This window comes from Taudactylus pleione, unplaced genomic scaffold, assembly GCF_031769625.1.
Source record: "Taudactylus pleione unplaced genomic scaffold, aTauple2 ptg003027c, whole genome shotgun sequence".
In the NCBI taxonomy this organism is placed as follows: Eukaryota; Metazoa; Chordata; class Amphibia; order Anura; family Myobatrachidae; genus Taudactylus; species Taudactylus pleione.
Genome location: NW_028287392.1, coordinates 25,692 through 97,780, shown reverse-complemented (window position 1 = coordinate 97,780; position 72,089 = coordinate 25,692). Strand labels below are relative to the sequence as shown.

Here is a 72,089-nt window from a genome sequence, read left to right as displayed (position 1 = left end):
GTGTGTAAGACACGATACAGTCTGTAAGCAGGTGTACATATAATTCTGCATCAGGCCCACATATACCATGTGCAGTGTGTAAGACACGGTACAGTCTGTTAGCCCGGTACATATAATTCTGCATCAGGCCCACATATACCATGTGCAGTCTGTAAGACACGATACAGTCCGTAAGCCCGGTACATTTAATTCTGCATCAGGCCCACATATACCATGTGCAGTGTTTAAGACACAATACAGTCTGTAAGCAGGTGTACATATAATTCTGCATCAGGCCCACATATACCATGTGCAGTGTGTAAGACACGATACAGTCTGTAAGCAGGTGTACATATAATTCTGCATCAGGCCCACATTTACCATGTGCAGTGTGTAAGATACGATACAGTCTGTAAGCAGGTGTACATATAATTCTGCATCAGGCCCACATATACCATGTGCAGTGTGTAAGACACGATACAGTCTGTAAGCAGGTGTACATATAATTCTGCATCAGGCCCACATATACCATGTGCAGTGTGTAAGACACGATACAGTCTGTAAGCAGGTGTACATATAATTCTGCATCAGGCCCACATATACCATCTGCAGTGTGTAAGACACAATACAGTCTGTAAGCACGGTACATATACTGTAATTCTGCATCAGGCCCACATATACCATGTGCAGTGTGTAAGACACGATACAGTCTGAAAGTAGGTGTACATATAATTCTGCATCAGGCCTACATATGCCATGTGCAGTGTGTAAAACATGATACAATCTGTAAGCAGGTGTACATATAATTCTGCATCAGTCCCACATATACCATGTGCAGTGTGTAAGACACGATGCAGTCTGTAAGCAGGTGTACATATAATTCTGCATCAGGCCCACATATACCATGTGCAGTGTGTAAGACACGATACAGTCTGTAAGCACGGTACATATAATTCTGCATCAGGCCCACATATACCATGTGCAGTGTTTAAGACACAATACAGTCTGTAAGCAGGTGTACATATAATTCTGCATCAGGCCCACATAACCATGTGCAGTGTGTAAGACACAATACAGTCTGTAAGCAGGTGTACATATAATTCTGCATCAGGCCCACATATACCATGTGCAGTGTTTAAAACATGATACAGTCTGTAAGCAGGTGTACATATAATTCTGCATCAGGCAAACATATACCATGTGCAGTGTGTAAGACACGATACAGTCTGTAAGTAGGTGTACATATAATTCTGCATCAGGCCCACATAACCATGTGCAGTGTGTAAGACACGATACAGTCTGTAAGCAGGTGTACATATAATTCTGCATCAGGCCCACATATACCATGTGCAGTGTGTAAAACATGATACAGTCTGTAAGCAGGTGTACATATAATTCTGCATCAGGCCCACATATACCATGTGCAGTGTGTAAGACACGATACAGTCTGTAAGTAGGTGTACATATAATTCTGCATCAGGCCCACATATACCATGTGCAGTGTGTAAGACACGATACAGTCTGTAAGCACGGTACATATAATTCTGCATCAGGCCCACATATACCATATGCAGTGTGTAAGACACGATACAGTCAGTAAGCAGCTGTACATATAATTCTGGGACTGGGGACTCCCTTTTCCAGAAGAGAAACCGAAAGATTGCATAAGAAAAGAGGTGTTTTAAACCTCTAGGATGGGGGCCGGCATGTATGCAAATTACTTGTGGGAGTTAGCCTATGGCAAGCAGGGGCGGGTTTGTAACAGGAACATTATAAAGTGGGATAAAAGTGTGGGCCAAAGCCTCTTTGTTCCAGATTCCTCCAGGACAGGGAAGTGCATTTTGTCAGTTGTCATTTTCCTTAATAAAACTCTCTTAGTGCTTCTCCTTCTTCTCCTCCTTTTCCTTATTGTATTTAGTCTCTTTTCATTTACTTCATATCATTGCTTTTACTTTTCCTTTCTGTCCTCAATCACTGTCTTTTCTGATTTCTTGTTCTGTTGGGGGTGGGTGTAGCTATGTCCTGCCTAGTAATGAGCCTCCACAGACCCTGGTCCCTGGCTCCACAGTGCCCCCATGTTATTAGGAGCTGCAGGTGTGGTTCCCTTATTGATAGTTCTATCCCCCCTCAGGCTGCAGCAGCTTTGTGGAAGGTGTGCCAGTGCGGGGGAGGGGTGCTTCCCTTTAGTCCTTAATGCCCCTGGTCAATATCATCTTTGTGGCTGCAATGGCCAGCACCATAGGCAAATGCAGGAGGGGTTTATGAGTGCCTTGCCTGAACCCCCCCCCCCCTCAGCCCACACCATGATGACTACAATAGAAATAGCATATAATACTAAAGTTGCATGTTTTTTAGGATCCCCTCAGTGTCACAAATGAAATAACTAGCACTACAGTCCCTGTTGATCTTTTAAATGTGTCAGCCAGTAGAAAAAGTTAAAAAGCCAGTAATGAATATTGTTGTGCACCAACTAGATCTGGAAAACATGCACTGTACGGGGTGCACTGATATGGATCACCTATTGGATCAATTATTAATACTGGATAATACACCATCCAGTACATAAGGGGACCAATCTGTGCATCTATGTCCAGGACAGAGCATGGTTTCTTTTTCTGCCCTCTCCCAGATTCCCCAACTTGCTCATATGATCTGTAAAGGAGCCGGCACATGAAATAAAAAGATTCAGCTCAGACAGGATGGCTCTACTTCTACATATAATTACTTACTGTGTTTGCTGGTCCTGTATATGCCAGAATTATATCATTCAGTACATTCGTATGATGTATTTTATAGCTGGTCTAAGTGCTGATTATGGCTCTTAATGGTAGAAAACAGTTGCAGCAAACAGTGTCAGTATTATGCTGGGCATTGAGGTATCATTGGGGGAATAGAATGCTTTAGTGATGCGTTATATGACAGTAAGGGGTAATGGCTTTGACACTGCTTTATTTATCTATAGCACCTAAGATTTAGCTTTTATCTCCTTTGAATCATTATTATCAGCCAATAGAGGAGATTGTATTATATACTGTATTCTGAGCATTTAACTTACAAAATAGACAGAATACATGTGCTACAGTGAATTTCTACAGGGTGCACAGCTTATTATTGCAATCACTGCCCCAAGCAGCTATCACCGGGAAGCTCCATTCTCAGCTATGCTCCTACTTCCACAAATATACATTGCTGGAGGTCACGCAGCCTTCGCGTCCTGCCTATGAGGGGTACAACGCGTGCAAAGCAGCTAGTTCAGTTCGTCAGGGCTAACAGCAGGCGTCTGGGGAAAATGCTTCGCCTTTAATAATTCCACATTAAAATGTCGTTTTCGTCACCTCTGCTTGCGATGTGGTGGCAATCACCCAGTTGCCAAGTGTTTCAAGGGGGGTGCCCAGCAGCAGCCTGCACAGCCAGCAAAAGGCACAAGTGCTAAGTAAAGTTCCATCCCCTGTCCGTGTCACAGCGATAGCAAAATGGTTGAGTTGGTACCCGGTTCTGCAGGACGCAGAATTTTCGTTAAAAGGCTTCAGTTTTGGTTTTCGTTTACCTATTTGCAGGGATGTCGACACATATTCGCCTAGAAATTTGAAGTCTGCCTTTGAATTGCCTCACATTCTTAGGGAAAAAGTGGCTGGCGAGGTTAGCGCAGGCGCATTGCTGGGCCTTTTGCAGAACCCCCATTAGGGATCTTGTGAATTCCCCGGTGGGAGTGGTTCCCAAGAAAATTCCAGGAAAATAAGGGCTCATGCAACATCTGTCTTATCCGCCAGGCTCGTCAGTAAATTATGCCATACCAGTTGAGGTTTCCTCGGTGGTGTACCAGTCTTTTGACGATGCTTTGGACGTCATTAGGTGTTATGGTCCGGGCGCACTGATGGCTAAGATAGATGTTGAGTCAGCTTTTCGTCTACTTCCTTTGCACCCAGAGTCATTCCAGTTTATGGGTTTTTAGCTTGGACAACGGATATTGCATAGACAAATGCTTGCCTATGGGGTGTTCTGTGTCCTGTGCATTTTTCGAGCATTTTAGCACCTTCCTACACTGGTGCGCGGAATTTATTTATTTAATTTTTGCGGTAGTCATGGAATAGCCCACTATCTCGATGACTTTCTGTGTGTCGGCCCTTCCGGTTCAGGCAGATGCAGTTATCTTTTGTTTTCTTTACGAGCGCTGTTTTTTCATTTGGAGTTCCCGTTGCTGTGGACAAAACGGAGGGCCCTTCCCTTGTCATTCCTGGGTATCGAGATCTGTACCTCGGTGGGTTCTTGTCGCATTCCTCTCGATAAGCCTGTCAAGTAATGCCATAGCGGAATGCACGGCTTCCAGTAGAATTACCCTGTGGCAGGCGCAATCCCTCCTGGGCCTGTAAAGTAATTCCAATGGGCAGAGCTTTTTCACGTAAATTGGAAAGGGCCACGGCTGGTGTCACTAACCGAGACATTTGCTACGTTTATCCTCAGAGATTAAGCAGGACCTCTCTGTCTGGGTCTCGTTTCTTCGGGATTTTAATGGCGTTCGGTTGTGGATGTCTCCAGCCGCTGACAATTTGCAGCTGCAGCTGTTCACCGACGCAGCAGGCACCACGGGGTTCGGATGTTACCTTGATGGCTCCTGGTGCGTTGGCCGTTGGCTGGAAGAATGGGTGGGAAAGGGTTTGACTAAGGACTTACTCCTTCTCAAACTCTTTCCCATAATGGTTTCCTTGGAAATCTGGGGGGAATGGTTACGCAATCGCAGCATCATTATCAGGTGTGACAACCTGGGCATGGTCCATGCGATACAATCAGCAACATGCGGCTTCCCTGCTGGTTTTGCGCTTGCTAGCGCAGCTGTGCTCACATGTTTGCGCTGTAACATCATGTTTAAGGCAAGACACGTTCCTGGGGTGGAGAATGAGATAGACGATGCGTTATCACGTTTCCAGTGGGCTAGGTCCCGATCTGTGGCCCCTGGTGCTGACGTTGTGCTTTGCCCCTCTTATGTTTGGCAGGTGATCGAGCCGGCATGGAGGGCTAAGCAGAACAGTCTTTAGCCCCCTCCACGTTGCGAGCATATCGGCAGGCATGGAATGAATGGGAAGATTATTCCCGTAGCAGCAAACAGGCAGGTAAGAGTCAGCATCTTTCGATGCTTTCTTTTATTTGGAGTCTCCGTTTGGCTGGCAGATCCAGGGCTTCTGTTGTGCGCTCTTTGGGGGGCATTGCATTTTATTGTAAATTGAAGGGCCAACCTGACTTTACTAAAAGTTTTCTGATAGTGAAGGCTTTAAAGGGTTGGGCACGGGTCTCCCGGCCAGTAGCTGACCGTAGGAGACCTGTGGATGCTCATCTGCTTCCGGCAGTATTAGGGGCGGTTCTCGGAGTGGCTCTTACTGCGTATGAGGCGGTCCTGATTCAAGTGGTGTTTTCGGAGGCTTTTCACGGCACCTTGAGGGTATCGGAGCTGGTGGCATCATCCAAATGGGTTGATGCCGCCATGCTCCTCTCGGATATCCTGGTCAGTGAGAGGTCTGTTCTCTGTAGGATTCGGCAGTCGAAGACCGACCAGACTGGTAGGGGTAGGTGGATCTCGTTGGGTCCATCTAGGGACGAACAGATCTGCCCCGTGGCACTAGCTATGCGGTATGAGTTATTGCGGCCGGATGTTCCTGGTTCATGACTCATGCATATGGACAGGACTCCGCTTACCAAATACCAGTTTGGTTGGTTTTTGAAGAGGTGTGTATCAGTTTTAGGCCTCCCGCCTCAAGATTTTGGTACACACTCGTTTCTGATCGGAGCCGCAACTTCGGCGGCAGCTGCGGGTTTCTCGGCATCAGAAATTAAGGCCCTAGGACATTGGAAATCGGACAGTTATAAAGGTTACATTCGACCTAGGCATGAAGGCCCTTTGTTTAAAGTCATTTCACAGTCTGTTCCGGTTACGTTTATATTTTATGCTTGCCTGGTTTTTGTCTTGTCTCATGTACTGTCCTGTCTTGTCTGTTACCCCTGTCCGTCCTACTCGGGATTAGCTACTCGCCATTGCTGGCAATGGGAGTCTTGAGGGATTTTACAATTTTTACCTGAACTGACGGATTCAATTCGGCTATTCTCAATCATTTAATTAGGCCATAGTCCATCCCTCAGCAGGTTTTTATTTTACCTCTTGCCGAGTTCACCTGTTTTTTTCCCAATTCCCCCCCACCCATTCTTCCCCTTTGTGTCTTCTGTTTGTCTCAGCCACTTCAAATAGTAAAGTCGGCGACCAATAGAAAATTTTTTTTTTTGGCAGATACTCACTTATGTTCTATCAGATCCCACTAATACACCATAAAATTTTATTGTTTTATGACAATTACTAATTTTTTATTTACTGCTTTCCTCCACCTTTAGGATTGCTCTTTGACACGCAGGACATTTGGGTTATAGGCCACTCATATATTTTCTGGGCTGCTAGGTTTGAGTTCAGATCAAGCTCCAATTTTTGAATATTCAGCTAGGGTCCGTTGGATAGGTTCCAGAGGTATGAGATGGCATTCCTTTTGTCCTAAACTGTTAGAGTATGCAAGGCTTTTTGGTAGGCCACGTATTTTGGTGGCTTATTTAGGAGGCAACGACTTAGGGCAGAGGTCCACTGTAGAATTACGAGTTGATATTGTCAACGATTTGGCGAGGGTGCTATTGGCCTGGCCCTTGTGTAAATTAATTTGGTCTTGCATTGTACCTCGACAGGTCTGGCGTGGGGTTAGGAGTTTTCCTACTAATGACGAAGCTAGGAAGAAACTTAATTTCACAGTTGCCAAATTTGTGATGGCCAATTATGGCCGTTTCATTTACCATAATAACATTCAATTTCGATTTAGTTATATGTATAGACCTGATGGAGTTCATTTAACAGAGGAGGGTGTGTCATTGTTTATTGGGGATCTTTTTGAGGAGTTGGCGTTATTGGGGTAGTACTTGGTATGGTGGCGGTGCGGCGGTTCTATAAGCTGAACCTTGCTGTGGCGGGAAAGAACGGCAGGTCGCCAGTCCGGGTGCAATTATGATTTAAGGGCGCTCCCTTCGTTGACTGGTAGTTGGCTGTACCAACCTAACGGGGGGCAGTATCACCACCTAAACGGGTGGGAAGTCAAGATGGGGGTGAGCGTTACCTTTTGTTGATGATATGAGTTACATGGTTATGTGTATGCACTCTGGGCGATCTACGCCTGCTATGCCTTTTGTTGTTTGTGTGTGGGCATAGCAGATCTGGCTGATTTCTGTCCGTCCTTTCTTTGCCACCATACATCCTTAAATAAATAATAATTATTATTGCTCCAATAAATCGCCATCAAGTTATCTGCCAAATCCACGTCTCAGTGTCTTTATTTTATGTTAGTATGATAAGTGGTTTGCACACATGACAACACCTCATCCGATAGAAGGTTTAGAGAAACCGAAAGATTGCATAAGAAAAGAGGTGTTTTAAACCTCTAGGATGGGGGCCGGCATGTATGCAAATTACTTGTGGGAGTTAGCCTATGGCAAGCAGGGGCGGGTTTGTAACAGGAACATTATATAGTGGGATAAAAGTGTGGGCCAAAGCCTCTTTGTTCCAGATTCCCCACCCTCCCTCCCCTATAAATTTTGGTATGTTGTGGGTTTGGTTTTGGGTGGTGGGAAAGAACGGCAGGTCGCCAGTCCGGGTGCAATTATGATTTAAGGGCGCTCCCTTCGTTGACTGGTAGTTGGCTGTACCAACCTAATGGGGGGCAGTATCACCACCTAAACGGGTGGGAAGTCAAGATGGGGGTGAGCGTTACCTTTTGTTGATGATATGAGTTACATGGTTATGTGTATGCACTCTGGGCGATCTACGCCTGCTATGCCTTTTGTTGTTTGTGTGTGGGCATAGCAGATCTGGCTGATTTCTGGCCGTCCTTTCTTTGCCACCATACATCCTTAAATAAATAATAATTATTATTGCTCCAATAAATCGCCATCAAGTTATCTGCCAAATCCACGTCTCAGTGTCTTTATTTTATGTTAGTATGATAAGTGGTTTGCACACATGACAACACCTCATCCGATAGAAGGTTTAGAGAAACCGAAAGATTGCATAAGAAAAGAGGTGTTTTAAACCTCTAGGATGGGGGCCGGCATGTATGCAAATTACTTGTGGGAGTTAGCCTATGGCAAGCAGGGGCGGGTTTGTAACAGGAACATTATATAGTGGGATAAAAGTGTGGGCCAAAGCCTCTTTGTTCCAGATTCCCCACCCTCCCTCCCCTATAAATTTTGGTATGTTGTGGGTTTGGTTTTGGGTGGTGGGAAAGAACGGCAGGTCGCCAGTCCGGGTGCAATTATGATTTAAGGGCGCTCCCTTCGTTGACTGGTAGTTGGCTGTACCAACCTAATGGGGGGCAGTATCACCACCTAAACGGGTGGGAAGTCAAGATGGGGGTGAGCGTTACCTTTTGTTGATGATATGAGTTACATGGTTATGTGTATGCACTCTGGGCGATCTACGCCTGCTATGCCTTTTGTTGTTTGTGTGTGGGCATAGCAGATCTGGCTGATTTCTGGCCGTCCTTTCTTTGCCACCATACATCCTTAAATAAATAATAATTATTATTGCTCCAATAAATCGCCATCAAGTTATCTGCCAAATCCACGTCTCAGTGTCTTTATTTTATGTTAGTATGATAAGTGGTTTGCACACATGACAACACCTCATCCGATAGAAGGTTTATGGGTGGGTCCCCGAGGACGCGCTCCCCAGCAGCCAATCCCTTAGCTCCTGATTAAGTCAAGTGATTGCTGATGACCCGGCTGTAGGCTTTATAAAGCGTAGGTGGAGCCACTATAGGAACATGCGGCCGTGAGTAAAAATATCCCCTGCACTGGAGAGGAGTGAAGAAGTCCCCTGCACCCGGCTTGGAAGACAACGTCCGGTAAGTGCAAGCGGGTGGGGGTTTGGTACTGCAGGGGAGTGGGTGACTGGTGCTGTGGCGGGTGGGGGTGAGTGGTTTAGCTAATGGCATTTCAGTGCTGTGGTAGGTAGGGATTCTTCTGGGGTGAGCAGGTGACGTGCTGGGCTGTGGCAGGTGGGGCCAGTACTTCATGGGTGAGCTGTTGCGGGCAGCTGGCACGTACGCGGGGGGAAGGGGGGCATCTGAGAGTTAAGTAAAATCCCCCCCAAGAAAAAGAAGGGCAGCACCACCGTCGGAAAGGAGGAGAAGCCAGGGGGGGGACAGGAGACAGCGGAGCCTGTGTCCCAGGAGAGCAAGGAGCATTACCTGCTGCAGATCCAGGACCTGGAGGGGCGGGTGGAGAGGTAAGCATGGTGGGGGACCAGCATCGGGCAGCCTAGGACTTGTAACTGCACCACAGCTGGATAAACCTAAAGCTCATGTCTAGCTGCTGCCCAGGCTGACAGGTAGCTCGGTCCAAGTGGTTCTGCAGCAGCTCATATATATTGTCTGAGGAGCTCATGCAGCTGAACCAGTAACGCGGCTGCAGCTACCTGCTTCCTCATATCCAACATATCCTGACTGAGAGGGTGGCTGCATCTACCTCCTTCCATTTTTGCTATTAGCCATAAGTGTGCGTCAGGGTGGGGGGCGTCGAGGGGGGGGGGGGCGGCGGTGTGATAAATATTAAATGTAGAAGAGAATGTCAACTGTCGCACTGTGGGAGTTTTTAAGCTGTAGAGAATTTGTATGTTTTTTTAAGCTAAACAGTGTATAACACACACACAGGATCTGGTCTGTGATTGAACATGATCTTCGTGGGCTGTACCGGACAAAATGGACCCAGCAGGGATCTGTGTCGTGTACTATGTGTTTCCTGTAATGTGCTGGGGGATGGGGCTGGGAGCTGAAGTACTAAGAATATTGTGGGGAACTGGCTGTGTGGGAAGGGACTGAAAATATCCTGGCTATGTACCAAGGGGAACTTCCAGGGACAGCGGGTTCGGTAACCACTGTCCCTGCGAGTTATATCCCCAGCATTAGGAGAAGTATTTCACTGAGGCTCCTTATATAAATAGCAGCACCATTACAATTATTATATATAATTTTTAATTAAATATATACAAATTTATATCCTTATGTCTTCTTTTTTGTAATCATATCAATTATTATATTTATGCTTAATTTTATTTATTTTTTTGTACATGCACCAGAGGTCTGAGATGGTAGTACATTTAAGGATTTTTTGGCCACTTTGTGAAGAGAATAATAATAATAATCATGTATTATTATTATTATATGCACTGGAGGGACAGAGCTTGAGTGATTACAATTGTCGTCATATTCTGCCCATCTTGTTTCCATCCTAGAGGCTTTTCACAATGCGTAGCACATGGCACTGTGGATTTATTCTTAAATATTGCATCCTTAGTAGCGCTCACATGCAAAGTTGCTCAGTTGTTCTACTACCTGACATACCTTTGTGCCAGATTACAACAAGTATATAGGGCATGTGGGTGGTCTCATGGCTTATGAGAGCTCAGAAGCATATATTGTAATGGGACCCAGAAATTGTGGAGTAGGACCCCAAATTTCTAAAGTGAGGGGTCCCTGGGACCCACATTTGTTTTCGCTCACCGCGATCACTGCTTAGGATGCTTTAGACATTCACACCGCTGCCCTTACAGCTCCCCAGAGCATCCTCAGGATGCTCCGGGCATTGCTGTAATCACCTGTGATTGTGGCCCCGCCCCATGTGACATTACGCGGAAGGGGCATGGCCTGCACCAGGTGCGCGAATAATGTTCTATATATTAAAATGGCCCTCGGCAGAAAAAAGGTTCCCCACCTCTGTTTTAAAACATCCAATGTAAAAATATTTTAGAGCTTTTTTGCTGTACTTACCTGAATTATAACGAGAACACACCGCATTTTGCTTTTGTAAGCTGCTGAACGTAACTTTTGAACGCTGAAATATGTTTCTGTATATTAACCACTTAACTGACAACTCTTTTTTCTAAAAAAAACGCTCAGAAATTGCCTTTTTTTATGAGTGAATTAGGTGAAGAACATGTATCTCAGCTTATCCAAAACAATTTCATTATTAAAAAAATATGTTTTTTCTTCTTTGTTTTCTTTTCGAATCGCCACTATCGGAACATCGAGAACATTGGGAACATCACGACCATCATGACTTTCCTTTTCCCAGTGGCTTCAGCCACCAGGAACACACTAGAGGGCTGAGCGGTGGTTAATTTACTTTTCCCCAGTGACTGCTAAACTCTGCAGCCACTGGGAGGGTCCTGCTGTGCTGACTGATCAGCAGCGATCGGCAGCAGGTCAGACACTGGGAGGTAGGGTGCAGGGAAGCAGAGGGACCAGAAGGTCCTTCTGAGAGCAGCAGCTGCAGAAAATGTCTTCTCCTGCAGCCGCCCACACTGTGTATCTGACTGGTTGTGTCGTTTGTGACCAGATCAGATAACGGACAGCCTGGTGTGGTCGCAAAGGATGCAACTATGCAAGGCAAGTGGTTGAAAGAGAATAATTAATATTAAGGTTGAGGGCCGGATACAATTAGCCATTTTCGCACTATTCACCAGTTTTGGTGCGATATTTACACGTATTTTCGCTATGCGCGGTCCCATTTTTCACCCTATCCAAATACAAAACACACAAAAACGCATATTTTCGATAATTGTGCATAGCGAAACTAGTGAAAAGTACAGCACATTTTGGGGAAATCAGTCTGTACCCCATAAAAAGCCTAACTGACATAGAAAATCAATATAGAAGTGTATTACTAGCCCTAATAAAAGTATTTTGGGTACTTAAATAGTGTGAAAAGGTTGTTATATGCATATTTGCATAAATGTGGAAAATTGATAAAAAGCAATATTTATGGGAGAAAATAATTACTGCAGTTAAATTGGAAGTACAATAAAATGGGTGTTAGTATATTTATGTGTCTATAAAGTGCAGTTTTAAAAAAAAGTTCAAAATACACCTTCTGCAGCAACCTGCAATCCTAAAAACACCTGTCCCATCCATACAGCCCCCCAAAATACCTGACCCAGTACTTTAAACCTATTTTCTAAAATTTTTTACATTTTCATTCCCAAAGAGTTCTGAATCAAGTCCCCACATTTTTTAGCCTAAAATAGGGATTTTGCACTTTTTTTCTGCTGCTCTGAGAGGGTGAAAACTTTTCACCTGTTTCGGTCTATGGAGTTTTCGCACATGCGTACACTTCGGGATTGGATAGCGCGATACGCACTTATATGCGAAAATTTCGCAACTGCGATCGCTTTTCACCAAAACGTGACTTTTCGCTTCTAATTAAATTCCCCTCTAAGTATTTATAGGAAAATGCACTAGGTGGATAATATTTAGGGTTTTATTTCCCATTACAGTCTGCCTGGTGATCATAAAGGTAATGAGCAGCTTTGATTGTCGTACACCTGTGAGAGGCTGATAAAATGGTGTGTCAGTGTGCTAGACTCCCACTACCTAGGGGAAGCAGGCTGGCAGGACTGCAGAGAGACACTGCTATTTGCATGTACATTCTGCTTTTTTTTGTGTAAGTGGAACATTAGGTCCTTCTACCTTAGAGAGGGAGTGCTCTGTTTAGTTTAGAGCTAGATAGGCCACGATTTATTTTCATGTTTTGTTTTTTTATGCTGCTAAATAAAACTAGGTGTGGGCTGGTGTGCTGTTGATTAGCACCCCTAACCTATTCTTGTGAATATAACAGTTCTTATACCCAAAGGTGTTTCAGTAGGATGAACTACTGACCTTAGGGGCATCAAGTTAATATGTCGCACCACAAGTAAGTGCAGCGATATGCCGCACTAACGGTACCTCCGGACAACTCACATCCCCAAAATGAAATAGCCAGCGCTCATAGTACTGCAACATTCTCAAACTTCTCAAGTCTCAGGGGGGTGAATCAATTAAGCGTGCTGTTGTTAGCGCCGGGAAGGAGTTCCCAGAGCTATTCAATTCAGTGCGCTGTTAGGCCGACTAAAGGATTTCTTCTTGCACCCTCCTGAGGGAGTGAGAAGAAATCCAACTAAAGTGCCGAGCGCTAGGCTGTTTGCCGGGCTTAGCGCAGCACTAACAGTCTCGTTGACGGCACCTTAAATGTAGAATGCAGGTTCTCGCAACTAAACACACAGGTTAAGTCACAAGAACCAGAATTCTCCAACCTATGTTGTAATAGTCAGACTAAACAACGCGCTGAATTGAATACTCTGGGACTAACTTCCTGGTGCTATTCACCTCGCGCTTAATTGAATCGCCCCTGATGTATATTATCATTGGAAGCAATTGTTTCCATATTTAGGCACCTTTTTGAGGATTGCACTAGCATTATAAAACTAGTGCAACACACAAAATTAACATCAGTGAGTATGAGTCCTTAAGCTGGGTACACACCTTATGACGGTGCAACCCAGCGATGCGGCGAGTGATGTAAAGCTAGAATGCAGGCGCCATGCACTCTGCATGATCCACAGTATGACAGCACAATGTATTCTTACATGTAACTACACAACGTCATTCATTGAATCATCCCTTCTTATGTGCAGCGTAGCAGATGGGATGATTCAATGAATGACAGCCGGGAACAACAGATCGGTCGTACATACTACAGGTTGAGTCTCCCATATCCAAAATGCTTGGGACCAGGGGTATTTTGGATAACGGAATATTCCGTATTTTGGAATATTTGCATATCATAATGAAATATCTTGGGAATGGGACCCCAATATACACACAGAATGCATTTATGTATTATATACACTTCATACACACAGCCTGCAGGTAATTTTATACAATATTTTCAATAATTTTGTGGCTCAAAGAAAGTTTGTGTACATACATGAAATTAATTTATGTTTCATATACACCTTTTACACAGCCTGAAGTTAATTTTATACAATAGTTTTAATAATGTTGAGCCTTAAACAAAGTTTGTGTACATTGAACCATCAAAAAACAAAGGTTTCAATATGTCAGATATGCTAAAAATATTCCGTATTTCGGAATATTCCGTAATTCGGAATATTTGGATATGGGAGACTCAACCTGTATATGATTTGTGCGATATATCATTCTGATCCGCGCTGGGACGATATATCATATGATGTATGTATCACATGGAGTGTACCCAGCTTTAGACTATACAATACCACTCCTATTTAGGTGAGCTTATAATGTTGGAAAATGGGTTAAGAGAGCAAATCCCATTTAGTATTACAGGAACAATGCTAAACTGAAAATGATTTCACCAACAAAAAAGGAGGAAAAACAATTGAATGAAAGAATTTGCTGGATAACGTGTGATCCGGGTTCTCAGAAGGTTCAGATGAAGTTTGATAAATGTGGTGGACCATGAAATGGATGCCAAAGATTCTGTTTCATGTACTTATGTTGGAATTACAAATAGCTTAATTTAAAAAAATTATATTTTAAATGAAGTAGATTGTTATCAAAGGTTGTTATACAACGAATATTTCCCCATGGTCCATGGTGACTGCTTGGGGGAAAAAAACAAACTAAAGACGAACTGTAAAGCGCAAATAATGAAAAAGAGAATGCAGCACATACTTGTCTACTTTTGTTTTCTCCTCCCGGGGAGGAGAAGCTCGGGGAGGAGAAGCAGGTCGGTTGCAACGGGGCAAGACGTCCCTCTTCACGGTAAATTGCCGCGATTGGTGCAAATTTAAATATTCCTGAAGAATCACGCCATTAAGCCCCGCCCCCTACATGGGGACCCTCGATTGCCACAGAAATTCTCCCCATTCTGCCCACTTCACTAGGAAGTGGGCAGAATGTGGAAGAAATGCCTCCTCTACCAGGGGTGCGGGGGGTTACTCCAAAAATCGGGAGCCTCCAGTGACTTTCGGGAGAGTAGGCATGTATAATGCAGCATTGAAAGCACGCCACCAAACTGTCCAGTCCCTTTTCACATTATTATTATTATTATGCCTTCCCCCAGTTTGACCCCACCCACCTAATACATTTGACCTGTTTAGATCACAGCCTTGACTATTATTTACCTTGCTGCTACTCCCACCAATAACCAGGGAGGAGGATCTGCAATGCAGCAGTCAGTCAGCAATAAGTAAATGCCATATGGCTGATGGGGCATACAGATAACTGACTGCCAGCACTCCTGCTAATCCTACAGCCGCTGACTCTCCAGTTTCCGTACTGTAGAGATTCTTCAATACGGCTTGCAGTGGCGTGACTTAATGTGTAGATTTAGAGAGCAGTGTTACACCCACAGGAATACAGTCAAGATAACAACATATTAGGGACATTTCCAATCTGGATGGGTATGAAGATATTAAGATTGCGATTGTGGATAACCTGGGGATTAGCTGGTATGTGGTTGGCTTCAATGAGTTCGCATCAATTCTAACAAAGCAAGGACAAGGCATGGTGGAATAGGGGGCCCGTGAAGTCCCATGAATGATGCCATATGGGACATCAGAGGCCGAAATTAAATGGTCTGGTTACTTACACTTACAGACCATTATATTGAGCGCACCTACCTAATACAGGCTTGGGAAGTTATAGATTGGTGGGCTGGACACACAAAGGAGTACATGCACTATACATATCACTTCTTGGTATGTACTAAAGGGTTTTCTCTGCCTTCTGCCTGCTAGAGTTAATAGCAGGCTACAATTTCGTGCTGCAAATGGGTCACTTAGCCCTGCCATAGGCACCTCATAGGAAGGGCTAAGTAAACCAGATGTTACTAAGGAGAGGTCACGGGATGCCGGCGGGCGAAATCCCAGTGCCGGAATCCCGAACCGTGACCAGAACCCCGGCGCCGGAAACCCGACATCACTTGATATGTCCACACCAGAATCCCGACAGCTGGCATATCGAACGTAAGTATAGCGAGGTGGGTTAGGTTTAGGTCGCGGGGGGGAGGGTCAGGTTTATGCACCACCGGGAAGGGGGGGTGTAGGGTTAGACTGTGGTGGGGAGGGATAGAGATAGACTGCGGGTGGGAGAGGGTTAAGTTTAGGCAACATCGGGGAGGCGGGTTAGGGTTAGGCACTAGGGGGAGGGTTAGGTTTAGGCACCAAGGGGAAAGGATAGGTTTAGGCACTAACGGGGAGGGTTAGACATAAGCTGGCCACACATCTAAAGATTATCTGTCCAACCAGCCAACTTGTTGATTGGTTGGAATGAAAATCTGGTAAGGTATTAAAGCAAATGACAATCAGCAATTTGCTCCCAAACGCTGGAAAATGGACCAAAACTGTTGTTTGTACAAATTGTTTAGATCAAACATTTAACAAACTTGTCTGAACGACCATTTTCATCTGTTTTCTGGCATTTAGGAGCAAATTTCTGATCATCAGTTACTCCCATACGTTACCAGATTTTCATTCCAACCAATCAACAAGTTGGCTGGTTGGATGTAAGTTGGTTTAGTGTGTGGCCAGCTTTAGGGTTAGACTGCGGGAGGAAAGGGTTAGGATGCAGGAAGGGATGGTTAGGGGGGAGGGTTAGGATACTTAGTGAGCCCGTCTGGATTCTGAGCATTGTGATGTCGCTGTTGGTCTTCTGACTGCCGGCTGCTGGTCTCCTGTATGTATTCCAAGTCACTATTACTGTCAGCTGTCTTCTCAAGCGGCACCTTTGTCACAGCTAGTTGCCAGTATCTGCTTCTCCACACCTGATAAGCAAGAAGAGAGCTCTTGTTAGTTTGGCCGCTTGATAATAAAGCTTTTACAAAAAAAAAGAACTGCAGTGCTGTAAGGCAGGGATAGCCAACCTCGTTCCTCTTGAGCTACCAACAGTTCACGTTTTCCAGACCACCTAGTAGGTGCACAGGTGTATTCATTACAAACTAACACATTTGAAAAGATCCACAGGTGGAGCTAATTATATCACTTGTGATTCTGTGAGAAGACTTACAAAACATGCACCAGTGGTAGCTCTTGAGGACCAGGGTTGGCTACCACTGCTGTAAGGGACTCAAGGGAGAGCAGAGGTGAGAGTCCACACGCTACGCTAGTATGCATCTGTGCAGTCACCACCGAGGGAGTGACTTTTCATTAGGGATGTTTTCCTTTCGAAGGTAGTGTTTTCACCAATGGTGTGGAAGAGATGACCATCCAATGTCAAAATAAAGCTGAACTCAGCTGTTTAACATGCGCAAACAGTGATATTAATATTTTTTTCCATTGAATTCTTGTGATGTGATGCTTTGTCTAAGGTGAAATCGAATCCCAACAAATAAACAGAGTAGTGGCAACCGACAGCACATGTGTCCACTTATAATGAATGTAGCTACACATCAGATGCATATAGCAATACTGGGCCTGATTCAGACCCGCTCGCAAGCGCTTGAGCGCTCGCGAGCGGGTCGATGGTGTGCGCAAGCCCGTCGCGAGAGAGAAAATCTATCGCTCCATGACTCACTACAAAAGGGGCGGCTGTTGATGTTGATTGATAGCTCGCCCCATTTTGTAGGCGTGGTGGGGGGGTGGCTTCACAAATGGAGGCGTTCCCAAGCGAACGCCTGCCGTTTGTGGGCGGCCCCACTGACATCACCAGTGATGTCAGTGAAAGAGCTTCAGGCTCTATTAGAGCCAGAAGCTCTCTGGGGCTTGTGGACACGAGACCCTACCACAAGGGTCTTGTCGCAAGCCCGATGGTCGCGATGGTCTTGACCATCGCGACCATCATCCTGGCCGCTGGCAATAGCTGTGGGTGGTCCGTCTCTGAATCAGGGCCACAGTTTGACACATAATAAGTAAACTGACACTCTCTTCTGATGGGTATAACCAATTATAGGACCTGATTCAGGGATGTACATTCATCCAATGATAAACGTACATCTCTGATGGTTAGGGTTCTGCTCCTGCATGAGGCTTGTTCTCTGCACATGTACAGAATGGGTCCTGCGATTACGCTCGCAGACCCACCCCCCAAGCCGTAGCATGACTGACATATTTTCACTATCCCCAGCAATAGCTGGTTAGGATGGGATCCCAACATGCAACATTTTCCGAGAGGGACGAGGCCAGGGGCTGCATCGGCTGATGCTGCTTCCTGACCTCCGAAGTGAACAGCACCTGGTCAGGATGCTGCCGTTTGCCGATGCGGGTTTTGTATCGCGGCAGATATTTTAATTTTAAAGAAAATACTGCACTTCCGGGAGGGAGCTGTCGGGCAACCACACGAGGGGAGTCTCGCGGTAAAATGGGGCGTGTCACGGGAGAAAAGGGGCGTGGCTTGGATAATGACACGTCATTGGGGACGATGGCATTGTGATGCAGGGGGCGGGGCTACGATGACGCGGATTGCGTCACTGGCCCCGGGATTTATGCAGGCGGATCGCTGGGGCCGGGAGACTTGCCTGCCTTTCCAGGAGGGCCAGGAGTGGCACCGGATTTTCGGAAGGCTGGAGGGTAGGTAAGTATGTCACATGGGGTTGGATATAGAGAAGCTGAATTTCTCACATTGGAGGCAATACGGATGATCTGCACCTAGCATAGGATGGTGAAAGCTCCAATAATGCAACCAATGGAGGTGTCTAAAGACTTACAGGGGTATTCAATATGGGAGCGATAACATCGTTTTTGCGTTAATATCGCAATTATGACGTCATTATCGCAGGTTTTAGTTTTACACCCTATTCAATTTCAAAGACTTACCGCAGTTTTGACTAGTCTTTGATAAAAAACGGTGATAACTTTTCACCATTGCATAGGTGTCGAAAAAAAGTGCAGAATTGGGGTTTAGGGGTGCAGGCTTAAAAAAAATAGCCTGAACCCCTGAGATTGACATTTAAAAGAGAACTGTGTCAAAAAAAGTTTTTTTAAAAAATAGGGACACCCCAAAAAATGTATTTAAAAATTGGGGTGCAAAAAAAAAAATGTGAAAAAATGTTAAACAATAGGGAAATAGGTTCAGGGCTATTCTGCAAGTATGCGGCAGGTGTTTTGAAGAATAGAATTATAGCGGCAGGTGCACAAATGCAGAATTTTTAAAAACTTACTTTAGGGACATCAAAATATGCTAGTACCCATTTTCATGTACCCCAAATTTGATGGGACCACTTAAAAAAACGAAAAAAATAACCTAAGTGCTCTTCTGCATCACTTCTTCAATGTCGGGAAAAAAACACCTGCTGCGGCTATTTAAATCCCCGACTTTAAATTAAAGGCTAAAACGGGGATACCCATAGTGTTCCCCCTTGTTTTTACAACTTTAGGGGGGTCTTACAATTATTTTAAGGAAAAATTCGTAACTTTACGCAAATCCAACTTCGGAGTTTCCTGTTTTCGTTCATTTTATATTGATTACGGGGATAAGCGGGAGCGCGCACCAGACTTTAACGCAGGAAAAAACTCCGATATGAAACGTTAACTTCGACAGTGAAGTTAACGTTTCATATTGAATGCCCCTCTTACACTGACAGTGGGCGTCTCAGTACTTGCATATTCAGAGGCATATCTGTACACCAGGGAAGGGCATTGTAATGTCATTAGCCTAAAGTCACAGATGCAACGGCAGCAAAAGACACAAGGACAGCTGCAACTCAGGGGTAAATTTACTAAAGTGAGAGTTTTTAGAAGTGAGTTTTAGAAGTGATGTTGCCCATAGCAACCAATCAGATTCTAGCTATTATGTTCTAGAAGGTGCTAGTTAAATGTTAAGTAGAATCTGATTGGTTGCTATGGGCAGAATCAAGCCCCATGAGAATGGATCCCGCACCCCTTGACAGACCCCTCCTCTTCAACAGACCCCGTCCCTATTAGGGCTGCTTCCATAAATTTCCTGAGCTGGTTTTCCATCCCAATCCGCCCCTGCATCCATGCACTGTATTGCATCACATGAGTCCTAGTGCCACCAGAGAACTAACACTAGATGCTCTATTCATTTATAACGTTGGTCTTCCTGCAGGGACTTGAAGCAATTATCTTTGTGAAGACCAGCGTTTCTGCATGACAAAGTAAAGCTGGGTACACATTAGATGATTTTTTTAAACGATTTGGCTGATTCCGACGGATCAGAACGACAAATTGTTCAAATCGTCACCTGTATATGCACTATGCTCGCTCCTGTGGCGGCGGCCATCACATCTTCAGGTCACCCCTACGTGCAGCTCAATCTGACAATCTCGATTCCCCGCAAATTATGCAGTGTGTATGCACTACCGGACGACCAGGCGATATGTTAACATCATATAATTAACGATCTAACCATCAGACAATTAAAAATATCATTCAGTCGTTTGGTAGATTGCACAGTGTGTATGCACTATGGGCCTGATTCATTACGGATCGCAGTCTCACTGCGAAAATATGCTAATGATTGCAATCGTAATGCCGTCACAGCCAAACATTAGGATGCCCACTTTACCTTACACACATCCGTAATGCTTGGCAAGTCTGCGAAACCATCGAACTTCCAAACAGAAGATGTGACTGATCTGCGCACTGGCAGTGGCAATGCTTCTAAATAATAGTTTAAGCATCAATATGTGCTTCTCAGATAGGCTGAACACTACATACAACACCTAAATTACCATACTAGGTCATTAGCATATACCCAAATGTCATAGCTCATACTAAACTCAATCTCCTGTTACAGAACTTCAAGAATATGAACCTTCACGAAATGTTAGATCCTATACAGTTATAAAAACTACCACATTGTCCCCCAATAATACATTTCTATTTGATCATTCTATAATCATGTGAACACATGACACCATATTCAGACTCAATATACATACATAGAAGCAGGCCCGGCAACAGGGGGTACTAAGGGTACACCCGTACCGTGCCCTGAGGTTCAGAGGTGCAGAAAATGATGGGGCCACTGCAGCAACTAAATTTGATATACAGACTGACCACACTGGCCGGCCGCACAACTAAGCAAAATAAAGCCAGCCATGCATACCTCCCAACTGTCCCGCATTCAGTGGGACAGTCCTGTTTTTCTGGGACTGTCCCGCTGTCTCACCCGCGGGCCGCAGTGTCCTGCGGTGGGGGGGAAGTTGGGGAGAGCACATACCGATGCTCTGAATAGCAGCGGGTGTGCAGAAGGTGAACAGATGCCGCATCTGTTCACCTGTGTAGGGGGCTCCCCAGCATCTCGAAGACTGCTGGGCACGCCCCCTATAATGACATAAACGGGGTTTGCTGTGAGGCTCCGCCCCATTTCCAATAAACTCCACCCCTTTTTGTCGTAGCTCCGCCCACTTTTCACGCACGCGCCTAGGGTGCGCTAAGTGTCCCTCTCTGTGGAACACAAAAGTTGGAGGTATGAGCCATGGCACCATCTCTCAGCCCCCCTCCGAGTATCCTCATCACCTGGTTCATGCTGTGACTATTAATGAATGATGCAGCAGTGACATTACAGGCAATGCTGCCCCTCCCCCGGCAATTCTGTCCCTGCCTCCCTCACACGCAGGGGAGGGATGTGTTGGTGCTGGGTCAAGCGTGGTGGGTTCAGGGGTGGTGGTGTGTGCGTGTGTTCGAGGGGGGCTCCCCAGAGACATCAGTGTACTTGGCCCCAAGATTTCTGTTGCCGAACCTGCATACAAGATGTATAGTAGGTACAGTCAATAGGAAATTATACACAAGAATAATGTATTAGTGATTGTGTGGTTCTGTTCTAGTTTCTAAAGGTAATGCTGGAACCTGTAGTTCCACAAAGGCAAAAATAATGCTAGGCCTATCCCATCTAGAACAAGTAGATAGATAATTTCTGCTAAACTACAAGTTCCAGAGATATCTCAGCAGCGCAAGTCAGGTACAGTCCTATACATACAGTATATAAGCCCCATATCCCCAGCTTGCTGCACTATTACATACAGACTCTCACTATAATGCCCAGGTCGTTCTGATGTGTACCCTGCCTTAAGGCCCCCATACATCAGAGATTGATTGCAGCAATCGTGCAATTTGCAATCGATTGTGTATAAAAATATTTCCCTTTTTCAATCGATTGTGGCAATTCTGCAATCTGCAATCGATTGAAAAAGGGAAAGATTTTTTATACATAATCGATTGCAAATTGCACGATTGCTGCAATCAATCTCTGATGTATGGGGGCCTTTAGGCAGCTGCCTAAAAGTGCCAGCCCCTGGAGGGCGCTGCTGAGTCCACCAAACAAAAAAAGGATGTCTCTGAAATATACAACCTTCTGGTGACGGCTGCTGGTCTAATTAGCCGCCGCTATCTGCCCCAACTCCTGTATGACCTTTTCACTCCAGGCTGCCAGCAAGTCTCTGCCGTGCATCTATTTATGTATGTATGTGTGTATGTATGTATTTATGTATGTGTGCATGTATGTATGTGTGTATTTATGTATGTATGTATGTATGTATGTTAGGGATGTGCGCCGGACCATTTTTGCCGAATTTGGATTTGGTTCTAATTCGTCGTCCGGCTTTGGATTTGGATTTGCCAAACTGCGGTGACTGGCTTTGGATTTGGATTTGGATTTGGATTTGGATTTTTTTACAAAAATTGACAAAAAAAGCTAAAATCACATAAATTGGTCTTTTTTTTCTTCCTAGAGTATTATTAACCTCAATAACATTAATTTCCAGTCAATTTAGACCATATCACAGCTTATAATATTGTTTTCAACATTATTGGCCAAAGGTTGCAGTGAGCTGACTGGTTACTAAGCGACAAAGCAGCGGCACAACGACACAGACACCACAGTATAAAGCACATCTATGACACATTGCCACACAGCAGTGGCAGAAATGAAAAGTAGTGCACCCACCCAGTGGGGTACGGCCAGCAGAGTCACAGTACTTGTTTACAAAGTGGGCTACGGCCCTAGGAGTCACAGTGCACAATCTTATTAGCATTACACCGCACATAGGGCCTGATTCACATTACACCATAAAGTAGTGTCTCTTATTTATGTTACGACACACAGTAGTGCCCCTTTTACACAATGCCCACAGTAGTGACCCTTTTACACAATGCCCACAGTAGCGGTGTCCCTTACACAATGTCCCCCAGCAGTGGTGCCCCCTATGCAGTCCCCTTAGTAGTACGGTCCACTATGCAGTGCCCCCAGTTGAATGCTCCCCAGTAGTATGCCCCCCATTAGCAGGCCCCCCCAGTAGTATGTCCCCCATTAGCAGGCCCCCCCAGTAGTATGCCCCCCATTAGCATGCCACCCAGTAGTATGCCCCCCCAGTAGTATGGCTCCCCCAGTAGTAGGCTGCCCCAGTAGCAGGCCCCCCCAGTAGTAGGCTGCTCCAGTAGTAGCCCCCCCTGTAGTATGGGCCCCCCCTGTAGTAGGCCCCCCCAGTAGTATGGCCCCCCTCAGTAGCAGGCCCCTCAGTAGTATGGCCCCCCCAGTAGCAGACCCCCCCCAGTAGCAGGCCCCTCTGTAGTATGGCCCACCCAGTAGTATAGCCCTGCCCAGTAGCAGACCCCCCCAGTAGTGCAGACCCCCCCAGTAGTATAGCCCCCCCCCGGTAGCAGGCCCCTCTGTAGTATGGCCCCCCAATAGTGCAGATCCCCCCCAGTAGTATGGCCCCCCCAGTAGCAGACCCCCCCCAGTAGTATAGCCCTCCCCAGTAGCAGGCCCCTCTGTAGTATGGCCCCCCCAGTAGTATTGCCTCCCCCAGTAGCAGACCCCCCCAGTAGTGCAGACCCCCCCCCAGTAGTATAGCCCCCCCAGTAGCAGGCCCCTCTGTAGTATGGCCCCCCCAGTAGTATAGCCCCCCCCAGTAGCAGACCCCCCCAGTAGTGCAGACCCCCCCCCCCCAGTAGCGCCCCCGGACCTTTGACAAGTAAAAAAATAAAAAAAATAAAACTTACCTGTATCCCCGCTCCCGCGCCGTCCGCTCTGTCACACGCTGAGGAGGGAGCCGGAAGACGGAGCTCATGTGTGAGCTCCAGCCGGCTCCCTCCGTGCAGCAGCCAATGAGAGTCTGTGTGACTCTCATTGGCTGCTGTAACAAACACACAGCTGCCGCTGGCGGCTGTGTGTCTGTGTAGGGCAGAGCGCTATCACTGCGCTCTGCCCTACACGCGAGGAGACCTGATGTCGGATTCTCTAGTGAGAATCCGACATCAGGCGGCCGCCGTTCGGCCCCGAACGGGGATCCGAGTCAGGCGGTGAACACCCGAACAGGGTTCGGGTGGACTCGGATCCCCAATGTTCGGAGCGGTTCGGATTCCACAGAATCCGAACCGCTCATCTCTAATGTATGTATGTGTGTATGTATGTATTTATGTATGTATGTATAAAATACTTGCCTACCCTCCCGATTTTGGTCGGGAGCCCCCCGAAAATCAGGCAATCCTCCCGGTCCCCGGCGATGTGTCCGCACCCCCACAAAGCCAGCCAGTAACACCAATGACAGGGGTCCTTACCTTTCAGGGTGCTCCTCTACCAGCACCGTTTACACCTGGGCAACTGGTCTGCACACCTCCCCAGCCCGGGTCCGACATCCCCTCTGAGGCACAGTGAATGGAGAGTGGCTGTGGCGGGAGCAGTGTGTGATGGAGAGGGACTGGAGTGAGGCTGAATAAGCCAGGAACACAGAGCAATGAGCGGGCGGCAGCTGCAGAAGGCGCACACAGAGGGAGGAGGAGCCACAAGCGCCAGGGTGATTCTGGGAGCTGTAGTGAAGAGAATCTGCCGGCGGCGATTGGTTGAGAAGACGACACCGGCTGTTATTGGTTTCTGCGGCACTGCGTAAACAGCGCGTCCTGCAGGTCCCGGGTGGCAAGATAATTTTGCCGGGCAGACCGCCCTTTATATAGAGCCTTGGGAGAACATGGTTTTATATATATATATATGCATAAGTCTTGTAGCAAAGTGTAGTAAAGTGCTTTGTGAATAAAGGCCCTGATTCAGAGCTGAATGCTCTGAGCAGAACGCTTGCTCTGAATCAGGGCCGTCCTATTTAAATGTGGAGCGGCCTTATGGACGCTCGCATAGCTGTGGGTTACCACAGACCATCGCGACCATCGGGCTTGCGACGAGAACCTTGCGGTATGGTCTCGCTGCCGCAAGCCCAGGAGTGATTTTGGCTCTATCAGAGCCAAAGTCACTCTCACTGACATCATTACTGATGTCAGTGGGGCCGGACTCAGACGGTAGGCGTTCCCATGGGAACGCCTCCGTCTGGCTGCCACGCCCCCGGCACGCCCACCAAAGGGGGAATGCTATCAGTCACCATCGACAGCACGCCCCTTTGGTGCGAGACCCGGAGCGACGCATTTCTCGTCACTCACCTGGTCTCGCGCATGCGCACGACGGAGCTCCCTCCGTCGTGCGCATGCGCATTCTCACAACATCGACCCGTTTGCGAGCGAACTTTGCTCACGAGCGGGTCTGAGTGACCCCCAAAGTGCAGCGTGTGCAAAGTGTGCTACTAAAGTGTTGAAATTGCCAATAATTTAACCGATTAAAATATCCCATCAAAATGGGGTAACCAGGTGGATAATAAAGTGCAATGTATCCACCTGGTAACCCATTAAAGGTTGATTAGAGGTTGTGATCATTGCTAGGCTGTGTTTTGGATTTTTGCTCATGTATAAATAAATTGCTATATATATCTTTATTGCACTCTGTTCATATCACTGGTATATCTTTTGGTATTTATGAAGCACTTTACCATCCCCAGTTTGATGGGGTAATTTTAAATGGTTAAATTATTGGTCTATTTCAGCACTTTAGTAGCACACTTTGCACACACTGCACTTTTTTCACAAAGCACTTTACTACACTTTGCTACAAGATTTATGCACATATATAGATGAACACTACTGCACTTCATTCTTGACCCAGTGGGTTATAAAACGCCATTATACATAAGACACTCTAGTCGCTTGAATCAGTTTCACTTATCAAACTCATTTCTGTGCCATAGACCCCGATGCTATTATTTATATTGGTACAGATGACGTTTTCAGAATACAGAGAAGAGTGGTCTTTTCTAATAAGTAGGTCTGCTCCTGAATTGGGCCGTTCCATACACAGTTTACACACACGCATATATATATATTATATATATATATATACACATATAACATATATATATACTGTATATATATATACACACACACATACATATAAATATTCATACACAGACATATATACATATATACACACATACATGTACAGTATATATTACACACACACACACACATATAGTTATATATATATACACACATATATATATATATATATTCAAACAGACATATATATATATATACAAACATACATATGTGTATACACACACGTGTACAGTGTATTACACATACACACATATATATCTAAACACAAACATGCATATGCATTACACACACACACACATACCTTGCAGCAGCTGTGGGTTGTAGATGAAGACAGGTCCAGGCACCATGTCATTAGGCTCCTCTCCCTAGCAGGAAAGGAATCACATCATATTGGTCCAGGGCTTAATAATATGATACCCGCTCTCGCGTCTTACAGTTTTGGGTGCTCATAAGCACCACCCTGCGTGTACCACTGGTAACTGAAGGTCAAATGTTTATGAGTAATATAATAACTACTGTATAGGCTATTTACAAAATAAACTGTTGTCATCAATATTAGAGGAAAAAGACCCTTGGGATGAGAAATGACTGCCGGGTAACCCTTTGTTTTCAAGAGTTTTTCAGGTGCAGCCAGCAGAATAATTTATCGCTGATGACGTAATTTCCGCCTGTTTCAATTATCCCAATATTAAATTTTAAAGACTTTTCGCAGGGCGAAAAGTCTTTGTAAAAAAAATGGGTATATGTTTTCTCCATGTAATACATGGTGAAAAACGTGCAGAATTGGGGTTTTGGGGTGCAGAATAAAAGAAAATAGCCTGAAGCCTTTTTAGTGTCCCCTAAAAGTCATCTGTGTCAAAAAACATTTTTAAAAAATCCTCAGGACACCCCAAAAAATGTACTTTCATTTTGGGGGTGAAAAAAAAAATATTGGGGAAAAAGTTTTAAACTACCAAAAATGAGTCAGGGGGGTTTCCCATGTATGCGGCTGGTAGCGGCAGGTGCATTTTCTAGAATGCAGCTGGTAGCGGCAGGTGCATTTTTGAAGAATTTAAAAAAATAACTTTAGGGACTTAAAAATAAGCTTGTACCCATTTTCATGTACCCCAAATTTGATAGGCATTGTTATTTTTACTCCCCAAAAAGAGCTAAGTGCTATTCTTCACTAGTTCTTCACAGGCGCATTTATGCACCTGCCACGGCTATGTAAAAACCCAGACTATCTTCAGCAGGCCAAATCGGGGGTACCCAAAGCGATTCCCCATGTCAGAACATCTTTTGGGGGGTGACAGCGTGATTTCCCCAAAAACAAACAGCACTTTTCGATACTTACCTTTCCACCGGGTCCAGTTTTCTGCGGATCCAAATTGAATACGGGGATAAGCGGGCACATGCCCAATACGTTATCCCTGCAAAAAACGGCGATGATGGCGAAAAGTCCAACCTCTGACTTTTCTCTTCAAATTGAATATGGCCCTAAAGAGGACACTGTGACTGTGCGTCATGCTGTTGCTGATACGTATTTCTACTTAAGCCTCTATAATTTATTCAATTTCTAGGTCTGAAAGGTTAAATTCCTTACTATACAAGCTAGCCTTCTATAGTTAGTCAGCATGAAACAGCATCCATGATAAAAGATACAAGCGATACACCATCTGCGTCAGTCCAGCAAGGAGATTTGTCAGTGATGCCACAGAGGCCCTCTTCCAAGCTCAAAAATGTATATGAATTAATGTTTTTTTTAATTACCATGATTTGTAACTTCAAGCATTTGTCAACATCAATTGATTGTAATAGGAGAAGTAACAGTATCAGCTACAATGTAGCTACATGAGATGGGCATCATCTATAGTGATGGGCTGTCTGGTAAAGCATAGCTGGTGCCATCATCAGCTGCCATGCTGCTGTCACATGATCACCTGCTGCTGTTTACTTTCAAAACTCTGAGTGGCAGTTGGGAGTCAGAGACAGTTGGACTGTCGACAGGATGGCGTCACATCTGGAGGAAGCCAGGAGCTCAGAGGATGAGGAGTTTTCTATCTACAAGAGAAGAAAGAAGATGATGGCTTTGAAGAAAAGAAAGATATCTGACAGTTTGGAGGAGTCTTGGGCGATCAAGAAGGCCAGAAAGAGGATTTCCACCGAGTCTCGCACGAAAGGAAGGAAGAAGTGCCTGCATGTGGAAAACAGCTCTGATGATGGGAGCCAGGAATTTTTTTCTATGGATTATACCAGCCAAAAGAGTGATAAGAGGAGGAAGAGAGAGGATCAGATAGAAGAAATTGGCATAGACAGTGGAATGATTGCAGACAGGAAGAGAAGGAAAACATCTGGGGAGGTCATTCGCTTTGGTGACTCTAGAAGGAGACAGGAACGAGCAGGTATGGCCGTATCAATATATTAGACATGACAACCAGTAGACTAGAATAATACAAACCTTACAAGAAAACAACAAAAACAATCTGGACAGTTTAGACCACTCCCATTATCCACAATTACCACACCCATTTCCTATGAGAATCACACATCCAACAAATTATGTACCTTTTGCCTGGTGGTAAATATGATAACCTTTATGAAGTAATTATTCAATATTATCTGAGGTAATCATTTATGGCCATCACATGCAGTATAACAATATTAGGATTTGCAGCTGAAATTATGAATATAATTAGAAATATGTGTTTAATTTGGCTAAAAGTCTTCTTTATCTGTTATTTTCCATCTCTTGGGTCTCTAACTGCTTGCTCAAGTTAGCATGGTCCAAACTACATCTACTGCCCCTAAAGGGAATGTAATCATGGGTCCCACTTAGGGGTAAGGCCAACCACTAGTGAGGTGATATACTGCCATTAGTGGGGTTGTGGTAATTCCAACGAGAATTTGCTTAAGTGTAGTATATAAAGAAAAAGAGTTTCATATATTCTATGAAAAAGAACCACAGTAATGAAATGTGCCTAATCAATAAACAACCTTAATTTATATGGATTAACATATGCATTAATAAATACCAAAAATTTACTTTGCTGTTCAAGGGACTACCTAGGACTGTCTGTTATTAGTCTTTTTTTTACGTAGATAATGATCTCTGTTGCTTTTCCTAAAAATATCACAGTTGGGGCTTTATTCAGCAAACAAATTTCTACTAAACAATGCGGATATGAGTGTTACCACATTTTTCAGTACTATTCCCAATATACAGCAAAGTGTTACCAGAGAAGATAACGCAATTATCTTCTCCATTAATACCAGCTCGCACAGTATCACACTGTAGAGCGGAAGCCATTGCTCCCTACAGCTCTTTAACATTTTTGCAACTCATCAAGCATCAAAACATTAAATAAAGGTGTAGACGCTTATTTTATATAATGTCATCTCAGAATAGTGTCATATGAAGAAAAATCCTTCTTTCAGCCTGAAAACAACCAGGATAGAGGGATCTTGTACAATCAGTCCCTGTAGCTGTTCCCAGCAGTATAATGACACAGATTTGTAAAAAATGCATTTATATATATATATATATATATATATATATATAGATATATATATATATAGCTCATCCCTGAGCTTTTTCATATTGCGCCTCTTTATACACTCCTCTATAGAAACTCCAATTTGGAGATGGAGGAGCATGTTGGGAAGGTAAGCAGTATGTATTCAAGCCAGAGAAGCACTGGGAAGGCTACAACTGGCAGAAAAATGGGCGTGGTCACTTAAAAACGGGGCATGTCAATATGACACACCCCTTTATCGTAACTCTGACCATTCCTTTGCATATGCACCTTAACCCCAGTAGTGCCCCTTATACAGTACCCCCAGTATACAATGTCCCCAGTTGTGGTCAATCTTATGCAGGCCCATAGTAGTGCCCCTTTTACAGTACCCCCAGTAGTGGTCCCCCTTAAGCAGCCCCCCATTAGTTCCCCTTATACAGTACCCCCAGTATGCAATGCCCCAGTAGTGGACCCCCTTATGCAGCCCCTTATTAGTTCCTCTTATTCAGTGCCCCCAGTAGTGGTCCCCCTTATGCAGGACCCAGCAGCGATCCCCCTATACAGGGCACCCTGTAGTGGTTCTCCCTAATTAGTGCCCCCAGTAGTGGTCCCCTAGTAGTAAGCCCCTTATATAGTGCCCCCAGTAGTAGTCCCCAGTAGAGGTTCACCCTCCCGATGCAGTGCCCCCAGTAGTAGCCCCCCAGTAATGGTGTCCCCAGTAGTAGCAGCTCCTCCCGAGCAATGGTGCCCCCAGGAGTAGTAGCTCCCCCCCAGTAATGGTGCCCCCAGTAGTAGTAGGTCCCCCCCAGTAATGGTGTCCCCAGTACTAGTAGCTCCCCCCCAGTAATGGTGTCCCCAGTAGTAGTAGTCCCCCCCAGTAATGGTGTCCCCAGTAGTAGTAGCTCCCCCCCAGTAATGGTGTCCTCAGTAGTAGTGGCTCCCCCCCAGTAATGGTGTCCCCAGTAGTAGTAGCTCCCCCCCAGTAATGGTGCCCCCAGTAGCAGCTGCCCCCCAGTAATGGTGTCCCCAGTAGTAGTAGTCCCCCACAGTAATGGTGTCCTCAGTAGTATTAGCTCCCCCCCAGTAATGGTGTCCCCAGTAGTAGTGGCTACCCCCCAGTAATGATGTCCCCAGTAGTAGTAGCCCCCCCCCAGTAATGGTGCCCCCACTAGTAGCTATCCCCCCAGTAATGGTGTCCAATGCAAAACTAATCCATATGCACTGTCCATATGCAGCCCTGCAGCACCTCCACTCCAGTCCCTCCACACTACAGAATCCTATCTATGACACTTATCTATGACACCTGACCTTCCCTGGCTGGCAGTCCCAACCAGTCCATAGCATCTGACAGTCACTGAATGGCAGCGCAGCAGCTGACTGAAACACGCACTAACTGTGAGATGCGGTAAGCAAAATCAATTAATTTAATTAGTTTTGCATTGGATTTACATGTAGAATATTATGGGATATTATTTAAAACAAAAACACTGTGCTGCTACTGCCAAATATATATAATATAAAAAAATGGGTATAAGCAGAGGGTGGCTTTAAAATGGTCTATCTATCTCATATCTATCTATCTATCTATCTATCTATCTATCTATCTCATATCTATCTATCTATCTATATATCTAACTATCTATCTCATACAGTCAGGTGCATAAATATTGGGACATTGACAGATTTTTCATATTTTGGCCTCTATTCACCACCACAATGGCTTTGAAATGAAACAAACAAGATGTGCTTTAACTGCAGACTTTCAGATTTAATTTGAGGGTAATTACATCCAAATCAGGTGAACGGTGTAGGAATTACAACGGTTTCTATATGTGCCTCCCACTTTTTAAGGGGCCAAAAGTAATGGGACAAACTAAACAATCCTAAATCTAACTTTTACTTTTTTATACTTTGTTGCAAATCCTTTGCAGGCAATTACAGCCTGAAGTCTGGAACGCATAGACGTCACCAGACGCTGGGTTTCATCCCTGGTGATGCTCTGCCACCTCTACTGCAAATGTCTTCAGTTCCTGCTTGTTCTTGGGGCATTTTCGTTTCAGTTTTGTCTTTATCAAGTGAATTGTATGCTCAATCGGATTCAGGTCAGGGGACTGATTTGGCCATTGCATAACATTCCACTTTTTAGCCTTAAAAAACTCTTTGGTTGCTTTTGCAGTATGCTTTGGGTCATTGTCCATCTGCACTGTGAAGCGCCGTCCAATGAGTTCTGAAGCATTTGACTGAATATGAGCATATAATATTGCCCGAAACACTCAGAATTCATTCTGCTGCTTTTGTCAGCAGTCACATCATCAATAAATACAAGGGAACCAGTTCCATTGGCAGTCATACATGCCCACGCCATGATACTAACACCACCATGCTTCACTGATGAGGTGGTATGTTTTGGATCATGAGAAGTTCCTTTCCTTCTCCATACTCTTCTCTTCCCATCACTCTGGTACAAGTTGATCTTTGTCTCATCTGTCCATAGGATGTTGTTCCAGAACTGTAATGGCTTTTTTAGATGTTGTTTGGCAAACTCTAATCTGGTCTTCCTGTTTTTGAGGCTCACCAATGGTTTACATCTTGTGGTAAACCCTCTATATACACTCTTGTGAAGTCTTCTCTTGATTGTTGACTTTGACACATATACACCTACCTCCTGGAGAGTGTTCTTGATTTGGCCAACTGTTGTGAAGGGGTTTTTCTTCACCAGGGAAATAATTCTTCTGTGATCCACTACAGTTGTTTTCCGTGGTCTTCCGGATCTTTTGGTGTTGCTGAGCTCTCCGGTGCGTTCTTTCTTTTTAAGAATGTTCCAAACAGTTGATTTGGCCACACCTAATGTTTTTGCTATCTCTCTGATGGGTTTGTTTTGATTTTTCAGCCTAATGATGGCTTGCTTCACTGATAGTGACAGCTCTTTGGATCTCATATTGAGAGTCGACAGCAACTGATTCCAAATGCAAATGTCACACCTAGAATCAACTCCAGACCTTTTACCTGCTTAATTGTTAATGAAATAACGAGGGAATAGCCCACACCTGTCGATAAAATAGCTTTTGAGTTGATAGTCCCATTACTTTTGGCCCCTTAAAAAGTGGGAGGCACATATAGAAGCCGTTGTAATTCCTACACTGTTCACCTGATTTGGATGTAATTACCCTCAAATTAAATCTGAAAGTCTGCAGTTAAAGCACATCTTGTTTGTTTCATTTCAAAGCCATTGTGGTGGTGAATAGAGGCCAAAATATGAAAACTCTGTCAATGTCCCAATATTTATGCACCTGACTGTATCTATCTGTCTCCTATATCTATCTATCTATCTATCTATCTATCTATCTATCTATCTATCTTTCTATCTGTCTATCGTGGGGTCCTGGGCAAGTTATAGATGATAATGTGGTTACTTCTACAACATATGACTTGCAGTAGTATGTGGCAATACAGGGGTGACAAAGGCTGATTGTCTCTGTAATATGTATGGGGGTATCTCTGTTCAGTGTATAGCTAATATATATATGGGGGTATCTCTGTTCAATGTATAGCTGTAACACGTGTTTTGGGAAATGCAGGGGAGATATGTGTGGGTGAGGGGGGTCGAGGGGGGCCCCCAGAGATATCAGTGTACCAGGCCGCAAGATTTCTGTTGGCGGCCCTGCCCATGGCTCAACTGAAGATATACCCTTAGTGACCTTCTGTAGCTTCTTTTCTGCTGTCATGTCCCCTCAATCTGTATATCCTCCCCCTCAACCTGATGGCCTTAGGTTATACTGTAGGTATGTGATTTATCCCTATGTTATTCATCTGCAGTCCTTTCACCTCTGCAGCTGCCTAGCACCACCTAGCCTTAAATTGCCCCACCAGCCATAATGCAATCACTATGAGGGGTATTCAATATGGGTGCGATAACATCGTTTTTGCGTTAATATTGCAATGATGAAGTCATTATCGCAGGTTTTACTTTTACACCCTATTCAATTTCAAAGACCTATCGCAGTTTTGACAAGTCTTTGATAAAAAACGGTGATAACTTTTCACCATTGAATAGGTGTCGAAAAAAAGTGCAGAATTGGGGTTTAGGGGTGCAGGCTTAAAAAAAATAGCCTGCACCCCTGAGATTGACATTTAAAAAAGAACTGTGTCAAAAAAAGTTAAAAAAAAAAAAACAGGGACACCCCAAAAAATGAATTTAAAAATTGGGTTGCAAAAAAAAAAAAAGGGAAACAATTGGGAAATAGGTTCAGGGCTATTCTGCAAGTATGCGGCAGGTGTTTTCTAGAATAGATTTATAGCGGCAGGTGCACAAATGCAGAATTTTAAAACAATTACTTTAGGGACACCAAAATTTGCTAGTACCCATTTTCATGTACCCCAAATTTGATGGGACAACTTAAAAAAATGAAAAAATATAACGTAAGTGCTCTTCTGCATCACTTCTTCAATGTCTGGAAAAAAACTCCTGCTGCGGCTATTTAAATCCCCGACTTTCAACTAATGGCTAAAACGGGGGTACCCATAGTGTTCCCCCATGTTTTTACAACTTTAGGGGGGTCTTACAATTATTTTAAGGAAAAATTCGTAACTTTACGCAAATCCAACTTGGGAGTTTCCCGTTTTCGTTAATTTTATTTTGAATACGGGGATAAGCGGGAGCGCGCACCATACCTTCACGCAGAAAAAAACTCCGATATGAAATGTTAACTTTGCCAGGGAAGTTAACCTTTCATATTGAATACCCCTCTAAGAGGGGTATTCAATATGAAACGTTAACTTCACTGCCGAAGTTAACGTTTCATATCGGAGTTTTTTTCTGCGTTAAAGTATCGGGCGCGCTCCCGCTTATCCCCATATTCAATATAAAATTATCGAAAACGGGAACCTCCGAAGTTGGATTTGCGTAAAGTTACGATTTTTTCCATAAAAAATTTGTAAGACCCCCCTAAAGTTGTAAAAACATGGGGGATCACTATGGGTACCCCCGTTTTAGCCTTTAAATGAAAGTCGGGGATTTAAATAGCCGCAGCAGGTGTTTTTTTCCCAACATTGAAGAAGTGTTGCAGAAGAGCACTTAGGTTATTTTTTTCATTTTTTTAAGTGGTCCCATCAAATTTGGGGTACATGAAAATGGGTACTAGCATATTTTGATGTCCCTAAAGTAAGTTTATTAAAAATTCTGCATTTGTGCACCTGCCGCTACTTTGCGCAATGAATAAAACACCTGCCCCATACTTGGGGACCCCACCAGAAATAATTTCGTTAGTTTGGTAATTTTTTTACATAATTTTTTTTTTTTTAACCCCCCCAAATTTTTTTTTTTTTGTAATGGTGTCCCGATTTTATGGGGACATTTTTTTTTAACATTTCCTTTTAAGGGGACATTCCCAAAACTACAGGCTATTTTTTATAAGCCTACACCCCCAAACCCCTATTCTGCATTTTTTTCACTTGCTATAGTGATTTGAAAAATTATCCCTGTTTTTTTTAAAAATGCCACTTGACCCCATTTAAGGAAAAAAACGGGAATTTTCGGGAAATATGCCTGGGACCCCTAATGATGTCCAGACATGGGGGATCACTATGGGTAACCCCGTTTTTGCCTGCAAAAGAAAGTCGTGTTTTTAAATAGCTTTGCCAGGTGTTTTTTCCTGTCGCGGCTATTAGAAACCCCAACTTCCTTCAGTAGTTAAAAATGGGGGTACCCTAAGTGATCCCCCATATCTAGACATCATTAGGGGGGTCCCTAGAATATTTCCCGAAAATTCCCATTTTTGTTAACCTGTAAAAAAAATCTGTAAAAATTTAGAAAAAAAATGACATAATGTCCCCCTCCAGTAGCTAAACCAGCCCCAGGCTTGCCAGCCAGTGGTGGTTTCTAAAAATACGGGGATCAAAATGTGTAGGGTTCCACCGTATTTAGAAACCAACACCAGACTGCAGGGACAAGTGTTGGTTTTAAATATAGGGGGCAAAAACGACGTGGGGTACCCCCTATATTTAAGACCAGCACCAGACCCAACCGACCGGGGTGCAATGCCACAGCCCGGAGACCCAAACACCGGGGCTCCAGGTCCAAAGCATTACACCCCAAGTCGGTCAGCGCAAGCCGGTGATCTCGGGGGAGTCGGGGACCCCCCAAAAAAGGGTCCCCCCTCTCCCGAGCACCACAGGCTTACGCTGAAGCCTGGGGCTCATCCCCATACCCCTGGAGCGGTGGGTTTGGGGGTAATAGGGGGGCCAAATAATGTAAGACTATTGTACTTTACAGTGGAACTACAAGTGCCAGCATGCCTGCCATTTTGCACTTGTGGAACTACAAGTGCCAGCAGACATGCGGCACCTGTAATTTCACTGTAAAATAAATAGTTAAAAAAAGACAAAACACACACACCGTGATTAGTATAAGTTTATTACACACACCTACCCATTCACACATACTTACCTATACCAGAAGTTTCTGTCCCCTTGTCCAAGTAGAGATCCATGGTAGCTGGCCCTGCAAGGAAGATTTCATACTCACCTACATCCAGCGCTGGTCTCCGTAGTAGTCCATGGGATTTAAAAAAAAATAAATGAGTTACCCGATCCACGCTACTAGCTATGTGTATGTGTGTTCTCACACATACACATAGCTCCCGAATGGCCACTGCCGGCACCTCACGGGGCATTGCAGTCCCATCAGCCAATCAGCGGCAGCGCTGACTGTAGCGCTGCCGCTGATAGGCTCCAGCTACTGACAGTTCCCACGTGGTCGAGTCACACCACGTGGGAACTGTCAGTTGCCGGAGCCAATCAGCGGGCGCTCTACAGTCAGCGCTGCCGCTGATTGGCTGACGGGACTGCAATGCCCCGTGAGGTGCCGGCAGTGGCCATTCGGGAGCCATGTGTATGTGTGACAACACACATACACATAGCTAGTAGCGTGGATCGGGTAACTCATTTATTTTTTTTTAAATCCCATGGACTACTACGGAGACCAGCGCTGGATGTAGGTGAGTATGAAATCTTCCTTGCAGGGCCAGCTACCATGGATCTCTACTTGGACAAGGGGACAGAAACTTCTGGTATAGGTAAGTATGTGTGAATGGGTAGGTGTGTGTAATAAACTTATACTGGGCACGGTGTGTGTGTTTTGTCTTTTTTTAACTATTTATTTTACAGTGAAATTACAGGTGCCGCATGTCTGCTGGCACTTGTAGTTCCACAAGTGCAAAATGGCAGGCATGCTGGCACTTGTAGTTCCACTGTAAAGTACAATAGTTTTACATTATTTGGCCCCCCTATTACCCCCATACCCACCGCTCCAGGGGTATGGGGATGAGCCCCAGGCTGCAGCGTAAGCCTGTGGTGCTCGGGAGAGGGGGGACCCTTTTTTGGGGGGTCCCAGACTCCCCCGAGATCACCGGCTTACGCTGACCGACTTGGGGTGTAATGCTTTGGACCTGGAGCCCCGGTGATTGGGTCTCCGGGCTGTGGCATTGCACCCCGGTCGGTTGGATCTGGTGCTGGTCTTAAATATAGGGGGTACCCCACGTCGTTTTTGCCCCCTATATTTAAAACCAGCACTTGTCCCTGCAGCCTGGTGTTGGTTTCTAAAATACGGTGGAACCCTACACATTTTGTTCCCCGTATTTTTAGAAACCACCACTGGCTGGCAAGCCTGGGGCTGGTTTGGCTTTTGGGGGGGGGACCTTATGTCATTTTTTTTCTAAATTTTTACACATTTTTTTAACAGGTTAACAAAAACGGGAATTTTCGGGAAATATTCTAGGGACCCCCCTAATGATGTGTAGACATGGGGGATCACTATGGGTACCCTCATTTTTAACTCCTAAAGGAAGTCTGGGTTTCTAATAGCAGCGGCAAGTGCATAAATGCGACTTTGAAGAAGGTGGTGCAGAAGAGCATTTAGAATTTTTTTTTGGGAAAAATAACTATGCCCAGCAAATTTGGGGTACTTGAAAATGGGGGTCAGCATATTTTAAAGTTGCTAAACATACTTGAAAAAATCGTGAAAAACCCACTTGCACAAGCAGCTGCAATGAAAAAAAACACCTGTGGCATACTTGGGGACCCCCCAGAGTCAAGTTCGCTTATTTTCAACTTTGTTCCCCAACATTTTTTTTTTGGCCCCCAAATTCCAAGTGCTTTTTTTGGGCTGTCCCGATTTTTTTTTTTTTTTTTACACAGATCGTTTCAAGGGGTCCTTCTGAAGGGTGCAGGCTATTTTTTTTAAGCCTGCACCCCTAAACCCCAATTCTGCACTTTTTTTCGACACCTATTCAATGGTGAAAACTTATCCCCGTTTTTTAACTTCGACTTTTCAAAAATGCGATGTCTCTGAAATTGAATACGGTGTAAAAGTAAAACCTGCGATAATGACGTCATACCTCCGATATTAACGCAAAAACGGACTTATCGGTCCCATATTGAATACCCCTGTATGTGTCCGAGGGAGGGGGTGATTAATCCTTCTAGATGGAAAATGCAGCATTTCCCTTTTATCATGCATTGTTAGGGGATATCGGGCATAGGGGACTAGATAATGATAACCACACCCAGTGCTGTTACATGGCTATGGAAATAGGATGCTTAATGTAAAGGGGCAGCAGGCATAATTACTATGAGAAAGAGATTGTGCTCTCCTGCATGGGCACCTTACAGCTGACTACAATAGGTATATGTTTACTACTGAAGAGTATGTGGTTTTATCCAGTTATTTACATATGGGGCAGGATTTAGTGCAGTAAATGGTTTGTCACAACTAAATCTCTGATATCTTGAATCATAGTTAACATGACCTATTCCATTAGATACAAAATGCTCTGCTCCTGGGGTCCCACCTAATGTATGATTGCAGTCACCTGTGCTGAACTAGGTAATTGATGAGACAGGTGTTTCAGCACAGGTGTCTGTAATCATAAATTAAGAGGGAAGTCCAGGAGCAGAGCATTTTATTCCTAATGGAATGGTCACTTTGGAGCATACTTACCGACTTTTCTGCAGGGGGCTTCGGGAGGGGGCTTCCAGGTCCGTCCAGCAGAGGGTGGGGGCGGTTTAGGTAGGCGGAGCGGGGGTGTGGCAACGCGATTGCATCATAGTGGCCCCAACCCCCACGCTTTAGAATGCTAATATTACTGGCATTATAAGGCAGGGGGCGGGGCTACGATGACGATGAGAATCGCATCATCGCACCCCCGGACTGCCCACTTTCGTGGGTTTGCGAGGTGCCGGAGGCCATTCCGGGGGACTTGCCTAGTCTTGCGGGGTGCCAGGAGCAGCACCCGATTATCGGGAGAGTTCCGGGAGAGTAGACAAGTATGCGTTGGAGGGTCTGAGTTAAGCTGTCAGTAACCCGGGTTATATGAATAAATAGCATAATACATTCTGTTTGCTGCAACAAACTTTGCTGCATCTGTAAAACCATAATCTTAGCATGATAACAGCTGACTGCATGCAGCTGGGTAATGATCATGTGTCTGGTTTTAAATGCAGAGTGCAATGCGAGTTGGCCATAATAGCTCCAGCATTGCATATATGGAACTAAGGGCCTGAAACAGCATGGATCGCAATTGCAACTGCATACGCATATCGGTCAATGGTGCATACTGCGCATGTGTATGCACCGCAGTGCGCATGTGAAGGTTAGCATTGCATTTACACACGCAGATAGAAAGCCATCGCAGAGTGAGTGATGGGATGTCAGTGTTTGGGGGTGGTGACGAGGGAGTGGTAAGAGAAACCCAGGTGTGCCTGTCCGTTTGAACGCCATTACATGGGTGTGCATACATTAGCTACTGTGACGACATATGCAGCCTGAGTACTCACTGCATGCAACGGAACCTGCAATTCCTGAGACAGGAAAGATTCAGTATATAGGAAAGGTTCCTGGACTGCACACCCTGAATATATATATATATATATATGCAGCTGTGGCTGCTCTTAACTATTTCTTTTACACTTCACTTTTCCTATTATGGCAGTGCCCTAGGGTGGCTTAACTGGGCTAGTTTGGGGGTGTCCTGCGCTCTGGATTTGACCCCTAGTATGTTAGGGACCTACCCTAAAGAGGTTACCTGGATGTGGAGGGTAGGCCCATAACCTTGGCCGTGATTATGCTAAAAACCTCTATCGATTGCAAAATTTGATAGGTCAGACCTGCTGTAATTCTGTGTGAGGGGCTGATGTTACTCATTGTTACCGATTTATACGCAGGACTGAGAGGTATTATGGATGTGAGAAAGCGGTAGTGGGCGTCTCTATGCTGGCTGAGTGGTTGCAAACATTAGCATATTTCGCAGCAGAACTGCATGCATTATCACAGCTACGATCGCAATAGCGATCTATAATGAATCAGGCCCTAAATACAGATATCACCCACACGCTGAGTTGTATGCATCCTTGTGACTGGACTGCTACAATCTGTATGCTTGGCGTCATAGATGTCATTATTTTCAGTTCTCACTTGTGTCAGCCCTTTCCCTGGTGCAAGAGATCCTCCTGAATATACAGGTGTATTTACACATATGCACAATCCCTGCATAGCCCACAATTATGTGGAGATGCTCCTAATAAGCTATATCTACTTGTTACTCATAGAGGAAACAATTCCATTGTAAGATGTTTCATTGTAGTTCCAGGGAGTATTTTAAATGTCAATACCCTTTAGCCACAACAAAATGGAGCACAGCATACAATCTGACCTCTACATTAATGAAATACATGGGGTATAACTGAATACTTTATAGCGTTTTTTATGTATTTAGGTCTGTTTACTGTAATATGCTCCAACTTGAGTTGCTGCAACTCCACATACTATTGCATGTTACCAGGGCCGGCTCGAGGAGGTGTCACGCCCTGTGTGGAGAGGGAATACGATGCCCCTCACCCTGCGCTCGGTGAAGTCGTGAGCGCCCAAAAAGGAGGCATGGCCTAATTATCATAGACCATGCCCCCTAAGTGACACTAATTGGGGACGTGCCTGTATGGCACTTCTCCCATTTAACGTCAGGCCGGGGGCAAGCCCAGCACTCGTTCAGTAGCTGGGCTGCCCCCAGCCCTCTTCCTGCACTGAATTGTCCATTACTTTTCTATGGGGCCGGCACAGCTGCGGCGGTGGGAGTGTCCAACCTCCCGACCACCAGCGGGACCCTTCGGCCCGCGGGTTGAACAGCAGGGCAGTGCCCAAAAAACGGGACTGTCCCGCTGAGAATCGGGAAGATTGGCAGGGGTACGCCCTCAATGGGGTGGCGCCCCTGTTTGACTGCAATGGTTGAACATGCCTCGTGCCAGCCCTGCATGTTGCTTTAGCCTTGACTTCTCATCTTGTGCTAATCCCTACTAACTACAATAGGTGCAAGGGGTACACCTGCTTTAGGACCCAGTGCTGAGGAGGGCTGATCTACCTTGTCAAAGTTATATGTGTTATATTTTTTACCATTGGGCAGTCTCGGACTGGAGCATGAAGGGCCCACCGGGGGAATGCAGTGATAGGGGCCCATATTTGGGGTTGTGGCCAGCCTCCACAGAGACTTGGCTAACCATTAAGAGTGCATGGTCTGGGTCCCTTGAATAATCTATATAGTAAATACTGCTAATGCATGCAAGATAATGTACAAGATTAATAACAGCAATGCATTGTAGAAAATACATCATAGTTCTGTGCAGTATAATTTAACATATGTATAATTAATAATTCAAGTGTACATTCTGGAACCTGAGCACTAGAGAAGAGGGTAGGCCCTTGGGCAGTGGGGCCCACCAGGGGTTTCCCCTGTACCCCTGGAGGCCAGTAATACACTGCCATTGGGTGCTACATAGGGGCCTTCTCAAACTTTTGCTATGGGGTCTTCAAATACCTACCTGACCCCACCTAGAGTTTATATGACGAAGGCCCCTGGCAAAATAAGGGACTAGCACTCCTCCCTCACAGTTATAGTACATTATTCCTACACAACATAATGTATAAAGTGCAATATAGCCCACAGGGGACAATTGTGCCTTCACATTGCCATTAATAAATAACACATATTCTAGAGACAACCAGGGTTACAGAGAGTTTTCAGGCATGCAGTTGTATGGGGATACGGGAAGTTACACACTGCGCAGCAGCACAGGCGCATTGTCAGGACTTGGGGCAGTCAGCACAGAATACCGGCGGTGCGAGTGATCACGGTATACAGCGCTCACTGCTCAGTCATTTCACATCTCCCATTCTGAGACCAACATAATAAACATAACCACTGTTGATCCCATGTAGCCATCCCCAATAAATAAATATACCTTCCATCCTATAAAGCCCATAATAACATCAATATTTAATAAATATCCCTCATCCCCACCTTAAATGAATAGACATTGCCAAGATGCCACTATTATATTAATATCCCTCATCATTAAATGAACAGTTCCCATCCACTGCTAAATGATTACCCCACCACACCAATAAATTAATAGCCCAGCCCACATCCCCATTACATTAAATAATAATATCTCCACACTAATAAATAGCCAAGTCCTCTATCCAATAACATTAAATTACTAACCCACATAATAATAATAAAATTAATAGCTCAGTCTCCTGCTTAAAAACAGTCTTCCTGCAGCCTGAGCTCAAGGGGCTCAGGGATGCTGTGTATTCTGGTCTCTCCCCATTTACATGCACTGCTCACCTGGCCAGCCCCGCAGGATTGCCCACTCACTGCTGCTGCTGGCTTTTTGCAGGGCTGATAAGTGTAAGTAAAATTATGTTTTGTACAGTTATAAAAATGGTGTATGTATATATATATATATATATATATATATATTATATACACACACACTATATATCACTATAAAGTTTTTTTTACCTGTATAAAACTCTTCTTTTAAATTGTTCCAAAACTTATTGATTTATTAAATAATCAAATTATGTAAATAAGAACTATTACCCTTATTCAGTATAATGTCATTAATAATCTACATATTTATTAATTGTGTTTTACCAAATCAGGTGTAAATAGTTATTTACATAATTTGATCATTTAAAAAAAAAATCAACAATTTTGGGGTCATATTTGTAAAATATTAGCCAATTAAATTGTTAAGCAATGGGGCCCACTGAGGATATCCCAGATACACTGATGGTGAGCCCATCCAGCTATTATACAAATAATATTAAGCAACTGACCGGCACAAGGTGATGCAATATGACACCAGCCTGAGGTGCAAATACCCCTCCACAGCCCATCTCTGACCATTTTTCCAACAGTAGCAATTGATGACCCACTTTCCTCTGTATGGCTGAGTTTATGTGCTCTCTCTGTACACAACAGTATTCTGACTGCATTACAGTTACATAATGGTGTAATACAATACAATAATGTACATGCATTTTACATGTGCCTCTAAGAGCTCTATTTACTACAATCTGCATTGGGAATGCAGATTGTAGTGTGATATTACTCCGGTCAGCTGACATCCCATACTGCACTGGGACCCGGTCACCTGATGACTGGGCTGCAGTGCAGTAAGGGAGACCAGCTGACCGGAGGGAGGACATCACCGGAGCCCCGAACTCCGGTCCCTGGACTCAGGTAAGTACATTTTTTTATTTACTTTTTTTTTTTTGTAGTGTATCAGCGTGTGGTCTGTTTAGACCACACAGCTGATCACTGGGGCCGTCTCCGGGCTCTGCTCTGCATGTTAGAGCGGAGCAGGAGTCCGGTAACCGGAGGAGACCCTGGATAATGCCACCTCCAGGTGGCGTTATTATCACAGGGCCTCCCCAGGTATATTTTTCACAATTTATTTTTAGTAACTTGCACACAAAATCGCATTTCCCATTCCAATTATGGGAAATGCGATCTGATTACTAAAAATAAGTGATACGTAGGGGTTGGAGTAGAATTTTACGAATTGTACTCCAATTTCCCTGTAGTAACTTTAGGTGAAACTAAAATATTGTGAAAAGGGTGTGAAAACACCCTTTTTCACTTAATTTTAGTAAAACTAATGATAATAAATAGAGCCCTAACTCTGAATAGTAAATGTTACATTGTTCACTTTTTTATCCCTTTAAGGAGGAAGTGGTGTTCAGGAAGCTGCTCCTGGAGAAACAGTCTCTACATACATCAAGAGGCTGTCCTTCTGCCATCTACTGGGCCAGGGCAGCTTTGGGAAGGTAAGTCATGTGACTGTGGTTACATAACTCAGGTAACAACTGTGTGACTCAGACATTGTAGTAAAGGAGGCATCATGAATATATTATCATTGTCACTCCATGTACGTCATTAAGCATCACCATAAAGCAGTGTGGCAGGGCCAGATTAAGGCTTGTGGGGGCCCCTTAAATTGCGGGGGCCCCTTCAAGCCACATGGAGCTTCCCCCCTTCCCCCTAAGCCTCCTGCCCTCCTACCCCCAAAGACTCTGCCGCTGACTTATCTGAGTGACGGCGTGCGGGCGTGACCTCCTCCAGGCAGAGCTGCTGCCTGGTCCTCCAATCGACGTCACGAACGTAATGTGTCACGTGGCGCCGGTGAGAAGAAGACTCGGGAGCCACTTTGAGCTGTATGCAGCGGCACTGTCACTGGACACCTGTTCTCGGCAGGGTCACACTGATCCAGTGTAGGGGCCCCTCCGTGTGTGGGGCCCAGGGACAACCACCCCGTCACCCCCCCCCCCCCTTAATCCGGCCCTGCAGTGGGGGCAGGACTTAATGGCACTATTACCCTCAGTCACATCATTAATCTGGGAATATTCTGGATTCTCATTCCAGGAAAGTAGCCGGGTAGGCCTTACTCCTGTGCTGGCTGACTGCATATTACTATTGTCATTTACAGAAACATCATCCACAGTCTACTCTTATAGAATCAAATAATATGTAAAAATGACATTTTTTTTTACTTTAATGACACTGGAAATACAATATACCGCTAACCTCTAAAGATATGGAGCTACCTGGATGCGTATGGAGGTAATAAAATGTAAGTAGAAATATGATTGTGTGTGTATGCCTCTATCACCTGTAGGTCCTGCTGGCTGAGGACTCTCTGACTGGTCAGCGATTGGCAGTGAAGGTCATCAGGAAGAGAAATCTGCTATTGAAGGACCCGGAGCTGGTGTTTGTGGAGCGCAGGGTGCTAGAGGTTGCGTCTGGTAGTGCCTTCCTCATCCATGGTCACCTTGCCTTCCAGACCACGGTACAGTGTATTTCTTATTAGTCAAGGATCATTAGTTGGGATTCTTTATTTATATTTACACATCTAACATATACAGGATTCATCTCTTCTTGGGTAATAATGTTACTATGAGCCAGTTCGCTCACTTGGAGTTGTTGCCATGTTCTCCTAATAAAATGTATTATATGACTATTGTGTGTGTCCAATGAAACAGAACCATCTATTTCTGGGTCTGGAATACGCGAGTGGCGGGGACTTATACCAGTTCCTGCAGAGGAAAGGCCGCTTGGACATCACCAGCGCAACGTAAGCACCTCAAATACAACAGACATGTACTGAAATGAACTGTAACAGTGTGTGCACAGATAGGGACAGTATAAGGGTTGTACACCTTTTGTAAATTCCCCTTAATATTTCCTACCCCTACACCTTTACCCAAAGCTGGGATGCTAGATGGCCCAGCAGCTAACATTACTGGGGTACCTTGTCCTTATCAATAGAGCTTGTTTAAGATAATAATACTCAGTTTTGAGCTGCATTACATCTGCATTGAAATGAGTTAGACTTAAATAAAATGCAGACTTTAATGTACATGCCCCCATCCCATACACCTGGGCCATCCTCTCCAGAGAATGGCAAATGTTCAATGTAATCTTTTCATTAAGGTACGGTCTGATCACCTTAATTAAGTCTTTATGTGGAATGTGAGTATGGATAGAATAACATGCAGGGGCACAGAGAGAAGGGGGAGCAGATACTAATTACCGGGACCTGGACTTGTTTGAGGGGCTTGGCAGGGTGCCTGGGCCAGCTGTCGAGGGGGATAAACACCCCCCTTTGCAGGTGCACATAGTATTTTCCACTAATTTTTTTCAGGGGGATTTGACCACACCCCCTATATATCACCTGGTCCCACCATTGTCTTGATAGCCCTGCTAACATATGGCCTATTAGATCATGGAATGTCTTGCATATATGTCAATGTGCTGATCATGTGGGGGCATAGTTGTGAGAATGTGTCAGTGATAATAGGGTGTCATGTGACAGGGGCAGTGTTATGACATGAGGGGGTAAGTGGGAATATCAGGTTTTCTACCTTTCTCTAATGTCAACAAGTTACAGTCATTTCCTCTCTTTAAGGTTCTACGCAGCTGAGATCACATGTGGTGTACAACACCTGCACTCTAAGGGTGTCATCCATCGGTAATTATACTAATAATTCCAATTTCATACATAATCAGGTCACAGTGATGTGCACTTTCTTATTATGCTTAAAGTAAGAACTGAAATCACTGTAATCACTAGGTGGCGCTGTCTGCAAAATGTGACTCCTGTAATACTACTGGTAATTCATGTACAGTATATATTTCTCACTAGACAAAACAGTTCTCATTTATTATAAATCTTTCTTTTTAGAGACCTAAAGCCAGATAACATCCTGATGGCAGAGTCTGGTCATCTGAAAATTGCTGATTTCGGCCTGGCAATCGATAACATCTTTGGTGACCAGACAGCCACAGCATACGCTGGAACCCCTGGATATATGGCACCAGAGGTGAGGGGTATAATATATTATTACTATCAGCAGCATATGCTCCGGCTTACGCCTGGCAGATGTCACATACACTTATTACATTATTAATCAATGTTTTTTGCCATTTGTTTTGACTGCAAAATACAGTGTATACATCACTTTTAGGCATAAAATGTAAAAATCTTTTCTAAAACATAGAAAAAACTCTCCATATGGAGAAAAAAATGGTTACACCACACACAAATAAAACATTATGACCATTCCTAGTCACGGTTGTGACGTTTTTAGCCACTTTAAGCAATTTGCGGCAAAGACTCAGCTAATAGAATGCTACCCAAAGTGTTACCTACTGACAGAGGTGGGATGATAATAGCAAAGAACTAGTGCCAATGAGACACAGACACATGCATATAGTAGATAATGATAGAGTAACAATGTGCTATAATATCTCTCTTATGGTAGATGCTGGCAGGAGAGGAGTACAACGCTGGAGTGGATTGGTATTCATTTGGTGTCATCATTAATGAAATGATTACCGGAACCCGTCGCTTCCATCCCAGACGGTTCCACGAGGCAGAAGCTGTGGCTAAAGACATCATTAAGCAGCTCCTGTGTAAAAATCCATCCAGGCGTTTGGGAGTCACCGGAAACATCCGCCAGCATCCTTTGTTCCAGCGTATGGATTGGGTCTCGCTGGAAGCCCTTAGACTCCCACCACCACATGTCCCTGACCCAGTAAGTATAGGAAAAAAAGCAGTTTTGCACAATTAATGCATTTAAAGATAATAAGGGTCATTTACAAATATAATAAAAAGATGAAAGTCAACTATCATTTTATGATGAGAGGACATCGCTCAGCCTATCCACATGGTGATCACTGTGGCATTACCTGCTTTATTTAGCTAGTGAAATAAATGCAATCACATTGCACCCATATGTAGTAAGTGATTTCATGTACATTATTATATTGAGTCCAGCCACTGCCAACATGGAACTCCGGAGAGCTAAGTATTGAACATGGGTGCAGGGTGTATGGTCAGGGTAGCTACTAGGGGGGCACGTGCCCTTGACGCTGGTCTTGGGGGCACTGAGAACAAGCTGTTGAGCGGGGGCCTAGGTACCTGGCTGTTAGTGTGGGTTTGGAGCCACACGCCAGGACTGGCAGGCAGCCGCCCGCTGCCCTGCAGAGACACAGAGCTGCAATCATTCTCTTGTAGCGCCAATTGAGAGCCAATCAGAACTCATGGGCCAGCTGCAAATCAGCAGTGGCTGCCAGTCTGCAAGTTCTAATTTGCCCGTGACCGGTATCGCATTAGAATGATGGTGGTGTTTGTCTCTCAAGGGCTGTGGACGGTTGCCTGCCAATGCAGGCATGTGGCCCCAAATCCTTAGCTGGAAAGCAAGCTTGCCAATGCGGCGTGCAGCTCCAAATTTTAGGGTGAGAGGCTTCAAATCCTGGGAACAAGGTGAGAGGCTTCGGGGAAGGAAGGGGGATATAAATGTGCAAGGTGCATTATGGTGGGTTAATGTGTAAAGGGTATTACTGTGGCATAATGTGTAAGAGGGTATTATTATGGCATAATGTGTAAGGGGCATTACTGTGGCATAATGTGTAAGGGGTATTAAGGTGGCTTAATGTTTAAGGGGCATTACTGTGGCATAATGTGTAAGGGGCATTAGTGTGACATAATATGTTGTAAGGGACATTACTGTGGTATAATGTGTTGTGGGCGTTACTGTGTGGCGTAATGTAATACATGAAACAACACAATTTTTTCAGGAGTGCACATGCATTGCACGTAAAAAAATGTCTTCTTTGTTGTTTTTTTTGGGGGGAGGGGCCAAATTACTGCCTTCCCGCGGGTGTGAAAAATCCTAGTTTTTGGCCCTGGTATGGTTTGGGCGCCAGTAGACTTTGCAGCCTACAATATATGCACCGCACACCCCGCACCCTTTATAGAGAGGCAGAACCACACTACATTAGTCTGTGCTATCAGCGGATCCATAGATACATGTCACATCTTACTTTTTTCTAACACTTTTAGCTTTTATGAATTTGAAATCAGATTTGAGTACATGGATGTTTATTTGTCTCTTCTTCCTGTAGCCCACCATTGAACACAGCTCCAGAGGATGTAACATCGAGGAGATGGAAGCAGCAGAGGCTCAGATAACACCACTGAGCTCAATGGACCAGGAGCTGTTCAGAGGGTTCTCATATGTGGGCTCCAACTGGAGGACCATCCCCAGAACACCAGCCTTCCAACTGCATGGAGCGAGATGGCCTAACACCTGGAAGATGGTTATGGAACGAAGAGATGGTTTTAAGCTGATGGTTTTCGTATTCATGTTTATATTGTATGTGTATATTCTCTTTATAAGTTAAGAGTATAATTTTAACACATTTTCTTTTCTATTCTTCTGAGGTCACCTCTGAGGATGTGCTCTACAGATTATGCCACCACCTCCCAGCAGGAATAGTTTAGACTTCTCGCTGGATGAAGAAGGTAAATTCTAAGAGGGTGACTTATACATCTCAGGGCTCATGTCTGTCACTCAGCAAATCAGTTGATTGATGCTGGTGATAATATTGAACTTTGAGTTTTTATAGTCAGCTCCTCTATGAAAGTGTCTTAATTATTAGATTCATACACAGCCATGGTTGTTCATGAGATCTCTGTTGGCATTTTAATATAGAGTACCCCATACTTCAATCTCTGTAATTCAAAATCAGGCCCCATATCTCTGATGACATTATAATGTAAAATATTCCCCTCCTTACCAATCTCTGCAATAATGCTAAATGAGACCGTAGATCTCTAGCAGCACAATATAATATACATAATATAATACAGCATAATATAATTTAAATCTACCTTCTATATAATATAATATAAAATGAGATCTCTGAAGTAATTATGAGACTGAGCCAGCGCCGTTTCTAGAGAGGAGGGGGCCCGTGTGCAGTCTCCGACATAGGCCCCTTCCTCTCCGCCCGGCGGCCGGCAGTGCACTGAGCTGTGCGCGGCCAGCGCTGGAGGTATAGACTCTGGGCACTGCAGAGGCGGCCATTTTCCCTGTACTGCGCATGCGCAAACAACAGGAAAATGGCCACCGTGGTCGTTTTACAGCGCAGGACCCCCGCACTGATGTGCGACTCTGGAGAGGTACGTAATATTATGGGTGCAGGGTGTGCAGTGCGTTGCCCCCTTTGACCCAGGGGCCCATGTTCCCCGCACAGCCTGCACCCATTATAGATACGCCCCTGGACTGAGGGCCTGATTCAGAGCTGGAATTTGTGGACGGTCGTTCAGAAAAAGGGGCTGGCTATTTAAATTGAGCGCTCGCTCTTTGCGGTCTGTTGACGCCTCTATGTCTGAGCGAGCGAACAAAACATGCGCTCGCTATTTTGTAAAGACGCCCCTTGGCCGCTCGCATCATACGTCATCTCCGCTATTTATTAGATTAATCGAGTACATCGAAAGGCGTATGAACTGCTCGCTATTCTTCTGGTAGCATTTTCCTACCGCAATCATGCGAGCAGTTCAGACTAAAAGACAACCAAGTGACGTGGTCGATGACGCTGCTTTGTTAATTATGCACACCCTTAAAATGCCCGTTTTGACCATATGGCACGCCTGCGTTCGGATCTCCACTCCCAGTTTTCAAGCACCTTCCCCTGTTACCACCCACAAATGCCTCATCATGTCACTCAAATTAGCAGGCATTCGCTATTTTGTGAGCAGACGATTTCCGACCGCACTGACTGGTTGGCGCATGCGCATTACAACCCATATGCATGCGCAGATGTGCGAACATCACTCGGAGCGAACGAGCGCCCGCTTACGAGCGGCTCTGAATCAGGCCCTGAGCCCACTTCCAAAAGTTTATTGGTATAATTATTATGAAATTAGATCACATATCTGTAGGGTGAAACAATTAAATAACTTACCCCTCCTGTGGTGTCTTGCTGTCTGTCTGTGCACTGTACAGGCCATGTGACAGCAGCCTGCACTCTGATTAGTGGATAGTTTCAGACATTCACTAATTAAAGTATGGAGACCTCCAGCTACTCCATCTTGTGAATGACCAGCACCATCCACCAATCAGTTTGCTACTGTGTAAGAAGATCTCATACCCAGTTACTGTGCAGCCACACAATGTATGACTGAACTTGGGGAAGGGGATGGCCTATCCCATTTGGTAACGCGCCTGCTGTCTATGTGATATTAGGTAATGCAGGATAGGGAATATATTAACTCACATACTGATTAAATAAGTAAATGAACAATAACATCCTGTGCATCCCTTGTTTCATCATATAGGGGCCTATTCATCATCACTTAATTTCTATAAAAGCAGGGGAAAATGAAAATTTTCACCTGCAATTGTAGAAATTAAGTTATCGGGCCATTCATCAAGAAGGTATCCGTGATATCTCCTGCTTACCTTCCTCTCGCTGAATGGGCCACTGTCCCCATACACTAGTATGGGGTCAGAATTAATCAAGCTCCGAAAATACAATATTTTCAAGGCTTGAGTGCAGGAGTATTCGCCATCTTTAGATGACAAGTGCTCTGGCTCCGGGCTCGCAACCTACTCCTTCCTATGGGAAGGAGTCCCGTATAGCGAAGAGGGTTCTTTCGGATCCCTCCACCCCTGTCCGACTCCTTCCTCTAGACGACGGGGCTCTTGTGCGCATGCGTGACCTGTAGGTTACGCATGTGCACTTGTCTCACTGCTCTGAAAGGAACAGTGAAACAGTTCGGGGAGACAGCTGATTTTCGGATAAGCTGTCTCCACGCTTGCATCGAGTTAGAATGTTAATTATCGGGGTCGGAATCCCGATAATTAATATCATGAATAGTCACAATATGAGAGATCTAATGATGAGGGTGCTGGGTATAGAAATAAGACATATTGGCAGGAGATGACAATGCATGTTGGAGACCTTCTGCATCCATAGTGCAGGATCACACAGCAACAAACAGAATAAGATACTGTAGTGTGTGTGTTTTTTACCATAGAAAACACACATTAAAGTCTTACTTTTTTTTTTGTTATTACACAGCACTTCAGAACCATGATGAAGAAAAGAAGAACATGTTTATGTTTTTAGAATTTTTAAAACATGTTTATATTTTTTGTATTTTTACATTTTCTACAAATAATTTAGATACATTAGATGTTATTACTATTATTATTATTATTTAATTGTTATTACTATTATTATTCCTATTATTTTTATTATCATTTGAACTATTATTACTACTATTATTATTGCTAAGGGGAAGGGTTAAGGGGAGATTTAATCGGGGATAGATGAGTTAGGATGGAACTAATATTATTAATAATAATAATAATAATAATAATAATAATAAAAAAGAAACATCAAAGGTGTGTGACTGGCCGGCTATATAGGGGAGGTGGAGGCCGAGTTTTATTATTATTATTATTATTATTATTATTATTATTATTATTATTATCATTACTTCTACTACTATGGCTATTATTGCTAAAGGGAGGGCTTAAGGGGAGAGTTAATAGGGGAGAGAGGAGTTAGGGGAGACCAGGGGAGAAGAGAGATTATTTAAACTAATAACAATAATTATAATAATAATAAACATCAAAGGAGTGTGACAGGCCGGCTATTTAGGGGCGGTGGAGGCCGGGTTTTATTATTATTATTATTATTATTACTACTGCTAATTTTGCTATAGGGAGGGGTTAAGGGGAGAGTGAATAGGGGAGAGAGGAGTTAGGGGGGACCAGGGGAGAAGAGAGATTATTTAAACTAATATCAATGATTATAATAATAATAAACATCAAAGGAGTTTGACTTGCCGACTATTTAGGGGAGGTGGAGGCCGGGTTTTATTATTATTATTATCATTACTTCTACTACTATGGCTATTATTGCTAAAGGGAGGGCTTAAGGGGAGAGTTAATAGGGGAGAGAGGAGTTATGGGGGACCAGGGGAGAAGAGAGATCATTTAAACTAATCACAATAATAATAGTAAACATTAAAGGAGTGTGACTGGTCGGCTATATAGGGGTGGTGGAGACCGAGTTTTATTATTGTTATTATTTTAATTATTACTACTACTGCTATTATTGCTGAAGGAAGGGTTTAAGGAGAGAGTGAATAGTGGAGAGAGGAGGTAGGGGGGCCAGGGGAGAAGAGAGATTATTTAAACTAATAATAATTCTAATAATAATAAATATCAAAGGAGTGTGACTGGCCGGCTATTTAGGGGTGGTGGAGGCCGGGTTTTATTATTATTACTATTACTACTGCTATTATTGCTGAAGGAGGGGTTTAAGGGGAGAGTGAATAGGGGAGAGAGGAGTTAGGGGAGACCAGGGGAGGAGAGATTATTTAAGCTAATAATAATTATAATAATAATAAACATCAAAGGAGTGTGTGACAGGCCGGCTATTTAGGGGAGGTGGAGGCCGGGTTTTATTATTATTATTATTATTATTATTATTACTACTACTAATGCTATTATTGCTGAAGGGAGGGGTTAAAGGGAGAATAAATAGGGCAGAGAGAAGTTAGGGGGTCCAGGGGAGAAGAGAGATTATTTAAACTAATAACTATAATAATAATAATAATAATAATAATAATAATAATAATAATAAATATCAAAGGCGTGTGACTGGCCGGCTATTTAGGGGTGGTGGAGGCCGGGTTTTAACTAAAACATGGTAAATATGTGTCCATATAAAAATAAAACCTACAGTTTGTGTTTTAGTTATTTACAAAAAAAATTGACAGTACATATCTCTGTTACTGTCATTATTGTTATTACTATTATTATTGCAATTATTATTGTTAGCATATGAAAGAAATATGACCTAATGTTAAGGGTAGATTGAATAGGAGAGAGATGAGTTAGGGGGACCAATGGAAAAGAGAGAAGAACTTGGATTTGTTCCCTATGATGGAGTAAAAGGAGTAATAGCTAGAGGGAGAAGAAGTAGGATAGGAGACAGGGTTAGAAGGTGGCAGGTAGAGATTTCCTATCTGATAGATTCTATGTTGGAGGTGAATAGATGACAAAGTCAGAGGCAGATAGAGGAGGAGATATAGGCAGATAGGGAAGGAGATATAGGAGTGGGGGAGGGCAGAGAAGGTGGTGATGAGACACTGGTAGTTGGAGGATTTGGAGGAGATGAAAGCCTTGAAGAACACACCATCACCTGGTTGAGTGAGTAGAAAAGAGCTCACCGTAGTAGAGAGCTTTTTGAGAAAGCCAGGTTTAGTGATGTTGAGGAGGAAGATGAATAGGTCATTAATGGGGGCCATTTTATTATTAACTACAAGTTTAAAATGTGTTATTTCCAGTATATAAACTTGCTATTAAAACTAATAATAATAATTATAATAATAATAACAGTATCAAAGGAGTGTGACTGGCCGGCTATTTAGGGGTGGTGGAGGCCGGATTAAATAAAACATGGTATTATAAAACAGTTTGTATTACACTTTTTTTTAATTGACAGTACAAATCAGTGTTACTGTTATTATTATTATTATTATTATTATTATTATTATTATTATTATTATTATTATTATTATTATCTGAAAGAAATAGTACTTAACATTAAGGACCGTATTCAATTGCCGGCGAAAAGTCCCAGACTTTTGGCATGCCTGAGATTTCTCCGTCATCGCTTGCTTTGCCTCCGGAAAAGTATCGCGCTTGTTACCACTTTTCGCCCTATTCAATCGCAAAATATGCGAGAACGCATCCTGGCAAAACTCAAATCGTCGAAAAGTCCTTTCAGAAATGGGGAAATCATCCTGGCACCCCCCAAAAGATGCACTGACATGGGGGATCACTATGGATCCCCCCGAATAGCCCTGCTGAAGGTATTTGGAGTGCTTAAATGCTCTCAATTAGTGCTATTTAGCGTCTTTGCATAAGTGGTGAAGAATAGCATCATAAGGTTTTTAAGGAGAAAATAAGCAGTCCCTACAAATTTGGGGTACATGAAAATGGGTGCAAGCATGGTTAATAATCGCTAGAGTGCGTTTTTCAAAAAATATAAAAAATGCACCTTCAGCAAACATCTGCAATCCAAAAAACACATGGGGAATACTTGGGGGACCCCCTGGAGTCTATTACACTAGTTATTAAGTTTGTCCCCCAAATTTAGTTTTTTTCGCCCCCAAAACAAAATAATTTTTAAGCTTTTTTGGACACAGTTTACCTTTGAGGGACTGTCCCAAGGCTGAAGGTGTGCTCCAGCAACTTTGCACCCCAAACCCCCAATTCTGCACTTTTTTCCGACTCCTTTCAGAGGCGAATCTTTCCCGCTGGTTACAAGGCACAGACTTTTCGCACCGGCAAAAAGTCTTTAGAATTGAATACAGGGAAAAGTTCTCGCCTGGCGAAATGAAATCACCAGTGAGAACATTTCGCCGATCTCGGCTTTTCGCCGGCAATTGAATACGACCCTAAGGGTAGATTGAATAGGGGAGAGATGAGTTAGGGGGACCAGGGGAGAAGAGAGAAGAACTTGGATTTGTTTCCTATGATGAGGATGACGGAGTAAAAGGAGTAATAGCTAGAGGGAGAAGAACTAGGATAGGAGACAGGGGCAGAAGGTGTCTGGCAGGTAGAGATTTCCTGTCTGATAGATTCTATTTTGGAGGTGAAAAGATGACAAAGTCAGAGGCAGATAGGGAAGGAGACATAGGCAGATAGGGAAGGAGATATAGGCAGATAGATAAGGAGATATAGGCAGATAGGGGAGGAGATATAGGCAGATAGGGAAGAAGATATAGGCAGATAGATAAGGAGATATAGGCAGATAGGGGAGGAGATATAGGCAGATAGGGAAGGAGATATAGGCAAATAGGGGAGGAGATATAGGCAGATAGGGGAGGAGATATAGGCAGATAGCGGAGGAGATATAGGCAGACAGGGGAGGAGATATAGGCAGATAGGGAAGGTGATATAGGCAGATAGGGGAGGAGATATAGGCAGATAGGGGAGGAGATATAGGCAGATAGGGAAGGAATATAGGCAGATAGGGAAGGAGATATAGGAGTGGAGGAGGGCAGAGAAGTTGGTGATGAGACACTGGTAGTTGGAGGATTTGGAGGAGATGAAAGCCTTGACGAACACACCATCACCTGTTGAGTGAGTAAAAAAGAGGTCACCATAGTAGAGAGCTGTGGGAGAAAGCCAGGTTTTAGTGATGCTGAGGAGGAAGATGAATAGGTCTTGAATGGGGGCCATTTTATTATTAGCTATAAGTTTAAACTGTGTTATTTCCAGTATATAAACCATATATGATCTCTATCTCTCTATAATTATATATATGTTTTCTTTTTTTTTATTATATTCTTTATTGGGGATTTCCCTCTCTATGGGTTATATGGACTTACCTTACTAACACTATTCTCTATTTATAGTCATGGTTACAGTTTAGTACAGTACTGTATAATTTAATACAAAAATAGCAGCATTCAATGTGACATTTTATTACCTCACATTTCCAACTTTGTATCACTTTTTTTACGTGTTTATATATTTTTTATATTTTAATGTGTATGATGTTTTATACTGTATCAATAAAGGTTATATTTTAAGAGGAATTTCTCTCCTTTTTTCCATTCAAGTGTTCACCAATATTAGACAATTCTTTTATTTTTCTTGTGTATTATGTTTCATATCTATGTTACTAATTAATGTACATATGCAAGTAATCTGCATTATGGAAGTCCTACAGAATGGCAATTACAAAAAAATGGTTGGTCTGGGATTGCTTGTTACATTATTTGGTGAATGGTAATAGTCAGGGTCTGGCAGCTTTTAGCCTGGGAGAAAATACAAGCAAGTGGCCCTGGCTTTCTACCAGCATACGGCAAAAGAAATATAGGCACAAACCAGGCATATGCAAGTGTATCTGACACAGGGTAGTACGCATTTCAAGTGAATCTCCACTAATGGCTGAGGAGGCATAACTGGGCTGTAATGAGCAATTTCATGTAGATAATGTTCAGTGAGGGCGTATTGATGGAACTGCAGCCACTGAGTTGTTCCTTAGTGTAAATACGCCTGGTGCATCTTCTGCAACAAGTGTAGTCTGATGTACGATGATGATAATTAGCAAAAGCTAAACATATACTTAGTGGTCAGGTGTACCACAAGATGTACAACATACAAATGTGAGCGCTGGCACTGACACAAACCTGGACAAATCATAAATAATTAATAGTACGACTAATACATGGAGTTAGTAAAGTGCCACTCTATGGGTTCAATTCAAATAGTCGCAGGAGAAGAAAGCTTCAGTTGAAATGGTGTAGAAATGTCAGCAATGGCAGCTGAACTTGCCCAGTCCCGGCTCAATACTGCCCCAGACTTCAATTTTTTTGTACACAGCGCTGCAAACAAAAGCTGCGTGTTCAGAGCCACCGAAACTGTGTTATATAGCTGCACTTACTCGCGGGGCAAGCCACCTCATGGCTAATTGAATCGACCCCTATAGGTAAAAATAAATAAAAATATTACTGACTTGATATTAAAACATACATTTATATAACACAATACAAACAATTTGCTACATATACACCAAGCAACACAAGCAAAACAGTGACTACTTTATATTGGTAAAAGAAATAAATGATCATTCCCAATTTTTTATACATTAACAAGTAGATCCCAAATTTGACCCCACCCTTCCTCATTAAAAAATAGTTCCCAGATCTGACAGGTCAGTTCCCCTTCCTCTCTAGTTTAAAATCAGACCCCAGATCACACAGACTCCTTCAATTATGATCATACCCCATACCTGACAACCTCACCCGCTCCTCCAATTATAATCATACCCCAAACTTGACAACCCTCCTCCCTCAATTGCAAAATACCCTGTACCTGACAATCACCCCTCCTTCCTCAATTACTTTATAATCAGTCTCAAACTTGACAACTACCTCAATGTAAATAATACCCCAGAACTGCCCCCCAAGTCGAGCCCCGACCCATGTCATAGAACTGCCTCTCCTAAACCTGATAACCCCTCCTTTTACCGCAATTAAAATCATGTCCCAGAACTGCCCCTAAATCTAACAACCCCTTCCCCTAGAATTGCAATCATATTCTAGAACTGTCCCCCACCCCCTTGCAGACCTAACAACCTCCCCCTTCTCTGTCAATTGAAATCCTGTCAATTAACACCCCTAAAGAGTTTGGAGATAAGTTCCGACCAGGCAAAAAGCGTCTATATGCAAAACTTTTTCGCCTATTACGGCTTTTCGTCTCTAATTGAATACGGCTCATAAATTGTGTCTATTGCTGAATGCCGTCCAGGGACATACACATCATTTCTAGAGATTTTTTTGTGATGATTTGTTTGAGTCCTTGGGCTGTATTTACTAAGCTGATAATTTTCAAATATGCTGATTTGTGGCGGTTTTGCCATCAGAATATAAAATAACAATAATATTGTATGTAATGGTGAAAACACGCCATTACATTCTCTATTGGCTGAAAGATGTCATGTGTACATGTCATAAAGTCAAACAGCAATAAATAGTATACATAAAGATTTTTATAGTGGCTGATACAGCACAGCAAATGGGGTATATGTCAGGGGGAGTGGTGGGGGGTTGGGAGGAGGGAAATATGCTGGATGTGTATGTGTGTGAGTATAAACTGTATGTGTTACATGCAAGTCTGTAAAATTGCAGCCGTGTGAGAGTGCTGAAAAGAAATCGTGGCACTGTTATAGTGGGAAATTACTTATTATTGCCGAACCTTCAGAAATTGATTGGCAGGAAGTGCTGTTTGTGGGTGGTGACGGGGGGGTGGTCAGGCGAACGCAGGCATTATGACGCCGTTATAGGGGTGTGCATAATTAAGGTAGTATGGTGGCATATGCAGCCATACCGTAAGCTGTACACAGGAAGTGGCCAAAATCCTGCGGCACGTCAACCACTATTATGCTAATGGGTTGGATGGTTCTCAGTGTTACCGATGTTTACGCTATCTTGCGTGCTGATCAGTCTGTGAGTAAAGGGAGATGAGCGGCTTAATATGGGGCTGGGCGTCTGCATCTTGTGCTGCGGTCTCCGTGTGTATGCATTGATTAGCATATTCTCGCAGCGGACGGGTGCGTGCATCTGCTAGCGTGCCTTCCTGGCTGAATCAGGCCCTTTGCACGCTACATGCACCAGAATTGTTACTAATATGAAAAAAAAAGGTTTTTTCTTTGGTGAACTATAAGTCCCATCATGGCTCAATTGCCAAAAATGGCCATCAGGGCATGCTAACTCTTGGAGAACCACAAGTGTCACCTTGCATAGTACCTGGGACCCTGGCACCTGTATTGCACTAGTGAAAAATGAAAATAAAACACAGAAACAAGTTTATTAACAAACACATATAATAATAAAGATACCCCAAGACCCCTTTTAAGAATTCATCTGTTAATCCAATTAGGGTTTATAAAACAAAATACGCTCCCCAAAAAATTAAACTGTACTACACGGAGTGTCCTGAAATAATGTAAGAGGATCTGGGAGGCATGTGGGTAGGTCTGAAGAGCATATCGGGAGTCATATATATATTATGGCAGGAGGTCTGTGTGGCATGTGTGGAGAACTAGTTGAGATGTGGGGTTGTGCGGGGTGGTCTCAGGGGAAAACGCAGGATTTCTAGAGGGGGGTTTCCAAATGCTTGATTTTAAAGCAAGTGTGCCCAGTCCATGAAGAGGGTATACTAAGCACTTAGCAGCTATAATATGTGTCATACAAAGTGTATTGTGTGTCATAATTCCAGCATATAGGGACCAGCGATCACAGTAAGCCATTAAATGCGGCAGTAGGGCCATCCTGCCAGAGCTGAATGTTTTTATTACAGATGTGGGCTCCATTCCAGATCATTTGAGCAAGTTCGGGAGTCTGGGGGAGCAGCACAAGAACCTAGCACTGCCCTAGACATAGATGTACAGATTGGTCTCCTTATGCACTGCACTGTATAGTGTATTATTATTAGAGATGTGCGCCGACCCCCGTATTTTGGTTTTGGATCTGTATCTCCTTGGTGTTTTGTTTTTAGGTTTTGGATCTGTATTTTTTCCCCAAAATTATATAAACAGCTAAAACCACATAATTTGGGCCTGTTTTTGTTCCTACAGTATTATTAACCTTAATAACAATGATTTTCAGTCATTTCCATGCATTTTCAACCTCCTCACAGCTCACAATATTGATTTCACTATTTTTCACCAATACAGGCCAAAGGCTGCAGCGAGCTGGCTGGCTAAAGTAAGCAACAGAGCAGCGGCACAAACGCAGGGGAATTTAAAAAAAATATAGGACATCTATGAAACATTGCCACACAGCAGTGGCAGACAGGATGGCAGTTTAATTAACTATAATAATGTCAGTTGGCAATGGGCCAAATTGTGCAAAATGTAAAGAAAAGAGGTGCAAGATGGAATTGTCCCTCCTACCCACTCTTATGTGGAATTAATTAAAAAGGACATGCACAGTTTAATAAACCAAGCACTTTAGCCAGTAGGACTGACACTATAGTGGCTGAACTCCTTGGTTTGTATGGGCCCCCACAAAACATCTTTTGGAAGGACTACCTTCAATTATTAAGGAGGAGGTTGATGATGAAGGTGTTGGTGGTGGAGATTGCATGTGCTAGTCCAAACTGCTGGTAGTTGATACTGGACTGGATAATTTTGTTAGATAAATTGCATGAACTCGCTGCAAATGACGTAACAGGGAGAAGGTGCCTAGATGGTTAATGTCCCTTCTTCTGCTAACTTTGGCTTTACAAATGGAACAGATGCCTTCACAACATAATTCTTCATCAGGCCCACATAACCATGTGCAGTGTGTAAGACACAATACAGTCTGTAAGCAGGTGTACATATAATTCTGCATCAGGCCCACATATAAATTGAGCAGTGTGTAAGACACGATACAGTCTGTAAGCACGGTACATATAATTCTGCATCAGACCCACATATACCATGTGCAGTGTGTAAGACACGATACAGTATGTAAGCAGGTGTACATATAATTCTGCATCAGGCCCACATATACCATGTGTAGTGTGTAAGACACGATACAGTCTGTAAGCAGGTGTACATATAATTCTGCATCAGGCCCACATATACCATGTGCAGTGTGTAAGACACCATACAGTCTGTAAGCAGGTGTACATATAATTCTGCATCAGGCCCACATATACCATGTGCAGTGTGTAAAACATGATACCATCTGTAAATAGGTGTACATATAATTCTGCATCAGGCCCAGATATACCATGTGCAGTGTGTAAAACATGATACCATCTGTAAGTAGGTGTACATATAATTCTGCATCAGGCCCACATACACCATCTGCAGTGTGTAAGACACAATACAGTCTGTAAGCACGGTACATATAATTCTGCATCAGGCCTACATATACCATGTGCAGTGTGTAAAAAAAGATACAGTCTGTAAGCTACTAAGCACGTGTACATACAATTCTGCATCAGGCCCACATATACCATGTGCAGTGTATAAGACACTATACAGTCTGTAAGCAGGTGTATATATAATTCTGCATCAGGCCCACATATACCATGTGCAGTGTGTAAGACACGATACAGTCTGTAAACAGGTGTACATATAATTCTGCATCAGGCCCACATAACCATGTGCAGTGTGTAAGACACAATACAGTCTGTAAGCAGGTGTACATATAATTCTGCTTCAGGCCCACATATACCATGTGCAGTGTGTAAGACACGATACAGTCTGTAAGCACGGTACATATAATTCTGCATCAGACCCACATATACCATGTGCAGTGTGTAAGACACGATACAGTATGTAAGCAGGTTTACATATAATTCTGCATCAGGCCCACATATACCATGTGCAGTGTGTCAGACAGAATACAGTCTGTAAGCAGGTGTACATATAATTCTGCATCAGGCCCACATAACCATGTGCAGTGTGTAAGACACGATACAGTCTGTAAGTAGGTGTACATATAATTCTGCATTAGGCCCACATATACCATGTGCAGTGTGTAAGACACAATACAGTCTGTAAGCACGGTACGTATAATTCTGCATCAGGCCCACATATACCATGTGCAGTGTGTCAGACAGAATACAGTCTGTAAGCAGGTGTACATATAATTCTGCATCAGGCCCACATAACCATGTGCAGTGTGTAAGACACGATACAGTCTGTAAGCAGGTGTACATATAATTCTGCATCAGGACCACATATACCATGTGCAGTGTGTAAGACACAATACAGTCTGTAAGAAGGTGTACATATAATTCTGCATCAGGCCCACATATACCATGTGCAGTGTGTAAGACACAATACAGTCTGTAAGCAGGTGTACATATAATTCTGCATCAGGCCCACATATACCATGTGCAATGTGTAAGACACGATACAGTCTGTAAGTAGGTGTACATATAATACTGCATCAGGCCCACATATACCATGTGCAGTGTGTAAGACACAATACAGTCTGTAAGCAGGTATACATATAATTCTGCATCAGGCCCACATATACCATGTGCAGTGTGTAAGACACAATACAGTCTGTAAGCACGTGTATATATAATTCTGCATCAGGCCCACATATACCATGTGCAGTGTGTAAATCATGATACAGTCTGTAAGCACGATACATATAATTCTGCATCAGGCCCACATATACTATGTGTAGTGTGTAAGACACGATAAAGTCTGTAAGCAGGTGTACATATAATTCTGCATCAGGCCCACATATACCATGTGCAGTGTGTAAGACACGATACAGTCTGTAAGCTGGTGTACATATAATTCTGCATTAGGCCCACATATACCATGTGCAGTGTGTAAAAGACGATACAGTCTGTAAGCAGGTGTACATATAATTCAGCATCAGGCCCACATATACCATGTGCAGTGTGTAAGACACAATACAGTCTATAAGCAGGTGTACATATAATTCTGCATCAGGCCCACATACACCATGTGCAGTGTGTAAGACACGATACATTATGTAAGCAGGTGTACATATAATTCTGCATCAGGCCCACATATACCATGTGCAGTGTGTAAGACACAATACAGTCTGTAAGCAGGTGTACATATAATTCTGCATCAGGGCCACATATACCATGTGCAGTGTGAAAGACACGATACAGTCTGTAAGTAGGTGTACATATAATTCTGCATCAGGCCCACATATACCATGTGCAGTGTGTAAGACACAATACAGTCTGTAAGCTGGTGTACATATAATTCTGCATCAGGCCCACATATACCATGTGCAGTGTGTAAGACACGATACAGTCTGTAAGCAGGTGTACATATAATTCTGCATCAGGCCCACATACACCATGTGCAGTGTGTAAGACACAATACAATCTGTAAGCACGGTACATATAATTCTGCATCAGGCCTACATATACCATGTGCAGTGTGTAAAAAAAGATACAGTCTGTAAGCTACTAAGCACGTGTACATACAATTCTGCATCAGGCCCACATATAACATGTGCAGTGTATAAGACACTATACAGTCTGTAAGCAGGTGTATATATAATTCTGCATCAGGCCCACATATACCATGTGCAGTGTGTAAGACACGATACAGTCTGTAAACAGGTGTACATATAATTCTGCATCAGGCCCACATAACCATGTGCAGTGTGTAAGACACAATACAGTCTGTAAGCAGGTGTACATATAATTCTGCATCAGGCCCACATATACCATGTGCAGTGTGTAAGACACGATACAGTCTGTAAGCACGGTACATATAATTCTGCATCAGACCCACATATACCATGTGCAGTGTGTAAGACACGATACAGTATGTAAGCAGGTTTACATATAATTCTGCATCAGGCCCACATATACCATGTGCAGTGTGTCAGACAGAATACAGTCTGTAAGCAGGTGTACATATAATTCTGCATCAGGCCCACATAACCATGTGCAGTGTGCAAGACACGATACAGTCTGTAAGTAGGTGTACATATAATTCTGCATTAGGCCCACATATACCATGTGCAGTGTGTAAGACACAATACAGTCTGTAAGCACGGTACGTATAATTCTGCATCAGGCCCACATATACCATGTGCAGTGTGTCAGACAGAATACAGTCTGTAAGCAGGTGTACATATAATTCTGCATCAGGCCCACATAACCATGTGCAGTGTGTAAGACACGATACAGTCTGTAAGCAGGTGTACATATAATTCTGCATCAGGACCACATATACCATGTGCAGTGTGTAAGACACAATACAGTCTGTAAGAAGGTGTACATATAATTCTGCATCAGGCCCACATATACCATGTGCAGTGTGTAAGACACAATACAGTCTGTAAGCAGGTGTACATATAATTCTGCATCAAGCCCACATATACCATGTGCAATGTGTAAGACACGATACAGTCTGTAAGTAGGTGTACATATAATTCTGCATCAGGCCCACATATACCATGTGCAGTGTGTAAGACACAATACAGTCTGTAAGCAGGTATACATATAATTCTGCATCAGGCCCACATATACCATGTGCAGTGTGTAAGACACAATACAGTCTGTAAGCACGTGTATATATAATTCTGCATCAGGCCCACATATACCATGTGCAGTGTGTAAATCATGATACAGTCTGTAAGCACGATACATATAATTCTGCATCAGGCCCACATATACTATGTGTAGTGTGTAAGACACGATAAAGTCTGTAAGCAGGTGTACATATAATTCTCCATCAGGCCCACATATACCATGTGCAGTGTGTAAGACACGATACAGTCTGTAAGCTGGTGTACATATAATTCTGCATTAGGCCCACATATACCATGTGCAGTGTGTAAAAGACGATACAGTCTGTAAGCAGGTGTACATATAATTCAGCATCAGGCCCACATATACCATGTGCAGTGTGTAAGACACAATACAGTCTATAAGCAGGTGTACATATAATTCTGCATCAGGCCCACATACACCATGTGCAGTGTGTAAGACACGATACATTATGTAAGCAGGTGTACATATAATTCTGCATCAGGCCCACATATACCATGTGCAGTGTGTAAGACACAATACAGTCTGTAAGCAGGTGTACATATAATTCTGCATCAGGGCCACATATACCATGTGCAGTGTGAAAGACACGATACAGTCTGTAAGTAGGTGTACATATAATTCTGCATCAGGCCCACATATACCATGTGCAGTGTGTAAGACACAATACAGTCTGTAAGCACGGTACATATAATTCTGCATCAGGCCCACATATACCATGTGCAGTGTGTAAGACACAATACAGTCTGTAAGCAGGTGTACATATAATTCTGCATCAGGCCCACATATACCATGTGCAGTGTGTAAGACACGATACAGTCTGTAAGCACGTGTAAATATAATTCTGCATCAGGCCCACATATACCATGTGCAGTGTGTAAATCATGATACAGTCTGTAAGCACGATACATATAATTCTGCATCAGGCCCACATATACCATGTGCAGTGTGTAAAACACGATACAGTCTGTAAGCAAGTGTACATATAATTCAGCATCAGGCCCACATATACCATGTGCAGTATGTAAGACACAATACAGTCTATAAGCAGGTGTACATATAATTCTGCATCAGGCCCACATATACCATGTGCAGTGTATAAGACACGATACATTATGTAAGCAGGTGTACATATAATTCTGCATCAGGCCCACATATACCATGTACAGTGTGTAAGACACAATACAGTCTGTAAGCAGGTGTACATATAATTCTGCATCAGGCCCACATATACCATGTGCAGTGAGTAAGATATGATACAGTCTGTAAGTAGGTGTACATATAATTCTGCATCAGGCCCACATATACCATGTGCAGTGTGTAAGACACGATACAGTATGTAAGCAGGTGTACATATAGTTCTGCATCAGGCCCACATATACCATGTGCAGTGTGTAAGACACAATACAGTCTGTAAGCAGGTGTACATATAATTCTGCATCAGGCCCACATATACCATGTGCAGTGTGTAAGACACAATGCAATCTGTATGCACGGTACATATAATTCTGCATCAGGCCCACATATACCATGTGCAGTGTGTAAGACACAATACAGTCTGTAAGCACGGTACATATAATTCTGCATCAGGCCCACATATACCATGTGCAGTGAGTAAGATATGATACAGTCTGTAAGTAGGTGTACATATAATTCTGCATCAGGCCCATATATACCATGTGCAGTGTGTAAGACACGATACAGTATGTAAGCAGGTGTACATATAATTCTGCATCAGGCCCACATATACCATGTGCAGTGTGTAAGACACAATACAGTCTGTAAGCAGGTGTAGATATAATTCTGCATCAGGCCCACATATACCATGTGCAGTGTGTAAGACACGATACTATCTGTAAGTAGGTGTACATATAATTCTGCATCAGGCCCACATATACCATGTGCCGTGTGTAAGACACAATACAATCTGTAAGCACGGAACACATAATTCTGCATCAGGCCCACATATACCTTGTGCTGTGTGTAAGACACGATACAGTCTGTAAGCAGGTGTACATATAATTCTGCATCAGGCCCACATATACCATGTGCAGTGTGTAAGACACGATAAAGTCTATAAGCAGGTGTACATATAATTCTGCATCAGACCCACATATACCATGTGCACTGTGTAAGACACGGTACAGTCTGTAAGCAGGTGTACATATAATTCTGCATCAGGCCCACATATACCATGTGCAGTGTGTAAAACACGATACAGTCTGTAAGCACGGTACATATAATTCTGCATCAGGCCCACATATACCATGTGCAGTGTGTAAAACATGATACAGTATGTAAGAAGGTGTACATATAATTCTGCATCAGGCCCACATATACCATGTGCAGTGTGTAAGACACAATACAGTCTGTAAGCACGGTATATATAATTCTGCATCAGGCCCACATATACCATGTGCAGTGAGTAAGATATGATACAGTCTGTAAGTAGGTGTACATATAATTCGGCATCAGGCCCACATATACCATGTGCAGTGTGTGAGACACGATACAGTATGTAAGCAGGTGTATATATAATTCTGCATCAGGCCCACATATACCATGTGCAGTGTGTAAGACACAATACAGTCTGTAAGCAGGTGTACATATAATTCTGCATCAGACCCACATATACCATGTGCAGTGTGTAAGACACGATACTATCTGTAAGTAGGTGTACATATAATTCTGCATCAGGCCCACATATACCATGTGCCGTGTGTAAGACACAATACAATCTGTAAGCACGGAACACATAATTCTGCATCAGGCCCACATATACCTTGTGCTGTGTGTAAGACACGATACAGTCTGTAAGCAGTTGTACATATAATTCTGCATCAGGCCCACATATACCATGTGCAGTGTGTAAGACACGATAAAGTCTGTAAGCAGGTGTACATATAATTCTGCATCAGACCCACATATACCATGTGCACTGTGTAAGACACGGTACAGTCTGTAAGCAGGTGTACATATAATTCTGCATCAGGCCCACATATACCATGTGCAGTGTGTAAAACACGATACAGTCTGTAAGCACGGTACATATAATTCTGCATCAGGCCCACATATACCATGTGCAGTGTGTAAAACATGATACAGTATGTAAGAAGGAGAACATATAATTCTGCATCAGGCCCACATATACCATGTGCAGTGTGTAAGACACAATACAGTCTGTAAGCAGGTGTACATATAATTCTGCATCAATCCCACATATACCATGTGCAGTGTGTAAGACACGATACAGTTAGTAAGCATGTGTACATATAATTCTGCATCAGGCCCACATATACCATGTGCAGTGTGTAAAACACGATACAGTCTATAAGCAGGTGTACATATAATTCTGCATCAGGCCCACATATACCATGTGCAGTGTGTAAGACACAATACAGTCTGTAAGCAGGGTACATATAATTCTGCATCAGGACCACATATACCATGTGCAGTGTGTAAGACACGATACAGTATGTAAGCAGGTGTTCATATAATTCTGCATCAGGCCCACATATACCATGTGCAGTGTGTAAGACACAATACAGTCTGTAAGCAGGTGCACATATAATTCTGCATCAGTCCCACATAACCATGTGCAGTGTGTAAGACACGATACAGTCTGTAAGTAGGTGTACATATAATTCTGCATCAGGCCCACATATACCATGTGCAGTGTGTAAGACACAATACAGTCTGTAAGCACGGTACGTATAATTCTGCATCAGGCCCACATATACCATGTGCAGTGTGTAAGACACAATACAATCTGTAAGAAGGTGTACATATAATTCTGCATCACGCCCACATATACCATGTGCAGTGTGTAAGACACAATACAGTCTGTAAGCAGGTGTACATATAATTCTGCATCAGGCCCACATATACCATGTGCAGTGTGTAAGACACGATACAGTCTGTAAGTAGGTGTACATATAATTCTGCATCAGGCCCACATATACCATGTGTAGTGTGTAAGACACGATACAGTCTGTAAGCAGGTGTACATATAATTCTGCATCAGGCCCACATATACCATGTGCAGTGTGTAAGACACAATACAGTCTGTAAGCAGGTGTACATATAATTCTGCATCAGGCCCACATATACCATGTGCAGTGTGTAAGACACGATACAGTCTGTAAGCACGTGTAAATATAATTCTGCATCAGGCCCACATATACCATGTGCAGTGTGTAAATCATGATACAGTCTGTAAGCACGATACATATAATTCTGCATCAGGCCCACATATACCATGTGCAGTGTGTAAAACACGATACAGTCTGTAAGCAAGTGTACATATAATTCAGCATCAGGCCCACATATACCATGTGCAGTATGTAAGACACAATACAGTCTATAAGCAGGTGTACATATAATTCTGCATCAGGCCCACATATACCATGTGCAGTGTATAAGACACGATACATTATGTAAGCAGGTGTACATATAATTCTGCATCAGGCCCACATATACCATGTACAGTGTGTAAGACACAATACAGTCTGTAAGCAGGTGTACATATAATTCTGCATCAGGCCCACATATACCATGTGCAGTGAGTAAGATATGATACAGTCTGTAAGTAGGTGTACATATAATTCTGCATCAGGCCCACATATACCATGTGCAGTGTGTAAGACACGATACAGTATGTAAGCAGGTGTACATATAGTTCTGCATCAGGCCCACATATACCATGTGCAGTGTGTAAGACACAATACAGTCTGTAAGCAGGTGTACATATAATTCTGCATCAGGCCCACATATACCATGTGCAGTGTGTAAGACACAATACAATCTGTAAGCACGGTACATATAATTCTGCATGAGGCCCACATATACCATGTGTAGTGTGTAAGACACAATACAGTCTGTAAGCAGGTGTACATATAATTCTGCATCAGGCCCACATATACCATGTGCAGTGTGTAAGACACCATACAGTCTGTAAGCAGGTGTAAATATAATTTTGCATCAGGCCCACATATACCATGTGCAGTGTGTAAAACATGATACCATCTGTAAATAGGTGTACATATAATTCTGCATCAGGCCCACATATACCATGTGCAGTGTGTAAAACATGATACCATCTGTAAGTAGGTGTACATATAATTTTGCATCAGGCCCACATACACCATGTGCAGTGTGTAAGACACAATACAGTCTGTAAGCACGGTACATATAATTCTGCATCAGGCCTACATATACCATGTGCAGTGTGTAAAACATGATACAGTCTGTAAGCTTCTAAGCACGTGTACATATAATTCTGCATCAGGTCCACATATACCATGTGCAGTGTATAAGACACGATACAGTCTGTAAGCATGTGTAAATATAATTCTGCATCAGGCCCACATACACCATGTGCAGTGTGTAAGACACGATACAGTCTGTAAGCAGGTGTACATATAATTCTGCATCAGGCCCACATATACCATGTGCAGTGTGTAAGACACGATACAGTCTGTAAGCAGGTGTACATATAATTCAGCATCAGGCCCACATATACCATGTGCAGTGTGTAAGACACGATACAGTCTGTAAGCAGGTGTACATATAACTCTGCATCAGGCCCACATATACCATGTGCAGTGTGTAAGACACGATACAGTCTGTAAGTAGGTGTACATATAATTCTGCATCAGGCCCACATATACCATCTGCAGTGTGTAAGACACAATACAGTCTGTAAGCAGGTGTACATATAATTCTGCATCAGGCCCACATATACCATGTGCAGTGTGTAAGACACGATACAGTCTGTAAGTAGGTGTACATATAATTCTGCATCAGGCCCACATATACCATCTGCAGTGTGTAAGACACAATACAGTCTGTAAGCACGGTACATATAATTCTGCATCAGGCCCACATATACCATGTGCAGTGTGTAAGACACGATACAGTCTGTAAGTAGGTGTACATATAATTCTGCATCAGGCCCACATATACCATGTGTAGTGTGTAAGACACGATACAGTCTGTAAGCAGGTGTACATATAATTCTGCATCAGGCCCACATATACCATGTGCAGTGTGTAAGACACAATACAGTCTGTAAGCAGGTGTACATATAATTCTGCATCAGGCCCACATATACCATGTGCAGTGTGTAAGACACGATACAGTCTGTAAGCACGTGTAAATATAATTCTGCATCAGGCCCACATATACCATGTGCAGTGTGTAAATCATGATACAGTCTGTAAGCACGATACATATAATTCTGCATCAGGCCCACATATACCATGTGCAGTGTGTAAAACACGATACAGTCTGTAAGCAAGTGTACATATAATTCAGCATCAGGCCCACATATACCATGTGCAGTATGTAAGACACAATACAGTCTATAAGCAGGTGTACATATAATTCTGCATCAGGCCCACATATACCATGTGCAGTGTATAAGACACGATACATTATGTAAGAAGGTGTACATATAATTCTGCATCAGGCCCACATATACCATGTACAGTGTGTAAGACACAATACAGTCTGTAAGCAGGTGTACATATAATTCTGCATCAGGCCCACATATACCATGTGCAGTGAGTAAGATATGATACAGTCTGTAAGTAGGTGTACATATAATTCTGCATCAGGCCCACATATACCATGTGCAGTGTGTAAGACACGATACAGTATGTAAGCAGGTGTACATATAGTTCTGCATCAGGCCCACATATACCATGTGCAGTGTGTAAGACACAATACAGTCTGTAAGCAGGTGTACATATAATTCTGCATCAGGCCCACATATACCATGTGCAGTGTGTAAGACACAATACAATCTGTAAGCACGGTACATATAATTCTGCATGAGGCCCACATATACCATGTGTAGTGTGTAAGACACAATACAGTCTGTAAGCAGGTGTACATATAATTCTGCATCAGGCCCACATATACCATGTGCAGTGTGTAAGACACCATACAGTCTGTAAGCAGGTGTAAATATAATTTTGCATCAGGCCCACATATACCATGTGCAGTGTGTAAAACATGATACCATCTGTAAATAGGTGTACATATAATTCTGCATCAGGCCCACATATACCATGTGCAGTGTGTAAAACATGATACCATCTGTAAGTAGGTGTACATATAATTTTGCATCAGGCCCACATACACCATGTGCAGTGTGTAAGACACAATACAGTCTGTAAGCACGGTACATATAATTCTGCATCAGGCCTACATATACCATGTGCAGTGTGTAAAACATGATACAGTCTGTAAGCTTCTAAGCACGTGTACATATAATTCTGCATCAGGTCCACATATACCATGTGCAGTGTATAAGACACGATACAGTCTGTAAGCAGGTGTAAATATAATTCTGCATCAGGCCCACATACACCATGTGCAGTGTGTAAGACACGATACAGTCTGTAAGCAGGTGTACATATAATTCTGCATCAGGCCCACATATACCATGTGCAGTGTGTAAGACACGATACAGTCTGTAAGCAGGTGTACATATAATTCAGCATCAGGCCCACATATACCATGTGCAGTGTGTAAGACACGATACAGTCTGTAAGCAGGTGTACATATAACTCTGCATCAGGCCCACATATACCATGTGCAGTGTGTAAGACACGATACAGTCTGTAAGTAGGTGTACATATAATTCTGCATCAGGCCCACATATACCATCTGCAGTGTGTAAGACACAATACAGTCTGTAAGCAGGTGTACATATAATTCTGCATCAGGCCCACATATACCATGTGCAGTGTGTAAGACACGATACAGTCTGTAAGTAGGTGTACATATAATTCTGCATCAGGCCCACATATACCATCTGCAGTGTGTAAGACACAATACAGTCTGTAAGCACGGTACATATAATTCTGCATCAGGCCCACATATACCATGTGCAGTGTGTAAGACACGATACAGTCTGTAAGTAGGTGTACATATAATTCTACATCAGGCGCACATATACCATGTGCAGTGTGTAAGACACGATACAGTATGTAAGCAGGTGTACATATAATTCTGCATCAGGCCCACATATACCATGTGCAGTGTGTAAGACACAATACAGTCTGTAAGCTGGTGTACATATAATTCTGCATCAGGCCCACATATACCATGTGCAGTGTGTAAGACACGATACAGTCTGTAAGTAGGTGTACATATAATTCTGCATCAGGCCCACATACACCATGTGCAGTGTGTAAGACAAAATACAATCTGTAAGCACGGTACATATAATTCTGCATCAGGCCTACATATACCATGTGCAGTGTGTAAAAAATGATACAGTCTGTAAGCTACTAAGCACGTGTACATATAATTCTGCATCAGGCCCACATATACCATGTGCAGTGTA

The 72,089-nt window shown here is 43.5% G+C and overlaps 1 protein-coding gene across 1 annotated transcript; it reads left to right on the top strand.

Moving 5' to 3' along the window:
* The first annotated feature begins 27,947 nt into the window (after window positions 1-27,947).
* Window positions 27,948-51,308, top strand: LOC148430955 (protein kinase C delta type-like). The gene is made up of 9 exons (XM_088466402.1): window positions 27,948-28,341; window positions 43,518-43,618; window positions 44,467-44,637; window positions 44,831-44,922; window positions 45,757-45,819; window positions 46,033-46,171; window positions 46,613-46,885; window positions 48,258-48,657; window positions 51,222-51,308. Exons 1-8 carry the CDS (start codon window positions 27,948-27,950, stop codon window positions 48,534-48,536), a joined length of 1,512 nt encoding a protein of 503 aa, XP_088322528.1. The 3' UTR covers window positions 48,537-48,657; window positions 51,222-51,308.
* The last annotated feature ends 20,781 nt before the right edge of the window (window positions 51,309-72,089 follow it).

What these genes read in the sequence shown, in the direction of transcription:
- LOC148430955 (XM_088466402.1), top strand. Translation starts at nt 27,948, where the DNA reads ATGGCGTCACATCTGGAGGAAGCCAGGAGCTCAGAGGATGAGGAGTTT. An exon ending in GCCAGGGCAGCTTTGGGAAG is followed by an intron (nt 43,619 to 44,466) that starts GTAAGTCATGTG and finishes TATCACCTGTAG; the next exon opens with GTCCTGCTGGCTGAGGACTC. An exon ending in TCTAAGGGTGTCATCCATCG is followed by an intron (nt 45,820 to 46,032) that starts GTAATTATACTA and finishes CTTTCTTTTTAG; the next exon opens with AGACCTAAAGCCAGATAACA.